Source organism: Camellia sinensis, chromosome 6 (assembly GCF_055761805.1).
Source record: "Camellia sinensis isolate YWXY chromosome 6, ASM5576180v1, whole genome shotgun sequence".
In the NCBI taxonomy this organism is placed as follows: Eukaryota; Viridiplantae; Streptophyta; class Magnoliopsida; order Ericales; family Theaceae; genus Camellia; species Camellia sinensis.
In genome coordinates, this window is record NC_138966.1 from 81,555,353 (window position 1) to 81,627,441 (window position 72,089).

Below are 72,089 nucleotides of genomic sequence, written 5' to 3' on the forward strand. Positions count from 1 at the left end.
GGCATTCAAGCAGTTATATCACATAAGCAGCTAGCCTCATGGTAATCATGCTGTTATGGCAACACTCACACGCATGCGGTATACTAAAGCATAAATGCTTACCAAGTACTCCAAGCCAAAACAAGAACATGTTAGAAATCATGCATGATCCAAGTCCATGTTTAAATGCCTAATGCAACACATGCAAAATGCAACTAGAAATGGGCTCGGCTATTCTAAACATGGCACGTGAAATGTTACAACTAACACGTATTCAATTTGGAATTGAAACACAATGCAGTTAGCATGATGTGCCGAGCCTGGTGTATGCAAGACAAATGTATGAATGCATGCAAGCATAGTATAAGGTATGCTAATTTAAATATGCCCTAGTCTACCATCATAAGCTGGTAAATAAAAGGGAAGAAAGACGTGGGGTTGGAAGACATACACACACTCACGCACACTTATTACACAATTGCCCTCACTCGGAGGGTCCGAATGAATATTACAGTCCGAATGAATAATGCTAAATTAATTATTACAGAATTTCCAATTAATTAACAAATTAAACAAAGAATTAAAGTGGCCACAGCCCCTGCCTCGAAATGCGTGGATGATGCATGCTTGACTCGTCTTGCCCAAAAATCCGTACCATGCCACTGTTGCCTCTGTTTACACTGTCTTGCTCCTCCGAGGACTGCCAAAGTCTAGGGATATGCTCTATGGATGCTGGGGGGGTATCACTGACCAAGTAGAAACGCCACCGGCTGGAGGGAATGGTCACCGGCAACTGAATAAGCTATTGGCCAAACATGTTTTGCCGGTCGGCACCCAACTCTGCCGGCCGGCCAATTCTTCCTGCTGAAACCTGCAGCTGGCAGCAGCAGAGGGCAAGCAGTGTATGCCATGGAATTTTCAAACAAATGCAGGCATGGACACACTCCCTATCATGCAATGGACTCAAGGGAGCATGGCCCTCGACCTTCGGGTCATTAATCACGCATTTCAATGCATGATGGCCCAAAAGCCAAGTGTGTAACTTCGATATCAAATGAAATGCAAGAACAAAACACATCAAAAGGCCCCCAACCTCTATCATGGTTGATCAAGAGGCAAGGGATGCATGCTCAATGAAATGCAACCTAGGCATGGAGGCTAAATATGCAACATGCACATACAAATGAGCAATGTATACTAGGCACGCAACCTAAACATGTAAGCAAACATGGCATGCAACAACATGCGATGATGAACTTAAACTAATATGGATAGCTCGCAAGCATGCCAAAATCAGTGGCCATGTGATGAAAATGAGGCAACCAAGATGCATGCAAACGTGCACAATGCAATGGCCCCGAGTCTAAGGCACAAAACACAACTCCAACTAAGCATGGAAAAAGATGAAACATGGCATATGAACATGCAAATTCCAGCACTGAAGTATGATGCTAAACAGCCCCAAAACATGGAAAAATGGCACCCGATGCATGAGATGAAATCCACAACTCGAAACTAGGCACACAGAATGACTTACAGCTATACAAAGCATGCATTATTTGATCATGAAGCATGAAGACAGATGCAAGACAGTCCCAAAACATGCATATTTCCAGTTTATAACAAGTCTAAAAAATGAACAAAAATAGGGCTAACCTATCATGCAAAAATGGCCCCAAAATAGAGATTAAACACAAAGGGACAGAAGCTGGCCCCAAATGGAAAAGATCCCTTCAACAAAGTTGAAGAGAGGCTCAAAAAAAGTCACTTTACAGTTTACATCAAGCCACGAAAATAATCACAAATAAGGCCAAATTATCATGCAAGAAAGGGCCTAAAAGAGGGGTAAAGAGACAAGTGGCAGCTGCTATTCTCGAACAGAGGAGAGCCCTTCAACAATGTTGAAGAGGGGCTCAAAAAAAGATATTCTACAGTTTATGGAAAGGTCCAAAACAGCGTACAAATAGGCCTAAAATACTATGCAAAAATTGGCCTAAAAGAGAGATAAAGAAGCAAGTGATAGCAGGAGTCCTCAAACAGAGGAGAGCCCTTCAAAAAACATGGATATGAGCACAAAATATGACTATTTACAGTTTGGATCGGAGCCCAAAAATGGTAGCAAGTATGGATTAGATACAAAGCAAAATAAGGCAAGAAAAGAGGAGAAGAGGACTTACCCTTGAAGACCAATGAACCAGCAGCTCTTGGACCAAATTTCTGAGCCTTTAACCTCTCCAAAACAATCCCAAAGTGCTGGAATGAAGGATGGGGGCCTTGTGCTATGAGGTGTAGGGTAAATGGTGCAAGAACCTTAGGATTTGAATGGTTTGGGAGAGAGAGATAGGGAGAGAGCTGAGAATTTTTTAGAGAGAGGAAAATCTTCTTCCTCCAAGTTGTATCTCTCTTCTCTCCTCTCCTTGTGTCTTTTCTTCCTATGTGAGAGAGCTTGAATGATATAGATATATATCAATCTGCAGCTCCTCAGAACACCCACGTCTTGGTATGGGCTGGGGTATGGCCTGGAATGACAGCTGCCAGCTGTCTACAAAAATATCTATTGAAAACCACATTTGGCCGGCCGGCCATAAAAGTGGCCGACCGGCAGTTAAACTGGCCGGCCGGCCATCACACTTGGCCGATTGAAAATCAAGGTGGCCGGTGGGCAGGAGACTTGGTCGACAGGCTCCCCCCTTTCCTCATGAACACAACCACAAGCTCTTGGTGCAAAACCAGACACAAAGCAGTCGAGCTGAGAGATTCTGAGGCAAGGCACGCAGCCGAGGCCTCCGAGAACTCAAGACGAACACAAACAAGGAGGATCACTGAGTGTTCAAACGGTGACGTCCAAGTCTTGAGGACGGTTAAAAATGGGGTGTCTACAGTTGCCCCTCTTTGACAGAACTCGAAAGTCATAAGATAACGGGAGTGAATGTTAAAGCCCGGAGACGACCCATTTTTGACAAGGCCGAAGACTTAGACAAACAAACAAAATACCGATAAATAAATGGTTGTGCCCGCAGGCTGCCTACGTATCCCTTTGCAAGGAATCAAACCAGCGTAGTTCAGGGACAGGATGCAAATGATATGAAAGAAGACTTTGATAATTGGACTTATATGCTACGCGAAGCCGATTTGTATTCAAAACAATGCAATGTACTAACAAGTACAGGTGAGGTGCGCAAGATAGCGCGATAGAATGCATGCAAAATGCAAGTAAGGTGCACAAAACAGTGCGACGCAATGCACTGACAAATGCTACAAGCATTTTCTATGCAAGATGAGAGAGAGCATGTAATGAAATGCATAAGATAGTGCGATGCGCAAGAGAGCGCGAGTGTAAACTGCACAAAATAGTGCGATGCACAAAATAGCGCGAATGAAACAATGTGATGCACAAAATAGTGCGATGCGCAAGAAAGCGCGAAAGTAAATTGCACGAAACAGTGCGATACGCTAAACAGCGCGAGTGTAAATTGCACAAAACAGTGCGATGCGCAAAAAAGCGCGAGTGATTTGAAATGCACAAGACAGCGCGATACGCTAAACAGTGCGATTGATTTGAAATGCACTAGAAAGTGCGATACGCTAAACAGCGCGATTGATTTTGAAATGCACAAGACAGTGCGATACGCTAAACAGCGCGATTGATTTGAAATGCACAAGACAGTGCTATACGCTAAACAGCGCGAGTGATTTGAAATGCACAAGACAGTGCGATACGCTAAACAGCACGATTGATTTGAAATGCACAAGACAGTGCGATACGCTAAACAGCGCGATTGATATGCAATGCACAAGACAGTGCGATACGCTAAACAGCGCGATTGATTTTGAAATGCACAAGATAGTGCGATATGCTAAACAACACGATTGATTTGAAATGCACAAGACAGTGCGATACGCTAAACAGCGCGAGTGATTTGAAATGCACAAGACAGTGCGATACGCTAAATAACGCGATTGATTTGAAATGCACAAGACAGTGCGATACGCTAAACAGCGCGATTGATTTGAAATGCACAAGACAGTGCGATACGCTAAACAGCGCGATTAATTTGAAATGCACAAGACAGTGCGATACGCTGAACAGCGCGATTGATATGCAATGCACAAAATAGTGCGAGTGACATACAACCACAAGATGCACAAGACAGTGCTAGTGAGATACAAAGCGTAAGTGCACAAGACAGTGCGAGTGAATGCATGTTCTATGCAAATGAGGTGCATTTTCTATGCAAGCATGGAAGAGTGCATTTTCTATGCAAGAAACAGGAGCATATTCTATGCAATATTGAAAGCAAATTCTATGCAGAATCGAAAGCAAGCATATTCTATGCATGAATCATAACAATGCGCGGCACGCATGTAATAGAAGTGTATATGAAAGTGCACATTCTATGCAATGGAAGGGCATCAAACACATACTTTGGTGCCTCCGATTTACCTTTCGGAGGACTTGGCAATACGCTCAGCTCAAAAGGGGACACCCTGTTTATATTGGCGAGAGATAACATTTGCATGTGAAACCCTCGGGTGCTGCTTGGACTACCATTCTGACTTGAAGCAGGCTTACACTTGGGGTCGAGATACACTCATACTCCAGAGAAATGGCGAAGCCTGAGAAGGTGCACCTGGAGCGCAGTCTCGGAATTTGCCGAAGTTGAAAATACACTAAGATGCTCCAAATTTTCCCTCTTTTCTTTTGCTTTGCAGTCCGGAACCTATGTAGCTTTAGATAGGTCATTGTTCTACTGTTCTCACATGACCTGGGTTGAACCTTGTGGTTTATGAAAGAAAGAATCTTGTTTTGCATAAATGTGCAGAATGGCACAGCACTCTGAGCACAAAACGATTTTTTTGAAAATGACAAAAGGGTTCTCAACTGGGTATTGAGCCTCCAACTGACTACAGCCAGAACGACTCAACAATGGAAAACAAAGGTAGAACAACCTAAACACAACTCAACAAAGGAAAAACAAGGTGAACTAACCTAAACATCTATTGACACTCAAACGACTCAAAACAAGAATCGAGACAAACAAAATCAGCTGTGTTACAAAGGCAAGAGACCTCTCGGTGCACAAGGAGCCAGTTTCTCCGGGTATTGTTTCCCGCCCTTTTTTCATTTGTGATTCTCACATCACTCTGGCACTCAATCTCTGTTTTTCTAAAAAAAAAAAAAAAGCCATTTTCTCACTTTTTCTCTCAGTGCACATCTCTCTATTCTTCAATATCTCATTTTTTGTCCCTCTCCTGGGTGGTTAGTGGATAAACAGAAAGTTGCGGGGTCTTGCCCCTAGCATTTCACTAGATTCTTCTTCGTCTGCGCACAACAGTGAACTTTCCCACAAAGGGGTTGCGATGCGGCTGGATGTGCAGCAGATCTGCAATCGACATTGGTTGATGATGCTCTACTTGGGAGTTTGGACGTGATTAGATCTGTCCAGATAAATGAGTGGAATATCCTGATCCATTCCAATTTGTGCTTCGCACTTGCTTTGATACCTTGTTGCTTGGAGGATGAGAGAGCTTTTTGGCCCTTTTGTGGTTAGCTTCAGTGGTGCCCCTTCTGGCGAATATGATGCCCTTTCCGGCAAGTAGAGTGCCTTTTCTGGCAAATGCATTGTCAATAGGGAAAAGACAGGAAGCCTGACTCAACTGTGCTCCTAGTTCATCATTTTGACCATTTTTTGTTTTTGGCTTTCTACTAAAACAATTTTGACCAACATGAGAGTTAGATTAACATGCTTATTCGATTTTTGATTTGGAAATCATGTAAGTTAGGCTATGAGCACTGAAAATTTTCCCTTTTTTGGTCCAAGAAATGGTTCAGTTTTAGAAGAATGGAATAATTTTCGAGAGAATTAATCAACCTCATTAAAAAATTTCAAAAACTATTTTTGCAAACGACCACTGTTCAACGAGCACGAAACCTACTTTTGAGATGCACGACCTCGGACCCATAAACAATGGAAAATTGCCCCTTGTTTGAATGGCATTGCATGGCAACTGAAAGTTGCCCCTAGTCTGAATAGCATCGCAGCACATTTATGGCAACGGAAAGTTGCCCCTTGTTTGAATGGTACCGCAGCGCATTGTAATCAGTCTTCAGAGTGGCGATCGCAAACGAACTCTCGGATACAGAAAAGACAAAGATAGCCAAAACCATCACATGGACACAATCGAATTTGAAGTGTTTTACGGCTGGACATCGGAATGAAGTTGCCTGCGTATCCCAAAGATGGGAATCAAGCCTTACGTAGTTCGGGGTTAAGGTACACTCGGGTATTTAACTTCTCCTTTTACGCTCTAACTTTTGCCAAGGCCGCCCTTTTGGGTTTTCAACCTTACGAGCTATGTTTTTCAATTATTTTTCATCTTTTTCTTCTTTTCTTTTCTTTTTTTTTTTCATCTTTTCTTCATTTCTTTTTTGTTCTTCGCATTTTTGTTCTTCTTCTTTTTTGTTCTTTTCCCTTTTTTTTTCTTCTTCTTTTTTGTTCTTTTCCCTTTTTTTTTCTTCTTCTTTTTTGTTCTTTTCCCTTTTTTTTTCTTGCTCTAACTTTTGCCTGGGTCACCCTTTCGGGTTTTCAACCCAGCGAGCCTCTCAAGGGTAAAAGTGTAGCTTTGTCCATGTCAAATAGTTTTAGGATCCTGAAGTCATCTGAATCTAGGAGAATGGCTGCTGTTCGCTGACGATGCAGGAGTCCATCCAATGGAGGCTGAATTTTCCCCTAGTGTTGTGGATCGGAACTCAGTTTTTCTTCAGCAATACTTTCTTCATTCCTCCCTCTGGGATTTGGCATTCTTGCCGATCTTCATTGATTTGTGGAATGATCCATCTTCGGCTCTTCGAGCACAATCTGGCATCTTTTGCCCCTGGTTCGAGGGGTGCTTCTGATCTAGCTCTGCCCCTAATTCATGGTCTGCTTCAAATCAGGCCACACAGGCCTCACATTGTGGTTGATCGTTGAACCTTTTGAATCCAAGTTCAAGGTTTGAAAATGAGGGGTCAAGTCTCGAGGCTGAGAGCGATCCTAGGCTGCACAATCTCAAGAGCGATTCTACATAGGTCTTCGCAGGATTGCGTAAAACATTTTTTTATTTTGAAATCTTTTAAGAGAGCGACTAGTCGCTCGCGCTGAAGACAGTATGGGACCAATCTGGATCAAGCTAGGATCCTTCTCAGTACTTACATTAACAAGCATGATCTCGATCATTAAAGGCTTAGCATGCCTCTCTTTCTCTCAAATGATCAAATTTTTGCAAAATCTGAGGAATTTCTTCCTCTTTGTTTTCATCACAATGTTCAAAAACAGCTTTGAAAAACTTAGGTCAACGCAATGACTTAAAAGCACAGAGAAGCAGGTGAAATGCACTGTCGTTTCATTCGACTTTCTGGCATAACTGGCACAAAGCAGAAGTAAGCACAAAAGCATGAAAAACCACTGCTGTTTCATTCATAACTGTTGGTGTAACTGGCTCCATGGCAGAAACCGACTCAAAAGAAAGCGAAAAGACAAACACAAAACAAAATAGTGATGCCCGAGGTAACACCCCCAGAATCACCTGACTCTAACAAACAGGACTGACTCGATACAACAAGACAGACCTGACCGACCCAGTACAAAAAGACTGACCATATACAAAACAACAAAACTGACCCAATACCCAAGTCAGAAAGTACAAAAACTAGTGTTCGCACATTGCTCAAAATTGTGCGTGGCATACGCCACATCTGAAGTAAACTGAGCGCCGCCCGCAGGTGGTTCATCCCCCGATCACATCACATTATCCCCTAGGTTCACTGATCCAATGATGATAGACTTTGCTGAGTTGGTGCGACGATGACCTTATTGTCAATCAGATCTTGTATTTTGTGGCGAAGACGGAAACAACTATCAGTGGCATGGCCGACTTGCTGATGAAAGCCACAGTACTTGGCCGGATCATGGGAGGGAGAAAGTCTATCTGGCAGTGGTCGCGGCTCCAGGGGTTTCAGATCCCCCTCTTTAATCAGAACCCTCAAGGCCGCTGATAGAGACATGTACAGTGGTGCGAACACCCTCTGGCCTCGAGGGGGGTGTTTTGAGGTTTGTGGAGTTTTGCTGGATGCACCAGCAAAGGGATTGGTAGGCGTTGCCTGGGTTTGCTGATCTCTTCCAAGCACGGGATTAGAGCTGAAAGGGACATTCTTGGTACAACGGCCCTTCTCCCGGCTTGCCCCTTGATTTGAACTGCTCTCATTCTGAGTGGTGAAAGTATCATCCATAGTTTTTGCAACAACTGCGACTACTTGCTGTTTGTTCAGCCCTTCGGCTTTCAAAGCCTCAATATCCCACTGAAGGTGTTCATGGGGACCAATGCCCGCCCCTACCTTGTTCTTGCCACTTGCCTCCACTTTGCCAAGGGAGTGGCCTTCTTCCAATGCAACTCGTCCCAAGGTTAGGGAGACTTTAGACATGAACTCCCTGGTACGTGATGTGGTCGATGATGGGGCCAAAACCCCAAAGGCCAGATCTGCCACAGTTCTCTGAAGGTCTTCAATCATTTTCATCAGCTCAGAAGTAGTAGGTTCGTGGGTTTGAGATGATTGGGGTTCAGATGCACTCATCATGCATAAGTCCAGGCTCTCTGGGATAAACACATTAGGCTTGGGTAGATGGACTAGGGTGATGTATACGCTGGGATCGTAAGGGACGGCTAGTGTGTGGATTAGATTGAGATGTGGATGAGGTACTTGGTTATTGGGGTCTGAAGGTGGAGCTATCGTCCGGTTGTCGATGAGATTTTGGACCTCATGACGAAGGCGGTAGCAACGGTCGGTGCCATGACCGCACTGCTGATGGTACACACAGTACTTAGAGGGGTTATGTCTGGCTGGGAGTGGGTTAGGCAGAGGTTGAGGATCGAGGGGTTTGAGATACCCTCTTTCCATCAAGACTTTTAGTGTGCTAGTCAGGCTCATATAGAGGGGCTAGTGCTACTACCAGCATTGGTGCTTCCTGCAATCGCCCTCCTTGTCGGTTCACTTGTTCTGGAAATGATCCCGCTGTTGAATGCATTCTCAACCTGAACCCCCAGTTCATGCAAACTTTTGAAAGTGAAGAGTGGAGCGACTATCAACTTTTGCAACATATCATGCTCGAGGTTTCGCACCATCATCTGCACTTGATCCCTCTCAGAAGGGCGACGATCTGTCATTTGTGCTGCATTTGCTCTCCACCTCGCAACGAATTCCACAAAAGGCTCTGTTGGGTTCTGGTGAGTTGCTTCAAGCTCTTGGATGGTCATTTCAACTTGGGTATTGTAGGAATACTGATCGACAAAGGCCTCAGCCAGTTCTTCCCAGTTTTGCCTCACTTTATCTTCCAACTTAGCGTACCAAGTGGCTGCTACACCCGATAGGGTTCTTCCATATAGAGAGAGTTTCTGTGGCTTAGTCAGACCCATCGACTTCAGGACATCCAAGAAAAGCCGGATATGTACCATAGGATCTCCAGACCCATCGAAACGGTCAATATGTGGCATTTTGAATCTGTCTGGGAGCCGTACGGCAGCCTTAGTGTACCCATTCTCAATGTCGGGAATGGAGTTAAGGCCCTGTGCCTTTTTGAATTGCTTCTCAAGGTTTGCGATTTTCACCGCGGTCGAATCGAGGTCACTGGCATCAAGGGGATAAACCCTCTCATTAGGCTGCACCAGGGGTCTGAGCACCTGTGCTTGAGTCAACCTTTCTCGAGGAATCGGACACTGCAAATCTTCAACTGGCGGAAATGGGTCAAAGTTTGGTTGGGGTCCCAAAGCTGGATGTGAGGCAGATGCCCCAGATGGACGTTGCATTTCAAAGAGTTCAAATCCGGCAAATCGTTTTGCGAAAACAGATTTTGAAAGAAGTGCCAAACATGGACTGCTTTGCCAGATACAGAGTCGCCACCTAAATATTTTTATTTTGGGGAATTTAGGAAACCCTGACTCGGTGCCCAAGGCCACGTGTCCGTCATCATCAAAGTTGCCTCGGTTTGGGAGCTTGGGTACGATTGGGGAAGGTCAGCCATGAGCACCCCCTCTCGCCCGATCCGAAGATCGGCCTCTACTAACCATGATATCCAGTTTTGAAAACGTTATGTGTTCTTATTCCATTTATTAGCCTAGAATTACTATGTTATGCGCGCAGTAAACAAGTATAGACCAAATCGCCTAAATTGGAACAAAACATTGCATATTCGTTTTGAAGGTGGTTTGCTACTCGCAAGTAAGCTAAAATGCAGGTTTTGCCACCCTGGAGTGGGCTTTAGAAAAGATGGTTTTGCCACTATCTAGTGGGCTTGAAACTCACAGTTTTAATGCATTATTCCAATTTAGGTAATTCAACCTCCATCCACAGGCATTCAAGCAGTTATATCATATAAGCAACTAGCCTCATGGTAATCATGCTGTTATGGCAACACTCACACGCATGCGGTATGCTAAAGCATAAATGCTTACCAAGTACTCCAAGCCAAAACAAGAACATGTTAGAAATCATGCATGATCCAAGTCCATGTTTAAATGCCTAATGCAACACATGCAAAATGCAACTAGAAATGGGCTCGGCTATTCTAAACATGGCACGTGAAATGTTACAACTAACACGTATTCAATTTGGAATTGAAACACAATGCAGTTAGCATGATGTGCCGAGCTTGGTGTATGCAAGACAAATGTATGAATACACGCATGCATAGCATAAGGTATGCTAATTTAAATATGCCCTAGTCTACCATCATAAGCGGGTAAATAAAAGAGAAGAAAGACGTGGGGTTGGAAGACATACACACACTCACGCACACTTATTACACAATTGCCCTCACTCGGAGGGTCCGAATGAATATTACAGTCCGAATGAATAATGCTAAATTAATTATTATAGAATTTCCAATTAATTAACAAATTAAACAAAGAATTAAAGTGGCCATAGCCCCTGCCTCGAAATGCGTGGATGATGCATGCTTGACTCGTCTTGCCCAAAAATCCGTACCATGCCACTATTGCCTCTGTTTACACTGCCTTGCTCCTCTGAGGACTGCCAAAGTCCAGGGATATGCTCTATGGATGCTGGAGGGGTATCACTGACCAAGTAGAAACGCCACCGGCTGGAGGGGATGGTCACCAGCCACTGAATAAGCTATCGGCCAAACATGTTTTGCTGGTCGGCACCCAATTCTGCCGGCCGGCCAATTCTTCCTGCTGAAACCTGCAGCTGGCAGCAGCAGAGGGCAAGCAGTGTATGGCATGGAATTTTCAAACAAATGTGGGCATAGACACACTCCCTATCATGCAATGGACTCAAGGGAGCATGGCTCTCGACCTTCGGGTCATTAATCACGCATTTCAATGCATGATGGCCCAAAAGCCAAGTGTGCAACTTCGATATCAAATGAAATGCAAGCACAAAACACATCAAAAGGCCCCCAACCTCTATCATGGTTGATCAAGAGGCAAGGGATGCATGCTCAATGAAATGCAACCTAGGCATGGAGGCTAAATATGCAACATGAACATACAAATGAGCAATGCATACAAGGACACAACCTAAACATGTAAGCAAACATGGCATGCAACAACATGCGATGATGGACTTAAACTAATATGGATAGCTCGCAAGCATGCCAAAATCAGTGGCCATGTGATGAAAATGAGGCAACCAAGATGCATGCAAACGTGCATAATGCAATGGCCCCGAGTCTAAGGCACAAAACACAACTCCAACTAAGCATGGAAAATGATGAAACATGGCATATGAACATGCAAATTCCAGCATTGAAGTATGATGCTAAACAGCCCCAAAACATGGAAAAATGGCACCCAATGCATGAGATGAAATCCGCAACTCGAAACTAGGCACACGGAATGACTTACAGCTATACAAAGCATACATTATTTGATCATGAAGCATGAAGACAGATGCAAGACAGTCCCAAAACATGCATATTTCCAGTTTATAACAAGTCTAAAAAATGAACACAAATAGGGCTAACCTATCATGCAAAAATGGCCCCAAAATAGAGATTAAACACAAAGGGACAGCAGCTGGCCCCAAATGGATTTTAAAGAGGGGCTCAAAATAGGGCACTTTACTGTTTACATCAAGCCACGAAAATAATCACAAATAAGGCCAAATTATCATGCAAGAAAGGGCCTAAAAGAGGGGTAAAGAGACAAGTGGCAGCTGCTATACTCAAACAGAGGAGAGCCCTTCAACAATGTTGAAGAGGGGCTCAAAACAAGATATTCTACAGTTTATGGAAAGGTCCAAAACAGCTCACAAATAGGCCGAAAATACTATGCAAAAATTGGCCTAAAAGAGAGATAAAGAAGCAAGTGATAGCAGGTGGCCTCAAACAGAGGAGAGCCCTTCAACAAACATGGAGATGAGAGCAAAATATGACTATTTATAGTTTGGGTCGGAGCCCAAAAATGCTAGCAAGTATGGCTTAGATACAAAGCAAAATAAGGCATGAAAAGAGGAGAAGAGGACTTACCCTTGAAGACCAATGAACCAGCAGCTCTTGGACCAAATTTCTGAGCCTTTAGCCTCTCCAAAACAATCCCAAAGTGCTGGAATGAAGGATGTTGGCCTTGTGCTATGAGGTGTAGGGTAAATGGTGCAGGAACCTTAGGATTTGAAGGGTTTGGGAGAGAGAGATAGGGAGAGAGCTGAGAATTTTTTAGAGAGAGGAAAATCTTCTTCCTCCAAGTTGTATCTCTCTTCTCTCCTCTCCTTGTGTCTTTTTTTCCTATGTGAGAGAGCTTGATTGATATAGATATATATCAATCTGCAACTCCTCAGAACACCCACGTCCAGGTATGGGCTGGGGTATGGCCTGGAATGACAGCTGCCAGCTGTCTACAGAAATATCTGTTGAAAACCACATTTGGCCAGCCGGCCATAAAAGTGGCCGACCGGCAGTCAAACTGGCCGGCCGGCCATCACACTTGGCCGATTGAAAATCAAGGTGGCCGGTGGGCAGGAGACTTGGTCGACAGGCTCCCCCCTTTCCTCATGAACACATCCACAAGCTCTTGGTGCAAAACCAGACACAAAGCAGTTGAGCCGAGAGATTTTGAAGTAAGGCGCACAGCCGAGGCCTCCGGGAACTCAAGACAAACACAAACAAGGAGGATCACCGAGTGTTCAAACGGTGACGTCCAAGTCTTGAGGACGGTCAAAAATGGGGTGTCTACAGTAAGGCCTGATTCCTATCTTCGGGATACATAGGCAACTTCATCCCGAAGTTTGGCTGTAAACACCTCCAACTCAACTATCCTGTCCATGTGTTGATCAGGTCATCTTTGTCCGTTCTTTATCTCAGAGTTCGATTGTGATATTTATTCTAAGAGCTGGTGACTGTGCTGAGCAGTGCTATTCAGTCAAGGGGCAATTTGAAATCTCCGGATTCGGGGTTGTACATCTCGAGGATAGATTCCGTATGTGTCAAGTGGTGATCCTTATCGAAAATGGTTTTGAAAAGTTTTGATAAAAGTTGGTTTTTGTTCAAATTTTTCCTTTTACAATTTAGATCATTTTTGGACCAAAAGGAAAATTTTCCGTGCTCACAACTTTACTTTGATTGATTTCTATACAAAGTTCTCCAACTCTCGATACAAATCAAAGTTGTTTTTATTACATTCATAACACATGAAAAGTAGAGATCAAAACATTAAACTAAGAGCTTAGACGAGTCAGGTGTTCCTGCGTCCCCTGCTCATGTTTGTGGAAGCTTCAGATGCCAAAGTAGGCCCAGATTGTGCCTCATCTTCAAGCCAAGTCAAACACTCGCCAGAAAGGGCGCAGCTGAAACTAGGGGCAGGGGCCAGAAGCTCTCTCGTCCTCCACGTAGTAAGGTATCTAGCCAAATATGAACCTCGAATGAGGAATGAAACCGGGTATTCTACCCCTTCTTCTGGGCAAGTCTCATCGTGTCCAAACTGACGTCTGAACCAGAATGGAAAGTAAAATACACAGTGTGTAAGGTCGATCAGCTCAATGGCAGGTTGCTGAGTCATGCTGTAGCTCATTTCGGTTAGATTAAGCCAAGGGCAATGCCAAACAATGTCAATAGCGGACCTGTTACACATCCAATGGAACAACCATCCTTTATTCGGGAAACCCACTAGCTGTTGGCAGAAAAAGTACGCTCGGGCTGAGTATGTGGGGCAAGGGTCCACCACCTTTAGTTTGTCCATTAGCCATATCTAGGAAGGGATGAAGGAAAACAGAGATTAAAAAATAGAGAGATGTATGTTGAGAGAGAAGTGAGAAAAGGGCTTTGAGAGAAAAACAAAGCATGAATGTTGAGTGATGTGAGAAACATATATTAGAACAGATGGGAAACATTACCTGAAGAAGTAGTGGACTTCCTGCGAATTTGGTAGTCTCTTGCCAATGGAAGGCGTCTAAGCCTATAAAAGTCTCGACCAATACCAAGCCAATGCAACTCTTGCCCTCTTTTAGGCATTGTGCCACCTCAGTTAGTCAAATGCTAGACCCGCTAAAACAAAAGGCAAGAAGGAAATGTGATAGCATACACAAACAAAGGGCGTGTTGCCGAAAACCCCGCCAAAGAAGATTACCTCAGTTGGCGCCCTTAGAAAATCGATGAATCAGACTAGGAATATCCAGTTCTCCATTGTGGACCAAAAATCAAACCTCATGTAAAGTAAGCACGCACATCTATCCCTAAGCTTGGACATGGCCAAAACTAGGCTGAGGTATGATTTCCTCATCGTGCCATTCCATTAATGCTTAAAATTCTTCAATTGTCGGGTATATTTCTTGTTCCCCGAAGCTAAAGACATGTGTGATTGGGTTCCAACACCGAACCGTGACATGAAGGAATGGGAAGCAAAGAGAAGTGCGGCTCAAAGGAAAAAGGGGATTTAGGCCGAAGCTACGGAAATTTAACTTTTTCGAGCCATCCAAAGCAAATATCTAGTCCCAAAGCCTATTAACAAGTAACATCGTCATTTTGAGAGCAAAATATCAAGAACTTGTGAGTTTACTAGAAAAACAGCATGGAAAGATTATTTATAGAGTCTGAGAAGGTGCTGAGCATGACACCTGGACAACACTGACTGACATCACACTGATGGCCAACCATGCATCAGTGATAGCCGGTCGTGCATCAGTGAAGCTAGGCCGGGTCTTGATGCTTGTTTAGTGTAGATCTGTTGCAGCAAATGCTGACCTTTGTTTGAATGAACTTCAATTGTACTTTTGAGTTTTGTTTTGTCTGTACCAAGTGTTTGTTAGCTTTTTCGAGTTGTTTTCATTTCGTTTTTCCATTATCGAGTTGTATTTTATGTTTTGATCAGTTGTAAGCCATTATCCGGTTCATGAATCAATTCAAGAGCAAGGCATTTATTGTTCTGAAGATTACAAAAGCAAAGGTAATGCAGTTCATCATATTGCGCAAAGAGATCATTCAACAAAACTTGCTTTTCATAATTGGTGGGCCCAACCCCGATCATTGTTTTATACAACCAAAACAAAAAGAAAGTTTTTGAAAAACAAAAGGACTATCTGATGCTAGTTTCATAACTACTTAACAAAATGAAAGGAAAAGCGAAATAAAAGCAAAATCATCATTGTCATCAGTAGCCCATCCTCGCTCTCTTCCTCCTCGGCTGTGGAGGAGGTGCATCGTTGTCATCACTAGGGCTGCTCAACTACAAGTCCATCTCCTCTCTCTCATCCTCAGGGGTCGTGGACCCATCAAAAGAGTCCTTGGAAGGCGAGCGCTGCCACACTTAACCTCTCCCTCGATCAGTGCCTCATCGACCTCTCATTGGGCCTTGTCTCCGCTTACTCACTGTGGAAGGTCCTGCAGGCACTACTGGCACCGGCTCAAGCTGAAAAATATATCAGATATCAGATAGAATGATCAGAAGTGTACAATATGGCAATGACAGTAGGCTACATACAAAATGTACCTCAATCCTGTGGGTGACTAAAGCAGTCTTCCTCCTCCGTACCATGATGAGTAGTTAGTCGATCGTTTGAAGGAGCTCATCATCGTACGTCGGGGGAATTTACAAAAGAACATAAACTGAGAAAAACAAATAGAAGTAATTGAACAGTGAACAGTAATGGCTGAGAATAAGTTAAAGTGCCGCATGGACTAGCATAAAAAGAAAGTGTACCTGCTCAACACCAGGGGCAAACACAAGTCTGCGATCCCTCTCCTCGATGGGCTTAAGTGCGATCTGCTCGATCACGCTATCTAGACGCATATATACGACCTCGGTAGAAAGCACAGGCAATAGCAGGGGCACCTCCAATGGGCACATCGCCAGCCCTAGCAGCAGCAGCCGCAACAATCTCTAGCACAGCTCGAGCCACGCCTAGAGTAAGAGGTGCCATCACCCGAGTGTGTAAGAAAGTCGTAAAGTCGTCGGGCTCATGGTGACGATTGCCGTCCTCACCTATCATCAGGAGGTCTAGCTCAGGACCATCTTGTAAATCATCTACTACCCTCATGCCAGCAAGAGGAGGATGTGGAATATCAGGGTCAGCAACGCCTCGAGTTTGGTGGATGAATCTTTCTCCCAAGTAATATGTCCAACCAAAAGGGCCTTCAAATAGGATCCTCATCATGGAAGCATGCCAAGCAGCAGTGTAGGTCACCCTCGACACTTGGGAAATACCTTCCCAAGGGTGCTAGTCAACCTGAGAAAATCAGTGCAGTGTTAGATATCAGTGTAGTATGAGAAAATCAGTGCGATGTCAGAATGGCAGTACGGTGTCAGAAAATTAGTGCAGTGTCAAAAGTTAATGCAATATGAGAATGACAATATGGTACTATACAATAATACAATAGTGTAAGGGTGACCAAATAGTGTGGGAAACAGTGTAATACCTGATCTGCCGTGATAGTATCAAAGAAGTGACAGAAATATGGTAGGTGTGATCTACAAGGCGACGTCGCTCGAACCGTGAGTTATAGTACTGAGAGCGGGGTACAGACAACTCAATCGGCCTCACTGAAACTGGAGCCAACAAAGTGAAATATGTGTAGATCCAAAGCTGTAAACCAAAGGCAAACAGATGACATGAGAAAATAGATTAGATGAGTAGGAAATGCAACAATGAACAGAATTTAAAGCATATTAGAAAGGTGAGTGTACCCAAACCCTTCAGTAGCCGCCGAGCGAATCCGCCATACGGCGAGAAACGAAGCTCTTGTAGCAATATAAGGTAGCCAAGTCTGCGCCATCCCATTCATAATCTGCCACCCCAGGAAGGTGTACCAGTGCCCCGAGAATGTATAATCCAATGGTATTTTCCTTATTTGCAAACAGGGTAGTACCGAGGAGATATATGAGAAAGCCACAAGTGTACTGAGCAACCTCGTCTGCAGTGGCTAGCTGTGTGCTAGAGAAGTGCTCCAAGAACCAACTATAGTGCACCATCACCTGATTGGTAGTGTATGGGATCGCCCCGAGAAGCTGGAGATGTGCATCTCTCCACTGAGTCATATCTGGATCGAAAGGGACTGGGCCGCCAATGCCAACCCCAACTTGTAAACTGGTCAACATTAAGAAGTCATATGGAGTCAGTGTCATCTCCTCGGTAAAAGAGAAGTGAAATGAACTAGTGGTGTCCCACCATCTCTCTACCAAGGCCCCATAAAGCCAAGACTCGGCCCTTATCTGTATAAGCCCAGAGCAAAAGGGTCCAAAGCCAACAGCATCTACCAAAGTGTGGACCTCTGTGGGAAGCCGTTCATACCAACGTCGGGAGCCAGATATAGAGCCATAGCCGTCTATCCTCCTGGCGATCACCTATCAATTGGAAGTCTTATCAGTATACGTGCAGCAAGGATACGTGATTTGTTCATCGAGCTCAACATTTTAACATGTGTGCAAAGTAAAATGCAAAGAAAAATTGGGAAAGAGTTGTGTACTGTGGAAGCATTGATAGAGATATTCTCTATGGGCTCTCGTAGTAGAGTATCCTCATCTAACCTGGGAATGAAGCCCTCGAATCTCAAGATGCTGCTGCCAGGAGGTGGCACATGTGTACGCAGCTGGTATGTGGCCACATCAAAAGGCCTCTCGACAAGGAGAAGCAATGCAGCGGCTTCCTCTGCCTCTATGTCTGCACCAAGGGTAGCACCAACACCTATTGCAGGCTTTGGAATGGGAACCTCATCACTAGCCATGGAAAAAGTGAAGAAAAAAGTAAAGGGGATGAATGAAAATAGGTGAAATCCTAAATTGTAAACCCTAAGAGAGGGAAAAGTGAAGAGGGGATGGAAAATCAAAGGGGAACAAGAAAAGTTTGGGCAAAGATGTGAGAAAGTGAGGAAAAAACAAAGAGAAAACCCAAACTTCAACCAAAAAAATTTTCAATCAGTTCAAAATGAAAAGGAAAACAAGCTGTTTTAGGAAATTTTTGTGAGGGTTGTTAGGTAAATTCAAGAAAGAGAGGAAATCTAGAGAGAAGGGAAGTTTAGAAAGGGAAATGGAGGATTTTCGACCTAGGTTGTGATCTAAATGGGGTCTATTTTGTGTTTTAAAGAGCCACGGGTGTGGTTTTTACCGTACTGCCCTTCATTACCGTCGAAGGCCGGCTAGCGCTATCGAAGCCTGGTCGTGCATTGTCGAGGCCCGGCCGGCCTTTGGTGATTTCAATTCTTTTTTTTTTTTTTTTTCTATTTTGTGTTATGTTGTGTATTGCTGGTTTATTTTATTTTATTTTGTTTTATTTCATTATTTTAATTTTTGAGTTATAGTTCCAGGTTTTAATTTTCACGGTTTTAACTTTGAGTTTTTGATTGTGCGTTTTGATTTAAATGAAGTAAAGAGTTGTATGTTAACAAAAAAAAAAAAAAAAGTGTTGAAAAGAAAAAATAATAAAAAAAAATAGAGAGAAAGAAAAGAGAGAGAGGAGAAAACAAGCAATGAAGGGAAAATAGCATAGGGATGCAGCAAAATATCCATTTTGTTTTGTTTCGTTGCGTGAGCGCATAATTTGATTTATGTTGATTTTATTTCATTAGTTTAACTTCGTGTTTTATCTTGTTTAAACTGCTCTAGTCATTGATGACTTGTCATGTTCAGTTCGTAATTCATTTCATCATTTTTTACCACACGATATTATATGTATAGTTCATTCAAGGAAGTGCACGATATATTATGTACGGTTCATTCAGAGGAGTTCCGGGTAAAATCATTCATGTCCTTTGGATCACATCCTTCCACCTCCCCTCCTATCGCGTGAGACGTATTAGGATTGTTTGCTTCGGTTAAAAAGATTCGGGTGCGTCCCGATGTTCACACCATCCCTTTGGTTAAAAACATTCAGGTGTATCCCGGTGTTTACACCACCCTTTTGGTTAAACACATTCGGGTGCGTCCCGGTGTTCACACCACCTCTCCTCCTATTGCGTGAGATGTGTTAGGATTGTTTACTTCGGTTAAAAACATTCGGGTGCGCCCTGGTGTTCACACCACCTCTCCTCGTATCGTGTGAAATGCGTTAGGACTGTTTGCTTCGGTTAAAAACATTCGGGTGCGTCCTGGTGTTCACACCACCTATCCTCCTATCGCGTGAGACACATTAGGATTGTTTGCTTCGGTTAAAAACATTTAGGTGCGTCCTGGTGTTCACACCACCCCTTCGGTTAAAAACATTCAGATGCGTCCCGGTGTTCACACCACTCCTTCGCTTAAAAACATTCGGGTGCGTCCCGGTGTTCACACCACCTCTTTGGTTAAAAATATTCGGGTCCATTCCGGTGTTCACGCCATATTTTTTTTTTCTTTTTTCTCCTTCCGCGTGCAACACATTAGGATCTCGATTGAGACCTCGGGTGTGCCTGACGGTTATGTCACTTTTCCCCTTTCCTGCGCATCGTGTAGTTGAGCTTTAATTTTCTTACATCATTTCTGCATGAAATGTGGTTTGGCTCGTGATTATCACGTGTGGCGTTTTCATTACTTACATCTTTTCATGTTTGGAATTATTGTGCCTTGTTTCGATTTGTTTAAATGTGGCATTTCCTTGCATAGCATTTGCATTCAAATGTTTCGTTGCGCAACCACATTGCATGATCATAAGTTATGTTCTTGCATCATGTATATCGTTTGCATCTTGCCCCAGAACTGCACTGGTTTGATTCCTGGCACAGGGATACATAGGCAGGCTGCGGGCGTAACCATTTAATTTTTGTCTTGCTTTCTTGTTGTAGACGCCCCATTTTTGATTGCCCATAAGACTCAGACGCTTGCTTCAATGCACTCAATGATGATAGTTGGGTTATGAATTCGCAATGATTCGGAATCAATTAGGCTTCTGAAATAACCTCACGTCTTCAACATTTGCCTTGTTTGAACCCATGAGTTTAATTTTTGGACCTTTTCCTACCTAAAGCTGAGTTTGAACTAAAAAAATAGGAGAGGCCATCAAGGCCTGGCCATGCATCAGTGATGGCTGGCCGTGGCTATGAATGGCCGGCCGGCCTTCGATGGCGATAAACACTGTTCTAGGCGGGAGGCCGCCAACTGTCCATTTTTGAAGATATTTATCACCTTTTGAACTTGAATTCTATAAAATCGAAGTTCTGGGATTGTTTTGAGGGTTGAAAAAAATTCTAGAAGTGATATATACACCTTGAGAGCTCTTGTCTTCTCCTTCTTCCATTGCAAGTCATCTTTGAGCTAACCTAGCTTGTTTATACCACCTCTATACACCATACACAACCTTGTCTTTCAACCCTAAAGCCTTGGTTGATTTTGGAGAAGTATAATTCAAACTTGAGAGCACATTGAAACCAAGTTTGAAACATCAACAACAAGTTTACTTCTTGAAAGGTATAAGCTTGTTTTCTCTTCTCTTGCCTTCATTTCTATCATTTACTTCATAATTCTTGTTGTTTTGGATTGTTCTGAGCTTGTTTGAGGTGTTTGGAGTTGGGTTTGAAGAGTTCCCAAAAGGGTAGAGAGAGCTTGCTCTTTCTATACCTTTATTCATAACTCAAACCTTCTCATTTTCACTCTTTTCCTTTGGTGTTTACATTGATTTTCAGAGGTTTAGAGAGGCTTAAAACCATGTTTTGAAGCTTCAAAAATGGAGGTGTTAGCCACCCCTCCTTATCCTTTCTTACTAGCCTTAATTCTTTTCTTTATTATCTAGATTTTTATGCTTTTTTCATGCATGTTTGAACTCTGATTTTCATGTATTAAGGGTTGTTTTGAGGTTATCTAGGCCTTTTCAAGTGGTTCATGCCTTGTTTAATACACTTGTGGTCTCATAAGTTGGCATACTTGTTCCTTGTTATGCTTTCTTGATTCATTTTCCATGTTTGGAGTTCAAGTTCACTAATCAATCAACCATTCCATATCGTTCATTCTAGAGAATGGTTTCAACCAATTAAGGTTGTTCAATACATGTAAAGGAGACCTACACCTAATGGCTTAATCTCTTCGGAGATTCATCGTCAACTGTGTAGTCTCCTTCTCATGTCTTAGAAAAACCTCTTGTTTGACATTATTTCTTGTTTAGAGGACTTTAACATCACATTTGGACAAATGGACTAATGAATGGCAATGACTAAAACAATTGGCTTAAAACTTGGATTAACACACTTAAAGAAAATGGCTTAATAGCTTGAACTTAGACGAACGTTATGCCAAGTTTCTTATGTCAAGGGTCATCAAGCATCAATTCATGGTGTTTTTGGTGCCCTTGAAGCGTCTCAACTTCCTTTTTTTGAGTTCATTCCATGACAAAAGGGAGGGGTAGTCATTTGCATTACATTCATTGATTTTTTTTTTGTCCAAAATGATGTCTGAGATCATCAAGCAATCATATTGCTCATTGATGGTTTTGGAATCAATCTCAACCTTCTCTTGAGGCTTTCCCATGACAGAGAAGGGAGGAAGGACAAACAGAGGTTGAAAATGCTCTATCTGCACTTTTTTCACCTCAGAGCACAGAAACAGAACTTTGTACCAAATGGATGCACGACCGGTCATCTGGTAGACCTGGCCGGCCATCAGTGATGCACGACCACGACCGGCCTTTGATGTGTGGCAAGCAGTGCAGTTTTGCAAAAATAGAGGCAGTGGCTGAAAGTGAAACAGAGATGGTCTGGGCAGTTAGAGTAGCTTTCAAGCAATGCGCATGCAACCTTCATCCATCTTCCATGGTGTCCTTATCAAATGTGTTCAATTATTTAATTGTTTCATTAGCATAATAAATTGTGTTGTAATAATTAGTATAAATTGTTGTAGCTAATTATTTGGTGTTGTAATATTTAATTTCTTGTAATTAATTAGCATAAATAGTTGGTTAATTATTCATTTCAAGTGTTATAATAATTAGTTAATTAGTTTAGCTATTTATTCAAGTTTTGTAATAATTAGCTTAGTTTAGTTAGCTAGTTAGCTTTTATTCATTCGGACTCTCCTTCGTGAGAGCGTAATGTAATAACATGTATGTCTTCCAACCCCATGTCTTTCTCTCTTTTATTTAATCACTTTTGATGGTTAGATTAGAGACATATTTCAATTAGCATACCTTATACTCGCATCCATTCATCTTGTATTGCATGCACCAAGGCTCGGTGCATCATTCTATCTGCATTGTCATTTCAATAATTCTTTGAATACGTGTTTAACCACATATTATCAAAATCGATCTATATGCCACATTAGTAGCCGAGCCTATTAATTGCGTTCTTCGCATGTGTTGCATTAGACATTTGGCATAGTTAGGAATCATGCATATTTTTCTAACTCGTATCTTCTTAGCTTGGAGTACTAGGTGAGTTTTTAGTGCTTTAGCATACTTGCATGAGTGTGAGTGATTGCCATGACTAGTATCCTTACCATGAGGCTAAATGCTTACTAGATAAACTGCTTAAATGCCTGTGAATGAAGACTTGTTGCTTGAATTGGAACGATCCAATGAATGTATGTTTAAGCCTACTATGTCTAGTGGCAAATTCTGAAACTTAAGCCCACTTGAGGTGGCAAATTCAAACCCTTTTCACAAAATAAACATGAAATTGAATTGTTCCAATTCTGGCAAACTAGTCTATACTGGCAAACTAGTAATACTAGCCTAATAATCAGAACAAGAACACATAATGTTAATAAAAAATCATATTATGATTAGTAGAGGCCGAACTTTGATAGAGTGAGTGAGGGTGCTCAATTCATGACCTTCTCCTCTTGTACCTAAGTTCCCGAGCCGAGGCAACTTTAGTGATGGCAGACATGTGGCCTTTGGAACAAGTCATAGGTTTCCTAAATTTCCCCAAAAATAAAACACTTAGGTGGTGACTCTGTATTTGGCAAAGCAGTTCAATTTTGGCATTTTTTATTCTAAAATCAATTTTTCAAAAGATTTGTCGGATTTGGACTCTTTGGTATTTATCAATTTCACATTGCACTTGTGAGATTACATTCAAAACCACGGGAGTCCGAACTGTAGGACTTATTTTTGTGCTTTCGAAAGGGAGCACGAAAAAGGCGAGCTACAACTGTCTCTCTCTCTCTCTCTCTCTCTCTCTCTCCAGCATTATCCCTACTGTGTTTATTAGTGTTGCCTCTACGGCATATGCTATTACCACCTCAATCGCATTCGCCACTGCCACCATTGCTTATGTTTTTTCCACTTAAAATCATTGTTGCCACCACTGATCTATCTGTCTCCTTCATCATTTTATGTTGGATGTACTTAATTTACTCGAAACAATCATTATCGTCGCTGATCTGTCAGGCACTAGTTCTATCTCTTTCTCACTTTCTCTCTCTCTGTTTGACGCATCTCACTAATACTTTAATTATATCATTAAGTAAGGATGTTTACAAGTGGGATTGGTTTGGTTTTAGACTAAATTATGAAATGAACTATTGAACTTATGTAATCGTATCAGAATCGAACTATAAAAACTGGTTTGGTTTGGTTCAGTTATATTCTCAAATTCTAAAATTTTATGTAACACGAAATACAATACATATTTTAAAATAGTAAATAAAGTAGGGACAATTGCATAAAAGTGATAACAACACAAAATAAGTATAAAAGGATGGAATTATAAGTAATTTATGCATTAGATTATTATAACGGTCCGGGTTAAAACCCGACTATACTATACGTTTTGGTTTGGAGTCTCGTATCTTTTGTTGTTGTTTATATCTATTCTAGTCTTATATTGTTGCTTGGAAGTTGAGAATTTGGTTTTAAGGTTGGTTGAACAGGTTGGGACTTAGTATTCCTTGACTAATTCTATCAGTTTGTTTTTGGGTTCGCTCAAGCGGTCTTTCTTTCCTCCCAGATTATATGTGTTTTAGTCTGAACTTTTGTGAGTGGGTCGTTCTTCACTCAAGCGATGTTTTGATCACTCGAGCGGTCTGTTTGCAGTATGTAATACTGAAACTTTCAATTCTTCGCTCAAGTAGTGTTTTATTTGATCGAGCGATCTATTGTGCAAGGTTGATATTCTAGGAGTTTGGTTTCTCTGCCCGAGCCATGTTTTGGTCGCTTGAGTGATGTTCTGTGTTTGACACTCGAGAAGTGTTTTGATTGCTCGAGCGGTCTGTTAGTATAAAGCTGCAGAAAAATATCTTTTCTTCCACTTTTCTAATTTCTCTCTCTCTCTCTCTCTAAAGTATCTAAACCTAGTTTCCTCTCTCTCTCTCTCTCTATATATATATATATATATTATATTTCCTATCTTTAAATCTCCGATTTACCCAAATCTGGGAATCTCGTCACCATGGTGCTTTGAGGTAAAAGGTAGAGCGCGAGGAGGTGATTGTTTTAATCTAAAAAAGTTTAAGAATTGTCTCCGTCGTTTTTGAGATTGTTCTTCCTTTCTTTTTCTACTATTGAGGCAAGGATTTCTTTAACGCTTATGCATGATATTTAGCTTTGTTATGTACTCCTTGAATAGTGTAACATTTTAAAGATATTTGGGTTTGATTTAGATTTGATTTGGGTTCGAAATGAGTTATAAAATAAGGGTTCTAGAATGGATTGTTTTGAAATGTTGTGGAAATGCTTGTATAGATGAGACGGGTTGAAAGCTTGGAAACCTCTCTTTAAAATGGGTACTTGAAAGAAACAAATGTGTTTTGAAAATCTTAGAAATTATTGGTTTTGAATAAGAATGAGAACGATAGGAAATCTTTGGATCCTTGTTGAGTTGGGAAGTGGAGTTAGAACATATATTGTTACTCTAATGTTGAAATTTTGGAAATTTATATCTGTTTACTTAAAATTATCTTTTGAATATAGATATCTGTTTTGACTATCGATGGAGGATAATATTGATTGTTGTAGCAATTGCATAAGAATTAGGTTAACGAAAACCATTCACTCATGTATAAATCTCATTTGAGCGTTGGTTTTCTATTTTTATACGTTGAAATGTATCATTTTGAGAAAAACAAGTGAATATCTTGGTGAATCTGGTTAAGGGGTGTGGTTGTGGTTATTATTATGTGTCACGACCCAAAACCGCCCCTATAGCTTTAGCGTCGCAACCAACAAGTAATCCTTAGATTACTGAAGGCCTCTTAATAGAATAACATATAATTAGGGGCTGGGGAAGCAATATATAAAATATATATAGTCCATTGAGCTATGTTGACATATATGAGACAAAATTTTCAAACAAACTTATATATATATATATACATGTAACGTCATAAACACATTGGTCTCACGTCACGCATTTACATAGACAAGGTCGAAAGGGAACTTAGCTCAAGTACAAATAAACAGAACAAAATAAAGCCTTGACATGGTCTTCTAAAAAAGAACCTCCTCGGGAGGCACGGTGGTAGGCTAACAAAATAGAACCTTAGGCCATCAACTCTGGGCCTAGTCACGTGCCTGATCACCTACATACATAATATAAATAGTAAGAGGAAGCCTAGTGAATAATAATAGAGTAAGGAGTTTACGAAATGATGTCTATGCAGAAATATAGTGTAATGCATATTCAGATTTCAAATCAGAAACAAGTTTTTATACATGTTCATATTCGTAATCAAAGTTTGTACATTACACATTATAGTGCGTGGCACATCCATTAGTGTTAACAAATCCGATGACCCACGAGAGGACGGGCGTGAAGGCATTCCGATGACTCACGTGCACAGAGACGTTTCTGATGACCCATAAAGGGACGGCTACAAAGGCATTCCGATGACTCATGTGCATGGAGACGTTTCTGATGACCTATAGAGGGATGACAATAAAAGCATTACGATGACCCATAAAGGGACGCATATCATATGATGCTACGGATACTACAAATACATTTCAGAAACTTGGACAATCATTCATTCATACAAAACATAAGATTTCAGAGAACTAATCATTTCATATCATAATGTTCAAAAAATATTTAACATTGAACATAGCTTTACAAAGTTATTACTCACAAATAACAGATGGCTTTAAGTAGACGAATATAGTAAGCAATTTAGATATCTTGTGGTGCGTGACCTACACAGGTACAAAATAAACACGTACTAAATTACACACCTTGAAACAATAACTTAATTATTTCTTATCCTGGTGTGTTTCTACTTCTTATCCTCATTATGGTGTCTTAATCTTGGTCTAGGAATGCTTAAGATGTAATGAGGATGCTAAAATACACTTGAAAACACTTAACAAAAAATATTGAAAATAGGGGTCTCACTCTAGCATAGCTTTCTTCGCTCGGGCGGACAGGCAAAATGTGAGTGTTCGCTCGAGCGGCCTGTAAACTTTGCAAAAGTGCTGGTTACTTTATTTTTCCGCTCAATGCTCGCTCGAGTGCAACTTTTGTCGCTCGAGCAGTGTGCAAAAAAAGAAAACTTCTAGGAGTATGCATTTTACGCTCGAGCGGACTTTTGGTCGCCCGAGCGGAAGTGCAAAAAAAATAAAAGTGGTTGCTTCAGCACAGGATTTGTCGCTCGAGCGTGGAAGCAGAATTCTGGAATTTCTAGAATTGCTTCCAAGTTTCAAACTTGACCCGAAAGCTGTAAATTATGTTTTCTTGGGCCAAAAACTTAAGGAAACTCTTGTAAACTTGCAAAACATCATGAATTAAGAATCATTACTCAAAATCAAGGCCCAAAGCAAGTGGATTCTTCAAAACAAACTTGAATTATATAAATACACATCATGCATGTGTTATCATGAACTCAAATCTTCCCAAATATGTACAAATGAAGTGTTAAGGTGCAAAGCCGCAATGAGCTCCCATAATTTAACAAAAATAGGCCCTTGCATGTAAGAATTTGTTGAAATGAAAACTCAAAATCCATGAATCATACATGCATGTATACAATTAGCTCATTTCTTCTATAATTGACATAATTCTAACTTGTTCTCTTCAATTTCATAGAAATATTCTTACATGACTCATGAATTCACTTCCTATGTACCTTATTTCCAAGATTTAAGGGAAATGTTAACACCTAAGGTGTGAATTCAAAGGGTTCAAGCTTGATTTTTCCAAGAATTCTCCTAGTTGAGCTCAATCTCTTTCCCCCCTCTCTCTCTCTCTCTCTCTCTCTCTCTCTATGTTTTGTTGCCTTAATGAGAAAATGAGAGTGTGAGTCATGTTCCTTAATCATCTTAAGCCTTATATAGGTTTGCTTAGTGGTGATTAATTAACCTTGGCTTAAGCTATTTATATCGGCATTAATTATTCTAATTTAATCGTTCCGAACCGAATTTTAATTAAACCTACTATAAAATTCTAAAAATCCTAATTATCACATAAATCAAGTCAATTTCTGAATAGGATGCCGATAAGACCTTCAATTCGCAATCCGTAACGAAAATATAAACAGGTCTTTTTTTTACGTTAAACAGATATAAACGAAAATAAGGCAACACACACATGCAATTTAATTCGGAATTTCTCTTAATTACTGATTAAGCTTATTTAACCACAAATTAACGTAAATCAGAGGTCGGGGTTGTTAAAATCTTCCCCCTTAAAGAGTTTGGTCCTCGAAACTCGAATTACCTTCATTTTGGAAAAACACTGGGTCTAGAGGGAACAAATCTGGATATCTCTTCATCATATCCTCCTCTGTCTCCCAAGTTGCATAGGTCCCTCCATGGTTTTCCTAATCAACTTTCACCAAGGAAATTTCCTTATTCCTCAATCTTTTGATTCGGCGGTTAACGATCTGTATTGGCCTCTCTTCGTACGCATAATCATCCTTCAAAAGCATATGAGTCGATTCTATTACATGGAGCGGGTCTCGTAAATAATCTCGAAGCATTGAAACATGAAAAGCGTTGTTCATATGCTCCATCACCGGAGGTAAGGCTACTAGGTATGTTACTGAATTAATCTTCTCAAGATGCCCAACATATCTTAGTGCCAACTTGCCTTTCATCCAAATTGCATCTGACCTTTCATTGGAGTTCTTAGGCGTTGTTAAATTAGTTTCACTTTCTCAGTTGTTTTTTGCAAAAGTTCTGGTCCCAACAAGGGTCGATGACCTACTCCGACCCAACAAATCAGAGAATGACACTTCCTTCCATACAAAGCTTCATATGGAGCCATACCAATACTTGAATGATAGCTGTTGTTATACACAAATTTGGCCAACGGTAAGTAGGTTTCCCAACTACCTTGAAATTCTAGAGTACACATCCGTAACAAGTCTTCCAACGTTTGAATGGTCTGTTCAGATTGGCCATCTGCCTGTGGGTGATAAGCACTGCTTAGCCGCAATTCAGTTCCTAAAGTTTGCTATAGACTTTGCCAGAATCTTGAAGTGAAATTAAGATCTCTGTCAGATACAATAGATACTGGCACGCCATGTAATCTAAATCTCATTAACATACAAGTTAGCCAACTTATTCGCATTATACAATGATTTAACAAGTAAGAAATGTGCGAATTTAGTTAAACGATCAACAATCACCCAGATAGAATCCATACCTCGAGAAGAGCAAGGTAATCCCACAATGAAGTCCATAGCAATATGCTCTCACTTCTATTTCGGTATTGAAAGCGGTTGAAGTAATCGAGCGGGTCGTTGATGTTCAGCTTTAACTTGTTGGCAATGTAAGTATCTAGCCACAAAGTCTGCAATACACGTCTTCATTCTAGGCCACCAGAAATTCTATTTCACATCATGATACATCTTCGGATGCATAGAAAATTTCGAGTTGTGAACTTCAGTCATGATGCGTTTCCTCAAGTCAAAACAGTCCGGCACACAAAGACGATTCTGAAATTTCAATACATTATTGTCAAGCACAAATCCCGGTTTTGGTTTTGAAACAATCGCATCAACAATTTTCATCAGGAACCCATCTTCGCATTATTTCTCTTTAATCTCATCAATGATTGCTGGCTGAGCACAAATGGTGGTTAAGATTTCGTCATGTTCACATAACACAACCTCAATCTCATTCTTTTCCAAGTCACATAGCAATTCATTCTGACTGGTGAGCAAATATGATAAATTCCCAATGGATTTCAGTTTAACGATCTGCAACGATATTTGCCTTCCCTGGATGATACCGGGGTAAATCATAGTCTTTGACCAATTCTAGCCACCTTCTCTGTCTCATGTTCAATACTTTTGGGTAAAGAAGTATTTTAAGCTTTTATGGTCAGTATACACTTCACAAGTTACTCCGTATAGATAATGGTACAAAATTTTCAAAGCAAACACTACAACTGCCAGTTCAAGATCATGAATCGGGTAATTCTTTTCGTGTGGTTGGAGTTGCCGAGAAGCATAGGCAATCACCTTACCATTTTGCATTAATACACAACCTAAACATTTCTAGGATGCATCACTGTAAATCTAAAACCCATCAGTACCATTAGGCAAAGTCAAAATCAGTGCAGTTACTAATCTGGTCTTCAACTCTTGGAAGGCAGACTCTCTTTGATCATTCCAATCAAATGATATATTTTTCTGGGTTAGCTGGGTCAATGGCATAGCAAGTTTTGAAAAATCTTTCACGAATCTTCTATAGTAACTTGCAAGTCTCAAAAAACTTCTAACTTCTAACATATTTGTCGGTTTAGGCCAGTCCACAATAGCCTCAATTTTCTATGGATCCACTAATATGCTATCCTTGTTGATCACATGTCCCATAAATGCTACACTATCAAGCCAGAATTCACATTTGGACAATTTGACATATAACTTCTTTTCTGCAAAGCAGTTCTCAAATGGCTCCCATGTTCTTCCCTGTTTTTGGAGTAAATCAGAATATCATCAATAAATACAACTATAAACTCATCTAGAAATTGTTTAAAAACTCCATTTAGCAGGTCCATAATGGCTGCGAGTGCATTTGTTACCCCAAATGGCATGACTAAAATTCATAGTGCCCATATCGAGTTCTGAATGCTGTTTTCTCTACATCTTCTGCCTTGACCTTTAATTGCTGATACCCAGATCTAAGATCTATTTTGGAGAACACTTGTGCTCTATGTAGTTGGTCAAATAGGTCATCTATTCGGCGTAAAGGGTATTTGTTCTTGACAGTTACTTTGTTCAACTCCTGGTAGTCAATACATAGTCTCAAAGGTCCGTCTTTCTTTTTGACAAACAACACTAGGGCTCTCCAAGGTGAGGTACTCAGACAGATGAATTTCTTGTCTAAGAATTCTTGAAGTTGGACTCTTAGCTCTTTCAGTTCAGAAGTCGACATTCTATAAGGAGTCTTGGGGATAGTTGTGTTCTACGTACCACATCAATAGTAAATTCAATTTCCCTATCAATTAAGTCCTCGGGTAGGTCTGCAGGAAATACATCAGAAAATTCACAGACTATGGGCATTGTTTCCACTTTAGTACTATCCAAAGACTCTGTCAACACACAACACAAGTAGCCCCGACATCTATTCCTTAATCATTTCCTGGCTTTCATAAATGAAATCCAGTACGGTGGAGGGACTACCCCATTTCCTGTAAAAATAAAACCAGGCATACCAGGTGGTCTAAACACAACGGATTTACTTGCACAGTCAATGGTGGCACAATATTTACTCAACCAATCCATACCCAAAATACAATCAAAATGATCAATGCTCAGGGGCAGCAAATTAACATACAATGTCATTTCATCAATTATAATATCACATGCTACATAAACACAAGTACATATCATAGAACCCCCAGTCAGTGTAGATGCAGATAGTAAACAATTCATATGTTCTAACGGTCTAGTTAATTTTTGAAAAAAAGCATGCGGTACAAATGAATGCATGGAACCAGAATCAATCAACACATAGACATTTGAGCACAAATAGAAATTATACCTAACACCGCAGATTTGTTGTTCTGTACATCACCAGGCACAAGTGCAAATACTCGACCCTACCTTAAGGTTTCCTTCCCGGTGTTAGCTTTCATGTTCATCCTTGATGCAGAAGCGGATTTGGCTAAACTTACCGCTAGACAGTTAGTATTTTCGAGCCTAATAGGACAATCCTTCATCATACGACCGGTTTTACCACACCTGAAACAGGCACCTGATTCTCAATAACAAACTCCCTTGTGTTTCCTACCACATTCTGAACAAGTCGGTATAGATCCACTACTTTGGCTTGAGTTACTGTAAGATCTCGTGTTTTGCTTTTTTGAGAATGACCGATCTCTATTAAAATTAGGTCCCGATCTTTTGCCGCTCTATTTGCTTGCTGGAGCTGGAGCTTGTTTCTTTGCTGCCAAAATGGCTTCTGCCATCAACGCCCTATCAAGCAAATTCACATATGCAGGTAGGTTGAGGACTCCCACCTGATCTAATATATCTAAATCTAATCCACCCACAAATTTTTGAGATTTCTTGTAGTCTGTGTCTACCATATGAGGCACAAACTGAGCTAGTTCAATGAACTTGGCCTCATACTCGACCACAGACATGTTGCCTTGCTTGAGTTCTTGAAATTCAAAAACCTTTCGGTCCCAAAAACACTGCAGAAAGTACTTGTCATAGAAGATTGTATTAAACTGAGATCATGTCATATTCCCATTTCCATTTCGGACCAATAACCACCATCTCTAGGCTTCGTCTTTCAAGGTTTAGATGGCCTTCCTGAATCCAGGGGAACACTTCAAACAATTTCTCCATCTCCAACAACTATGTTTCAGCCTTTAATGGTTCAATACCTCCCAGGAAAGTTGGTGGTTTTGATCTTCATGAACTTCTGAGTCAGGTTGATTATATCACTACTATCTGGCTCATGTTGTACTGGTGGAGGTGAGGAAGGCAAGGGTTGTTGCCTTTGTTGTTGCGTTATTGCCTCAGTCAGGGCCGCAAGTATCTGTTCCATTCTATTCATTCAGGCCTCCGAGGACTCACTTGTATCATTTTCCCTTACATTCTCCATGTTACTATAGATAAACAAAGCAATAATAATCATAGGCCAATAATTCTTTTCACTATGTTTAGATCATTCAATCACGGTCCATTCATTTCTATTTCATGTATTCATGGTCAGGCAGATTCAGTTTCCACATTAACAAACAGAGTTATGCTAGGGACCCCAAATATTCTACCAAACCTCTCACATGAGTGTGGGACCCACACACATGTGAATTTGTGTGAGTCCCACCTCATGTGAGAGATTTGGTAGATCATTTGGGATACATAGCATTTCTCTTAACAGACATTAGCCTACACACTCACACATGCATATGAGATGCCCCTAATGCTTACTAGGACATCCAATAGCTCACATGGACTTGTGTGTGCAGTATAACTCGTGCTCTGATACCACTCTATCATGACCCAAACCTGTCTCTGTAGGTTTAGTATCGTAACTGGCCAGTTATCCTTGGATTACCAAAGGCCTCTTAATAGAAAAACATATAATTAGGGGTTGTGGAAGCAATATATAAAACACACATAGTCCATTGAGCTGTGTTGACATAAATGAGACAAAATTTTCAAACAAACTTATATATATATATATACATGTAACGTCATAAACACATTGGTCTTACGTCACGCATTTACACAGATAAGGTTGAAAGGGAACTTAGCTCATGTACAGATAAATAGAACAAAAAGAAAGCCTTGACATGGTCTTCTCAAAATGAACCTCCTCGCGAGGCACGGTGGTAGGCTGACAAAACAGAATCTTAGGCCATCAACTCTGGGCCTAGTCACATGCCTGATCACCTACATACATAACATAAATAGTGAGTGGAAGCCCAGTGAATAATAATAGAGTAAGGAGTTTACTGAATGATGTCCATGCAGAAACAGAGTCTAATGCATATTCAAATTTTAAATCAGAAACAAATTCTTATACATGTTCGTATTTGTTATCAAAGTTCATACATTACACATTATAATGCGTGGCACATCCATTAGTGTTAACAAATTCGATGACCCATGAGGGGACGGCCGTGAAAGCATTTCGATAACCCATAAAGGGAAAGCCATAATGCATTCTGATGACTCAGGTGCACAGAGATGGTTCTGATGACCCATAAAGCGACAGCCACAAAGGCATTCCGATGACTCATGTGCACAGAGACGTTTCTGATGACCCGTCGAGGGACGGCCATAAGGGCATTCTAATGACCCATAAAGGGACACATGTCACATGATGCTAAGGATGCCACGAATACATTTCAGAAACTTGGACAATCATTCATTCATACAAAACATAGCATTTCAGAGAACTGATCATTTCATATCATAATGTTAAGAAAATATTTAACATTAAATATAACTTTACAAACTTATTACTCACAAATAACAGATGGCTCCAAGTAAACGAATAGAGTAGGCAATTCAGATATCTTGTGGTACGTGACCTACATAGGTACAAAACGAACACGTACTGAATTACACACACGGAAACAGTAACTTAATTCTTTCTTATCTTGGTGTGTTTCTATTTCTTATCCTTATTATGGTGTCTGAATCTTGGCCTAGGAATGCCTAGGATGCAATGAGGATGCTAAAATGCACTTGAAAACACTTAACAAAAATTGTTGAAAACAAGGGTCTCGCTCGAGCGCAGCTTTCTTCACTCGAGTAAACATGCAAAATGTGAATGGTTGATCGAACGCACATTCCTTCGCTCGAGCGGCCCGTAAACTTTGCAAAAATGCTGCTTGCTTGATTTTTCCACGCGACGCTCGCTTGAGCATGAGACTCATGCCCTCACTCGAGCGCAGCTTTTGTCACTCGAGTGGTCTGCAAAACACGCAAACTTCTGTGACCATGCATTTTACGCTCGAGTGGACTTTTGGTCTCTCGAGTGGAAGTGCAAAAAAATAAAAGTGGTTGCTCAAGCGTAGGATTTGTAACTCGAGCGTGGAAGCAGAATTCTGGAATTTCCAGAATTGCTTCCAAGCTTCAAACTTGACCCCAAAGCTGTAAATTATGTTTTCCTAGGCCAAAAACTTATGGAAACTCCTGCAGACTTGCAAAACATCATGAATTAAGAACCATTACTCAAAATCAAGGCCCTAAAGCAAGTGGATTCTTCAAAACAAACTTGAATTATATAAATACACATCATGCATGTGTTATCAAGAACTCAAATCTTCCCAAACATGTACAAATGAAGTGTTAAGGTGCAAAAACACAATGAGCTCCCATAATTTAACAAAAATAGGCCCTTGCATGTAAGAATTTGTTGAAATTAAAACTCAAAATCCATGAATTATACATGCATGTATACAATTAGCTAATTTCTTCCATGATTGATATAATTCTAACTTATTCTCCTCAATTTCATGTAAATATTCTTACATGACTCATGAATTCAGTTCCTATGTACCTTATTTCCAAGATTTAAAGGCAATGTTTATACCTAAGGTGTGAATTCAAAGGGTTCAAGCTTGATTTTTCCAAGAATTCTCCTAGTTGAGCTCAATCTCTTCTTCCCTTTCTCTCTCTACGTTTTGTTGCCTCAAGGATGATAAAATGAGAGTGTGAGTCATGTTCCTTAATCATCTTAAGCCTTATATAGGCTTGCCTAGTGGTGATTAATTAACATTGGCTTAAGCTATTCATATTGGCATTAATTATTTTAATTTAATCGTTCCGAACTGAATTTTAATTAAACATACCATAAAATTCTAAAAATCCTAATTATCACATAAGTCAAGTCAATTTCTAAATTGGATGCCGATAAGGCCTTCATTTCGCAATCCGTAACGAAAACATAAACATGTCTTTTTTTACGTTAAACAGATATAAACACAAATAAGGCAACACACACATGCAATTTAATTCAGAATTTCTCTTCATTACTGATTAAGCTTATTCAACCACGAATTAACATAAATCAGAGGTCAGGGTTGTTACATTATGGTAGCCTGTGTATCTATGGTAAAAGTCCAGAAACCCACGTGGTTAGGTGTTGATCCTTCTGGTTAATACCGGTAAAATGGCTTTGGTAGTTCTTGTATAGCCTACTAGCAGAAACGTACCCGGAGATTCCCACTATGTGTGCCCACTACCCTGTTTTATGTTTTGGAAGTAACAATTAATCAATTAAATTATAAACATGGCATTACACTGTTTGAAAGAGAAAATGTATATTGTTTTGGCAAATGACATTCATGTGCATTCACCATATGGATTTGTTAAGTATCATACAGAGCATTAAATTAGTCTCTACTGGGCTTTAGCTCATTCTATGTGAAAATCAATTTTCAGGTACTGATAATATGTCTCCACTAATGAGTTAGTTTGGGAGGACTATGGGGTTGAAGGCTCGTTCTATGTTTGTTTGTAAATGTATTTTCTACAAGTATTGGGCATCAACCAACTTTTGTTGTAACCAAGTATCGTCTTGAAAATATGTAGCCATTAGGATATGAATTGATATTTATTTCCTTTCATTTCTATGTTTATCTGTCACATGTTATAAATTCATGATCTAGAGTTAGTGGATGTATTAATGCATGAGACATCTTTTGTAATATCTCTAAGGAATCAATGAATGGAAGATCGCTCTTGGAAATGTTTTTATTATTGAATGATTGAGGGACTTATTATTAATAAACTTCCGCATATCTGTTGAGTTTGATGAAAAAATCTGTTGTTAATATTTTCAAGGCTTTACAATCACGCAAGTAAATGTTGTACTTTCATTAGTTTGTAATTATTTTATATTTTTACCATTTTTCTATAATTGCCCTAATAAAGTAGTGCAATTAATTTATTTAAGTTAGTTAGAGCCGGTTGACTTCACTATCAATACTTCAAATCTTATTAGTGATTTACATATTTTTATTTTTACATGCAAACATAATAAACAAATAATATCACGGTTCGGTTCAGAACTATATCTAAAGCCTTAGAATCAAGAACCAACTCAATTAAACGGTTCAACCATTTTCAAAATCAGAAATAGAATTGAAGCTTAGAAAAATAGGACCAAATCGACAATTTGGACCATATTGGAACGGTTTATCGGTTCCCTCAATTTTTTTTGAACACCTCTACCATTGGAGCACTTATTCACTCTCTAAATTTTAAAACATTGGACATACAATATTTGAATAGTAGATAAGACTACCCTCACTAAAAATTGGATTGTTTGAACAACTGTAATCACATGATTAGATCACATTTATTTTTAAAAAAATAAACAACAATTGTTGTTTTGAAAATAGATCTTTCATTATTTTGAAAACAATTGTAATCTAATAGTGCATCTATAATTGTTCGATCAATTTAATTTTTTGTAACAATAATCTTCTCAGCAGATTATACAATATTAACAGTTCAGATCATCATGGTGGATCCCATGAATTGGCCCACGGGAACTCAAATCTAGTTGAGAGAAGCATTATCTTTCTTTAACTAAATTATTATAGGAAATAGATTTAGATCCTTTAAAAGTCTTTTCTAATTTATTTATAATAAATTAATAATAACATGACAAGTTATGTATTCAGTTATGTATAATTTAACTCTCTTGTCATGTTATTATGGATGAATTCAAGGATATAAATAAATCATTAACATTCATCTATTACTACATATGACAGCAATCCAACATTCTTTTTACTAAAAAAATATTACACCTTCAAGATATAAATAAATCATTAGCATTCATCTGTTACTACATATGACAGCAATCCAACACTCTTTTTACTAAAAAATATTACACCATTGATTCTTATAATTTTAACGAAGCTTTATTTTAACTTTCATAATTTTAATTTCATCAATCTAAGACTCTAGATTTTAGTTGCATTTTAGTGTGGACTATTAAGACTATGATTGAATAATGTATTACTGGAGAGCAAAAGGAAAAAATTGGAAGAAATTAAATAAATAAAACAGTGAAGTTTATTTTAGGCTTCTTATTCTTTTAAGAAGTTTAAGATCTAAATTTAGCATACTGGATTTGTCCATTAATGATATTAGTTATGGTTTGACAATGTTTGTTTGTTTGTTTTGTTTTTTTTTTTTGTTTTTTTTTTTTTTTTTTTTTTTTTAAGCACTCGTTAGAATTTAGTCCAACTTAAATTTAAGAGAAAGAGAAAAGGAAATATCCCCCAACATGTTTCATGGATCTTGAGCTTGAACTTACAACCTTCACTATAAGGATTGGAAAATATACTACGTCGAGAGGTATTACAACATATTGAGCCAAATAAAAATTTCATATTTTAAATAATGAAAAAAAATAGAAGAAGAAAGTACCACAGCAAAATTGTAATCATTGGACCCTCAATGTCTATTAGTAATATTATAAACTCATATACCATACATCAAATTTTATTTAGAAATATCAATTTATGATTCAAATTCATTTCATATATAGAGCCACACTTAATTAATTTAATCTCTATCACACCAACACAATGCTTTAAAAAAGGATGATTTTTTTGGGATGATAGCATTTTTGTTGTCTATTGATTACAATTCAAATCCACCTACCTAGCATTGGTCTTTCAGTTACTAGACTAATTACATGGAATTGTCCTTTTTGCATATAAATTTAAATTGAATACTGATGCTAACTCAAGTAGAGCCAGATATGGTGGACAATTCAAAGATGGGAAGGAATGTCGACCCTTGGATACTCGAGGAAGGTGGAGGAAGGAGCAAGCATGGAGGTAGAAGTATGAGCCATATAAAGAAGACTCACTATAATCTTTGAAAAAGGTTAGAATAACATGGAAATTGAGGTGGACTCACTGCAGGAAATTCATCTTTTAGCGGCGTTTAAAAAACGCCGCTATAGGTGTAAAAAACGCCGTTAATTCTTTTTGTGACGCTTAGCACCGAACGTCGAAGATGCGGCCGTGGCTATAACATTGGGGCGCTTTAAAAACGTCGTTAAATGGTTATAGGCGGCGTTTGTGATACATAACGTTAAATTGACCTCATGACAATTTTCAGCAACCTTTTAAAAACGTCGTCATTGCTTTTTTTTGGATTTTAAAAATATAACCATTGACTGCATAGTGGCATTTTCAAAAACGCCATTATCTTTATTTTTTTAATTTATTTTTTTAAAATTATGCTAATTCTGGTTGAACCAAAAAATACCTGTAATAAAATTGAAAAATAGTACTAATATGAATCAATAATTTCCGTTCCCATTCAAATGAACATTTGTCAAAAGATAAACCAATTATATGAAAAGCTGTCAAATAGCAAATACAGCATTAGTTCACTTTCCCATTCAATTTAATATACAATTACCATTAACTACAAAATAACATATCCACAAATTATGTTTTGACATTCGCCAAAAAATAACAAGAAAAACATAAAGACAAACCCCATGAGTTTTGATTTAATTTAATGTCTTGTCCTTGTTACTAAATTCACAAAACCCAGTTGATATAGCATAGAATCTGTAATCTTCACTGGTCTGGATGCCTGCATCAAAATATGGAAGCCAAATTAGGTAAAGTGCATAAATCAATAATGGTAGAAGTGTTACACTTATAAAACATAAGATCTACATTACAACTCACCATTTCTGAACAATTTAAATAAATCAGTCATTTCTAAGGCTTTCAAATTGCAGAAAAAGTCAAAAAAAAATATTTTAACATGCTTCTATCAGATGGTAATAAGTTTATAATAATTGTGACTTCAGAAATCAGAATCTGTAATCTTCACTGGTCTTAGATACCAAGTGACTAGTAAACAAAACAAACTTAAGCTTTACTCATTAGCTGTTGGTAGCAAATTTGACACAGGAAAAAGAAAAAAATAAAAAGAAAAATTAGAAAAATGTGTGGTTATCTGCAGATTTGCTAAAATGAAATGAAAGTGATCTCAAAGGAAATGTTAAAAATGGTAAATTTTTGTTGAATCTTCTCTCAAAACGATGAAAATAAGCACTTTTGATTATCATTTTGGACTGCTAGGAGCCAAATCAACCATATCCTTCTCATTTCTGTTTGTAAAGTATTACTCGAAGGAAAAATAAATAAAAATCAGCCCAAAAGAACAAAAGAACATCTTGAAATGAGAAATAAAAATAAGTAAATATTGCCAAACAAGCCCTAATATGTTACTCTGTCCTTTTAGCTCCTTCTCAACACTAACAGAGGTAAATTCCATCCAAAACCATTTATTAAACTAACAGAGGTAAATTCCATCCAAAACCATTCATTAAATTGAACCCAAAATCAAAAGATAATAGGATTTGGAATCCCCAAGTATAGTAGTGTGTCCTTCTTCCCTTGGGTTTCTGTATGCATGTTATACAAATGCCCATATATATATATTTACTAGAAGCTTTGTCCTGACTAATTCCATTACATATATAACAAATAATTATTAGGTCAAAGGGCTAGGTAGTGAGAAATAAAAAGTGTGACGTTTAAAAATGCATCATTAAAAAAACGTCGCCTAAACCCCTTTCTCCTGTAGTGTACACTTCGAAAATAATGTATTGTGTATTCTTTTTGAAAAATAATAATAATAATAGCATTAAAGTACATAATAATAAAAAATCAGTACATGTTTAAATTTATTAATGTTTTCACCAATATTTTATTTTTTAATTCTATTTAGATTGTTAGATATTAGATTTTCATATAAAAGTCAAATTAAATATAAAATATAGGAACATCTGATAAGCACCTATGGAAGTAACACCCGTTGGGAGTAGGCAATCTTGGTGTTGTGCCATTGTCTTGACCTGATGTAAATATAGGAAGATCTGACCAGCACCTATGGAAATCATGTTATGGAAATTACCTCCCCAAGAAAATTCATCCAAGTCCACAATAAACACATTGAAAGAAATATAAAAGAGCATATTCTTGGATTGACTGATCCTTCCCATGCCATTGGGTTTGCTGTCATGGATTCCAACCTAGCACCAATACCTATATAGAAGATGCATACATTTTTAAAGAATAAACAAAGAACAGATGAGGCATCAAGATTGCTGACATCCAAGCCATCCCCCAATAATAGATGACCCTTACCAATATCATAAAATCCAGCTTTAATAGCTGCAGCTACATCAGCAACTGCCTGAAGACCAGAAGAACACTGCCTATTCACGGTTCTAATCGGCACAGTTTCTGGGCAACGGGGATAAGATATATATCAGCATTCAACAATGCAAGGGACTGAAACAAATACCGTGCCCACAACGTCTCCAACTTCACTTGGATTCAGATTTGTTCTCTCTATCAATGCCTATACCAAATACTCATCATAAGAACAGAATATTCTAAATCTCATTGAACCTTGTTTTAGAGGACATATCAACACATTAGAAGACAACAAAGAAAACAAACCCTCAGAACAGGTGCGAGTAAATCATAAATGACACTATCACAAAAGAAACGTACAACAAATAGAGTGAGGATGCAAGCACCCGCCGTTACCCCCATGCACATCACTGAACCAAGCCTGAACAAGGTCATTTCATCAAACATTAAGTTATAAGCATTCAACAACAACAAAAAGGAACTAAGTACAAATTTAAAAGTATCGAGATTAATTTTCCTGCCGTGGAAGGCTATGATTGTCAACACCTGAAGAAGATCAAAACACACATTTGATTTTTGATTTCAGCCATAAAGAAACTGCATATAAGGCAGTGCAGTAATAGCAGATGGACAGAATTATAGAGAAACTGCATATAAAGATTAACAAACAAAATAAACCCCCAAAACAAAACAAAACAAAAATTTCAAAAGAAAAATACCCATTAAAGCAATGGATTAAAAAGGGTATAATTGAAAAGCACCTTTCTAGGCATGAAGAAGATTTCGACCCATTAAAGATCTACCCCCAAATATATCATCTGCATTACACAAACCCACATGTAAAAATTACTATTATTACAATAGATATACATATATAGAAAGATAAGTATTGGGTTTTGCATACCTAAAATGAAAAAGGAAGCAGATGCAGACACAAAGAGGCTGGTCAAAAGGAAGAAGAAGACAAGTAAAAAGAGAGTCCCTTAAGTGTATTTAAAAAGTAATCAAATTAGCACAAATTAGTTAGAATATCACAAGTTAGCACTCAAGATTTAAGAGCTAATGATCTTACCTTGTGAAGTTGCTGAACAACCTCCTATTGGTCATTTTTCACCACATATTTGAAACCATTCATCAAATGTTTCAGCTGAGCTAAATATCTCAGGCAAGAGAATTACAGAGAAGAGAAATCTAAAAAGAACACAAGGATCTATATATATATACACAAATTGAAACATTGTTTTGATAGATTACAAAGATTAACAAACAAAATGAATGAGAAAGTCAATTATCAGAACACATGGCCACCATGATCTTGACCGATATCACAAAGCATCAAATCAAAAGAACTCACCTGAATTTTGCATATATATATATATATATATAGTATTCGTTGGGATAGGCTTCCTTGAAAAGGACCGAGTCAGACCTAGTCACAACAACTTCAGTGATTTTATCGAAGTATAGCTGTACCAGAAAGAAGTATAATTAAATAATTTCATAATAGTAGAAGAGTAGCAAACAAACAAATGTATCTATGTGGAAAAAAAAGTAAAGCATATAAGTGAAGCTCCCTAGACAGTATGTGTTTAATAGGTAATTTAATGTCGACAGGAAGATCATATTTCTGCTCAGGTTTTTTGTTATCAGAAGGAGCAGCAATAACTACAATTGCACAATCATTTCAAATATAAGCACCTCTTTATGGGCTCTAGTAGCTACAAAATGGAAGGGGTTCAAGTATATAAGATCTAGTAGTGATTGAATCCATCTAGTGTTCCAAATAAGAAAAATGTTTTCATGTATGTCCAATTGAACTTTTAAGTTATGTATAGACCTTCCACAGGAGCATTTTCTGGACTAGCAGGTTGTACACCTTCAATAGCCAGCCAGTGACAAACAATTGAAGTATAAAGTGGTGCTTTTGGCATAGGCACTTCAATCACCTACATGTTAAAATTTAAGGAAAAAAAATCAATAAATAAATAAATAAGAAAAGAAACATGGAAAAATGATCTGGCCAAATTAAGACAGTTGGCATAAGAAGCAATCTCTTACATCTTTAAAATCCAAATCCTTGTCATCAATGTAAAACAAATCCTTGTGTCCAGCAGTTCTTCTGAACAGCAAAGGATTCCCCGAGGCAAATCCATAAATTAGCTGAGTCAAAAATAGTGGCCAGAATATTAGACACTCAGATTAGAAACACTAAACTTTTACAAAAAGAAAAAGTAAAAATAATGAAAGAAAAAATAAGGAAAAGGGAAATTTCAATATTGCCACATAAAAGCTTTTTTTTAAAATCAAATCAGAGCCATCATCTAGATATTCCACATCACATGCATTGAGCAGTGGCAAGCTAAAAGCAAATATATTTTAGCCATTCAAAGGTCAACCAGAACTGTCAACTAAGTTGATCAACCAGAATTAAGGTAGGACACCTCGATTGTAATTTAGTCGTTCTGATCAGAAATAATCACGTAAATTGCAAATTGATTGTAATTTAATCGTTCTTGTTTCTACTTGTGAAGATTAAGCCAAAACTGAAGAATCATGGTTGTTCCCTATCAACCACGCAATGGTAATTATGGTCAAACATGGCTATTTAAGCACAATCCTATAGGAATATAAATAGAACATAGGAATTAACACAGTGTAAAGCTATAGCATTGAATATTTTTGAAATGGAATTACCTCAACATTTCTTAAGTTGAGTGCGCTATCAACATCATCTGTTGTCAACATAGTTCTCTTTGAATGATGCATGCATTTGATTGCCTCCTGCAGAGTTTCACAACAAAAAGTATCATTAAGTCCCACCATCTGTGCATGAAAAATGACAGAGAGAGAAAGAGAGAGATTATGTTGTGTAAGATAACTCTTCACACAGTTTTCTTCAAATGAAAGTAGAAAATTTAGGAGCCCTTTCACAAAATAAAATTATAGGACAGATTAGTAGTATTGCAAACTGTGAGCAGCTAAAATTTTTAGAATTAAAGATGTTTGTCATTCTATGTTAAAATTTAAAATCACAATGGATTAAACTTATCAACTATTCAACATAGTCAGCTACACTCTGCTTGAAATTTTAAGTGGTAGCGAATGTACATTACCAAATGCAGTTATGAATATATCACTAAAATCTCAGTTAAAACCACTTAATGGGTTTACAAAAAGAACCATACACAAATACAAAGGAAAATGTTCTTCCATTATATTAAAATGCTACACTTACTTAAAATTTGTACAAAAACTCTATTTATAACCTGATGTGACACCCACATCAACCTGTGTTTTAAAAAGAAGGCAGTTACTGACATGCCAGATCATTTTGCAAGTTTTCTTCGTACGTATAGCATTACATGCACTTTTTACAGCGCATGGACAATACAACAACCAATAGAGGCATCAATACAGCATATACAAATCAAAATAGAGGCATGCAATCTAATCCAAATACAAACAAATCAAATAGAGGCATGCAACCTAGTGCTAGCAGAGGCCAAAAACAGCAGCAGATACACAGCAGATTAGCAGATTAGCATCAGATACAGAGTAGCAGACCAGCCACACAGCAGCAGAAAAACAGATTAACAGATACTGACAAAGTCGAGACTAGCAGATCCGGGAGAAAAACAGCTCTTTCGGCAGCCTGTCTCTTCCTTTTTTCCCGCTCTTCATAACTCAATGATGGATCAAAACTGCATAGTAAAGAGAGAGAGAGAGATGTTCAAATTAGGACTTAAAAAGAGCAATGTTTACATCAGCTTAGGTGAATCAAATATGAGAAAATAGGTATTTCAACAAGTAGAAAATTTAATCTCTCGAGAACTTATTGAGTAGTATGCGTCTCTAGGTGCATCACAGCAACGGTTCTACCTAACCTTGCTTGGAGAAGATACATTTAAGAAGTAGAATGTCTAACATGATTTAAAGGCACTAAAAAAAACATCTAGAGCAAGTGAAGTTTTTGAGTAAGAACGATACATTTTCCTAAAAATAAAAATGCCCAAGGCTGGACTAGGGAGACTGCCAATAGCCTATAAACAAAGCCACATGTTTCCTAAAACTTGTAAAAGTTGCACGCAAATTATCTTTGGAACATTAGCTGAGAGGATAGGCCTATTAATCTGTAATTTGATGATTCCAATTTCTCCTAAAAAATTATCGAAACCCTATAGTTAGCTTAAAATTTAAATAACAAACCATATTTGGATGGCAATGAAGGTGCTCAAGAATCACAATCTACCAGTTTCATTTTTTTTGTTCACTTAAAACAGAAAATATGTTATCGTTTATTTTTACGAAAGGCAATAACAAATAGCATGTTTGGTACATATGTTTTCCAAAAAAAAAAAAACATGTTTGGTGATTGTGGGGTAGTGGCCAGAAAGTATTTTCTAGAGGGGAAGGAGGGAGAATAGGCAGCAGGGGTTGCCGGAGGGCAAGGGGGAGGGAATGAAAACTTGTTTTTTTCGATCATTTTCTGACAAAAATTTGAAAATTGTTCCATTTTTTGTCAATGAAAAAAATTACCAAACATATTTTTGTTTCTATTTTTGATTTTTTTAAAAACAAAAATGGAAACTAGAAAATAAAGATGTTACCAAGCAGGCCCTAAAATAATGGATATTAAACAAACGATGAGCAGATAGAGTGCTTAAAAATTGAAGGTTCTCTCTTATCATAGAAAATGATATAATCCACTACCTTGCTTTCCATATATGCGATGATGTCACACTCTTAACGGAACTGTCATCAGCACTGGATAACACGAATTTCAAAATGTCTTCTGATTCAGATGAAGGGAAATTCAAAATAAGAGAGGAAAGGAATGGATCAGTAACTGCATTAGATGAATTTGCATTGCTCGATCGATATCCACTGCCTCCTAAAAGAACCTGCAGATATGCCTCACGAAGATCCCTTCCCAAGAGAGAGAGTTCCTGACTGTTGGGAATCGCAACTCTACGTAATCTGCGACGTCTCTACATGTAATATTCAGTTAAAGAAAACCTCAATTGGTACTGAACATGGTTCTAAGGTTAACCATACAGCAATTATGAATGCTGTTTAATGCTAAGGAGACAATAAATACACAATAAAACATTTCAAAGGATATCTTGAATAAATGTCCATGTTGCAAAGTGATATGACTTAACATGTCGCTCACAACTTTTATGGAGCATATGGGACAAACCTGCAAGAAAATAGTGAAAGCAGTGTGAGTTTCTTGTGACTAGATATTGATTGAAAAACACTATCATCAACTCCTAGGGGTAAGAATTATAAATAAAATAAACCTCCAAGAACAATCAAGATGTTCACTTCTATCTAGTTTCATTTTTATTTTTTTCAGACGGATTGATGAACAATATACAGCATGGACCATCTCAATCAATATTTCACTTTCACACATCAGGAAGAAAAGCAGGACTGTTTAAATTTGTCTACAAAATATATGAAGTTTTCTTTGGGGCTTTCAAGAGACCAAGTGCCTCAAATATTTTCATTCACATGCCTGTGCTTACCAGTTTTTTTAGAAGATGATATGATTGCAAGCATCAAAAGGATAAAAGTAAACTCGGGAAGCCAGAAGGGAAGAGCCAGGTTAAGTTGAGAATTGTTGCCGTTCAAAGATGTGGGAAGATAACACATACCACTAATAAGAGATGGTAGCAGGTTTCACCATCTCAGCGTGTTCAAGGAGTATGAACTGAGACCAAATTTTCAAAACACCGATTCAGCATTTTTCAAAACACTAATCCAAAACAGAGATAAATCACAAACAGAAAAACTAACCTCTAATCGAAGAAGACGAATGAGATAAATCATGGAGCTGTGCTCAAAATCGAACTCGAAATCACAATCCCGAGATGAATCACTGACCTGTAGAAGAATCGAAGAAGAATCACTGAGTAAAAGAGTGAAGAAGAATCAAGAGCCCTAAGGGCTTAAGACCTATATAGAGCCCTATACAAAAGTATTCATTAAGCAAAACATTGATCCAAAACAGAGATAAATCACAAACAGAACAACTAACCTCTGATCGAAGAAGACGAAGAGTTCCAAATCCATGGAGATAAATCATGGAGTTGTGCTCAAAATGGAACTTCGAAATCGCAATCCTGAGATGAATCACCGAACTAAAGAAGAATCAAAGAAGAATCACTGAGTAAGAGACTGAAGAACAATCGATCCTCTGAGAGAGAGATTTAGAGAAACAGATTCGATTCTCTACGAGAAAGAGAGAGCAAGAGAGTGAGTGAGACAGGATTCAATCGTCTAGACGGCGGTGCTCAAAATAGGGTTTTCAAAATAAAGGTTTGGAGAGACAGAAGTGGGTGTGAAGAGAGCCGGATTTGAAGGCGCTTTTCAAACACCTTCCACTCACAAAACGGTACCGTTTTAATTTATAACAAATGTGGCGTTTAAAAAACGCCGTTAATTGTTAGAAAAAGTGACGTTTACTTAAACGCCGTTAAATCCCTAATTTCCTGTAGTGACTGCATTGAACCATTGACATTGACCTAATCTGTCATGCCCTAATTTCTAATTGATTAATTCGGCGAAAACTAATTAATCTACGCGTGATATTAATTTGAAAATCACTATATTTACCTAACAAATTCCAAAATCATTCCCATCAATCATTCACAATTCTAATTAATTTATCTTGGAAAACGTTCCCTTGTTTTAGTAAAATTAATTTATGGGTAAAAATGTTTATTTTTATCTTAGTTCCTCAATTTTTTTTTAAATTTTCGTTACATTGGCAAGATTTTAATTAAGTTTAGCTGAAACTTTTATAGTTGCACACTTTCACTAAAGGCATAACAACGTTTCCAAATGAAATGAAATGACATATAAGGATTCAAATGCAGAAGTAAATGAAAGCTGAATTAACCTAATGAAATGAAGTGACATATAGCTTCTGTTTGGAAAGATAAGTTGGGTTGGATGTGGACCTATTTTAGTTACAAAAAGGCAAAATATACTTTTTAACCCAATAAGACAAACCATCACATCCAACTCATGTCATTACATTCTTTTTCTCACAAAAAGTCAAAAAATCCTTCTCAAACAAGATTTTTTTAACTCTAAACTAAAATAATCAAAAAACTAAAAATCTAACTCACTTCCTAAATGAACCCATAAGGGTTCAACTACATTACAGACCCGAGATTAGTTAATAGTTAAAACCACAAAAAGACATGCAAGCTGAATTAACCTAATGTCTCTAATATAACAAAAAGAAATGTGGCACGCATCTCAATGGTGCTGCCTTACATTGGTACCAGTCATGTAGGGGGTGAATAACAAACTAATTCACCATAAATCTCTACAGTTAAATGTATACATAATAGACCGGATATGCAAGTGAATTAGTTATGTCGATTATGTTAGGATTAATGCACACCAAAAATCAATCATACACAATAACACAAGAGATTTACGTGGTTCAGCAATTGTCTACATCCACAAGAGAGATATCCGCTGTAGAATTTCTCAGAGGGAGTTACAACACTCACACCTCACTCTCTCTCTATAGCACTCTCACTCAAACACACTCTGTGTTTTTCCTTGTACTTAGACCATCCTCCTCACCTCAATTTATACACAACTGAGGGAATACAAGGTCAAAAACAAAGTTATTGGGCTGCCAACTACCAACATCTTCCCTCTTCCCTCCTATTTTCTTGACTTGGAGAGCCAACTTCCAACTACTCTTCCATGTGGGCTGGAGTCAACAATTCTCCCCCTCCATGCCCATATGGATGACTAACTTCTTACTTGAAGTCCATCCCGATCAGATTCTTGCAAACTTCCAGTTTGTCTCTGGTGACAACCTTGGTCATCATGTAAGAAGGATTCTTGTCCATGTGAATCTTCACTAGCTTCATCAGTTGTTTTTCCATCCCTTCTCGTATCCAATGATACCGGACATCAATGTGCTTTGTACGTGAATGGTACATAGAATTCTTGCTCAGATCAATTACACTCTGACTATCACAATGTACCTTGTACTCTTCCTGCCGTAGACCCAATTATCAGAGAAACCGCTCTAACCACAACATTTCCTTTCCAGCATCTATGGCAGCAATGTACTCTGTCTCTGTTGTAGATAAAGCAACACACTTTTGTAGTTTGGACTGCCATGAAACAGCTCTCCTTACAAAAGTGAATAAAAATCCTAATGTAGACTTTCTACCATCAAGATCACCCGCCATATCGGCATCTGTAAAACCCTCCAAAATTGGTTTAGCTCCCCCAAACATAGACACATCTTTGAAGTTCCCTTCAAATACCGAAGAATCCATTTGACTGCCTCCCAATGCTCCTTTCCTGGATTGGCGAGGAATCTACTCACAACGCCAACTGCGTGAACTATATTTGGCCAAGTACACAACATTGCATACATCAAACTTCTTACTACGGAAGAATAAGGAATTGCCTCAATTTCTTTCCTTTCAAAGCTGGTTGTGGGACACGAATGCTTTGTCACCTTGAAATGGTTGTCCAGTGGTGTGCTGACTGGCTTGGCATCTTTCATGTTGAACCTTTCAATCACCCATTCAACATATTTCTCCTGTGAAAGGCATATCTTCTTGGCTTTCCTGTCACAAACAATCTTCATGCTCAAAATCTACTGTGTTGGGCTTAAATTCTTTATGTCAAAATATTGCGACAAATCCTTTTTTAGCTTGTTGATCATAGCAATATTATGTCCGATGATCAGCATATCATCGACATACAACAGTAGGATGATAAATTTTCCATTTGAAAATCTTCAGAAATATACACACTGGTCTGCTACCATTCTTGTGTACTTGTGATCCACCATGAATGAATCAAACTTCTTGTACCATTGTCTCGGTGCCTACATCAAGCCGTAGAAACTCTTCTTCAGTTTGGAGAGTAGATTCTGTTTCCCTTTGACTTCAAGTCCTTCTGGTTGCTCCATATAGATCTCTTCCTCCAAATCACCATGGAGAAAGGCAGTCTAGACATCCATCTGTTCTATCTCCATATTCAAGCGAGCTGCTAATCCTAGAGCTACTCGAATGGAAGTCATCTTCACAACTGGAGAGAAGATCTCAGCAAAACCAATTCCCTTTTTCTGTCCAAAACCTTTGACCACCAAGCGAGCTTTATGCTGCAATATTTTACCGTTGCCATATTTCTTCAATTTGTACACCCATTTGTTTTTTCAATGCCTTCCTACCCTTTGGAAGTGAAACAAGCTCATAAGTGTGGTTCTTCTGCAAAGAACTCATCTCCTCCTTCATGGCTTGCATCCAACAATCTTTCTCTATATGAATTTTTGCTTTCGAAAAACTCTCAGGCTCTTCTTCATCAGTAATCAGAATATACTGAGAAGTGAGATATTTGGTTGATGGCACAACAGCTCTTCCAGATCTCTGCAACTGAGGCCCAGTTGCCTCTGGTTAGGGGGGTTGCTCCCCTTGCTCAACATCCTCTTCATCCGGGTCTTTATCTCTTTCCTCCTGATCCTCAATTTCTGGCATAGGATCCTACAATTCTAGCACTTCTTGTTGCACATCATCATATCTAGCATTTTGTGATGGCTCGAGAGATGGGAACAAGGTTGGAGTGATGACATCTCTAGACTTTGCAGACTTCTCAAAATCTGCTATTGTCTGGTCTTCCTGAAACATAACATCTCTATTCTTGAACATCTTCTTGTTCACTAGGTCCCACAACTTGTACCCAAATACTGCATCTAAGTAGCCCACAAATATGCATGGAGTGGACTTGTCATCGAGCTTCTGTCTGTTTTCCATGGAGATGTGTGCGAACGCCTTACACCCGAAGACTCTCAAGTGAGAATATGATACCTTTCTTCTAAACCAGACTTCCTCAGGTATCGCAAAATTCAACAGGACTGAAGGCAACCTAAACAGGCTGTATGGGCGACTTCAGCCCAAAATGACTTTGGCAACTTTGCCATTCTGAGCATGCATCTGACTCTTTCAATAATAGTGTGGTTCATCCTCTCTGTTACACCATTGTGTTGTAGGGTACCAAGAACTGTTGTCTCGTGCCGGATACCTTTGTGCACAATATGCTTCAAAAGCATTGGAAGTGTACTCGCCACCATTGCTTGTAAGAAGACATTTCAACTTCTTCCCAGTCTCTCTTTCTACCATTACATGGAACTCCTGAAAGTGCTAGAATATCTCATCCTTTGTCTTCAGGAAATACACCCACAACTTCCTTGATACATCATCAATGAAGGTCAGAAAATACTTGCGGCCGCCAAGTGACTCCACTTCGATTGGGCCACAAACATCCGAGTATACCATACTGAGCACTTCTGTTTTCCTCTTGCTCATTGAACTGAATAATACTCGATGCTGTTTGCCATAAAGGCAATGATCACACGGCTTCAAGGCACTCCCTTTGGACAAGGGTATCTTGGATTGTTTTGCCAACAGATGCAATCCCTTCTCGCTCATGTAAGCCAGTCTTCTGTGTGATTAGTCTGGTGACTTCTTGTCTTCTGCTGCATTAAGACTTCCCAGACAGATCTTCGTTTGAGTCTTGCACAGTATTGAAGACATCTCTCCTCTGGCGATTGTCAAAGCTTCTTCTGTTAGTTTCCAATGGCCATTTCCGAATGTACTTGTATAGCCCTGTCGGTCCAGGGCACTTATGGAGATAAGATTGAGGCGCAAATCTGGAACATGCCTCACATCTTTGAGAACCATCTTGTCTTCAACATTAGTCTAAATACTAATGTCTCCAATTCCCACAATCTTTGGATAGCTAGAATTCCCCATTCGAACAATGCCAAAATCTCCAACGTTGTACGAGCTAAAGAGGTCTCTGTGGGAAGTGGCGTGATAGGATGTAGCTGTGTCTATCACCCATTCTGTACAGCTATGGTCAGCCACGTGAAGGCAATCCTCCTCTTCATCAACTGCAAGAAGTATTTCATCAGTTATTGTGGCTGTCGTGTTCTCATCTCCCTTTGGCTTACTGCTTTGGCCTTTATCTTTCCGGTTTGGGCAGTTCCTCTTTATGTGACCCTCCTAGCCATAGTGAAAGCAAGTGAAGCTAGAGTTACCTTGACTTTTACTGTCTCTAGATTTACTCATGCTATTCTATTTGCCTCTACTCTTGCTTCTTCCCCTGCTTCTTCATCTACCTCTGTCTCGACCTCTATCTTCTATGACAAGAGCATGGGACTGATTACCTCTCATGTCTTTTCTCATTGTCTTTTCATTGTACATGACATCTGTTACCATGCTCATGGTCAGTTTCCCCTCTAGTGTAGAGTTGCTGAGAAAAACCACCAACGTCTCCTAGCTGTCCGATAAAGAACTGAGCAGTAGAACGGCTTGCATTTCATCGTCTAAGGGCATCTTGACTGTTGCAAGTTGATTCACTAGATTCTTGAATTCACTGGTGTGCTCAGTGACAGACACACCATTCTTCAACTTTAGATTTACAAGCTTTCTCATCACCAAGGCTTTGTTTCGGGCGGTCTTTAACGGGTACATTCCTTCTAACATTGTCCAAAGGACATACGCATCTGTCTCCTGCGCAACATGGTGGAACACACTGTGGTCTATCCATTGTCTGATACAACCGACAGTCTTTCAGTTCATTTTTATCCAGCCTTTATCCTTCAATTCTTCCGGTTGAACTCCTTTTAGAGCAATAGGGTCAAACAAGTCTTTATAATATAGGATTTCTTCCATTCGCAACTTCCAGATTGCATAATTGGAAGGATTCAACTTGTTCATGGATCTTGAAGTTGATGTGGATTTCTCTATCGTCTACTTTCTTTTTACAGAAATTCTGAATCAAAAATCTGACCATACAAATCTCTATGGAATACTCCAAGTAGTTGGAAACCACAATTGAATTGCCAAAATCGGACTTCAAATGGCTCAAATCTAGCTAAAATAAGTTCAAAGGTTCAGATCTGCGGATGTACTGCAGCCGCGTAGTACAGGATAACTCCTCCGTCTCTGGATCGGGTCGGGTCAGCCCAACTGGCTGACTAGTCAACACGGCTGACGTGGACGACACGCAGTAGATGTGTGGGGCGACACGTGGTAGACGCGTGGGGCTGACGTGGAAGACGCGTAGTGCTGACGTGGACTACCCAGGTGGTGTATGCGTGGCGATGACGTCACGCACATGCGTGCACCACTCTTCTTCCTTCCACCGCGCGTCGGTGCTGTCAACGGCACGTGTCTGAGAGTGGCCCTCACGCGCTTTATTCAGACGGCACATGAGAGCGTGTGGGGCCTCTTCTTGGGCTCGGCTTTGTAGTTCTAGACTCCTCTCAACAAGAGCTTCCTCCTGGTATGCTTAAAAGTGAATTTCGAGCAACTTGATTTCTGGGCAATTTTGAAAAACACACCATGTTTTTCCGAAAATCGACCAACGCGATTCTGATACCACTTTTTAGGATTAATGCACACAAGAAATCAATCATACACAATAACACAAGAGATTTACGTCGTTCGGCCATTGCCTACATCCACGGGAGAGATATCCACTATAGAATTTCCCGGAGGGAGTTACAACACTCACATCTCACTCTCTCTCTATAGCACTCTTACTCAAACACACACTCTATGTTTTTCCTTGTACTCAGACCCTTCTCCTCACCTCAATTTATACACAATTGAGGGAATACAAAGTCAAAAACAAAGTTATTGGCTTGCCAACTGCCAACAGTCATCTTCCCTATTCCCTCTTATTTTCTTGACTTAGAGAGCCAACCTCCAACTACTCCTCCATGTGGGCTGGAGTCAACAGATTATTAAGTCATATATTTTATCTTCTATTTAATCCATTTTTAAGCCTAATGTTCTTACTTGATTAACTTATCCAAGTTCAACTTAAGTAACAAAATTATTAATAGTAAGAAAAAATCCACCATAACCAATATGACAAGTAAAACTATGCAACAATAAAATAATGATCATATTATAGTATTGTTTTGTGTAACTTATTATAAGCTGAAAGTTGATAATCAAAAAGTATAAACAAAAAACACTAATTTCTTAGCTTCTAAATAATTAACTTTTCTCAATTTATTTAAAGTATTTATGTCTAAAAAGTTATAAGCAAAAACTGTACCAAACAATCTATCACAAATTTGTAAATTAAAATAAAGCGTGAGCTTCACTTTATCCCCTTGTGGTTTGGGCCGGGTGCGGATTACCCCATAACATCCAGAAATCACCACATAACCTCCTTGTAGTTGGTGGACTAAAACGCACATTAACTTCTGTTAACAGAAGTTGTAAATTGACAGTTATACCCTTCTCTCTCTCTCTCTCTCTCTCTCTCTCTCTTCCTTTTCTTCTTCTTCCTTTATACTCATTCAACAAATTTCCACTTCCATTCAACAAAACACTTGATGTATTTTGGTCTATATATATCAACCTGCAAATTGCCTGCTATGGCCTCCACCTGGAAGTATTGTCTATATATATAAACCATACCCATTCAACAAATTTTGGTATATATATACCTATACTCACAGCAGATTGGAAGTGGAAGTGTATATATAGACCAAAATTTTGGAAATTTGGATTGTCTATATATATACCTATACTCTTGGAGGCAGAGCAGATACATACATATATATATATATATATATATGGATTGTCTATACATATTTGGAATTTTTTTTTTTTTCTTGAGCTCATTCTTAAATTGAAGATCAAACCACATAAATATATGACAGCGAATATATACACATATATACACTTCATAAAAACTATATATTTTTTTATTTCTTTTAATATAGTTTGATCTTAAGCGTCTAAACAGATTTTAGGAATATATATACCTATATACACACACGCGCGCGCGCACACACACACACATATATATATATATATATAGATTATCTACTGTGGGTATGGTTTATATGAAATTTTGGAAATTTAACTTCAAATATATAAATTTCACTTCAATCTTGGAGGCAAAGCCGATACCTATATATTTATATTTGGATCGTCTATATATATACCTATAGATTATTTGCCACTTCAAAATTTTGGTCTATATGTATACCTTCCACTTCCAAATTTCCAAGAGTATAGGAATATATGCAATTTTGGTCTATATATATAAACCATACCCATTCAACAAATTTCCACTTCCATTCAACAAGACCCATGGCACGCCTTTGCAAATTTAAAGATTTTTTTAGGGGTATTTTGGTCTTTAAATGTAACTCACTCTCTGTATAGGCGTTTGAACTACACAACCCGTTAACTTGGATAGAAAAGTGAACAGTGCGTTTTAGTCCACCAAATGTCAGGGGAGTAATCCGCATATGACCTAAGCTATAGGAGGGTAAAGTGAAGTTTGCCCTAAAATAAATTATGATCACTCCCTATAATTCACACCAAACGCCCTCTATATCAGATAAAAGCAAAATATATAAATATGGTTAGCATTCCTAATCTCGTCTTGATCAAGACATACCAAGTTCCAATCTCCACCATGAGGGACACATGCCACAATACCTGCGTAGTAGGGGTGTAGATCTGGCTCGGCCCAGCCCACCCGGGCTCAGGCCTAGCCCAGCCCATGTCGTGCCTCGCGGGCTCCAACCAAAATTTGGCCCGGACCGAGATGGCCCACGGGCCAAAAAATTAGGTCCAAGCGCAGGGGTATTCGAGCCTTGGACGGGTCAGTGGACCGAGCCTTGGCGCGGGCCCAATGGGCCTGGACCTGGCCTCGGGCTTGGGCGGGCCTAACCGTTTTTTTTTTAAATTTTTTTTCTACCAAAATTTTATTGTTTTTTATTAAAAAATATATTGGTACGTGGGCGAGACAGGCAGGCTGGGCTTTGGGCCAGGCCCTAAGTAGGCCTTAAACGGGCAAATGGGTCGGGCCGAGCTTCAAAACAATGGCCCAGGCCCTAGCCGAAGGGCTCAAGCTGGGCACAGGCCTGGGCCCAAGCGGGCCTAAACGGGCCGAGCCCATCTCGGGCCGCGGGCAGACTTCGGGCCGTCCACGGGCCACGGGCCATTTTTACATCCCTGCTGCATAGCTTCCTGGTGCACTAACCAGAAGACAACTCTATTGTCCCATCAAGCTTATCAGATCAAATAAGACCTATTGGCCTACTACGGGCTCATAGCCAAAATAATCAAAAATTAAACATTAAGCCTATGTTTGGGAAAGTTGGATTTGAGGATTTTTTTTTTTTGTGGTTAAAATAGGTACAAAAAATAAAATAGACTTTTTAGTTTAATAAGATAAAACATCACATTCAATCTATAATTATTACATTTTTTCTCTCATAAAAATATCAAAAAAGTCAAAAACTCTTCTCAAATCAGACTTTTTAACTTTAGGCTAAAATAATAAAAAAAAATTAACTCACTTCCCAAATGAAGAAGTTGTCAAGGCCCAAGGCCCAAGATCAATAACTTGAGTATAGGCAAGACAAACCCATTAAACGCTTCATATTTTCAAACCTTTCTAAAAGTTCACATTTAAATCTCCCGTTCAAAATTTCATAATTAGTAATTTTGCCTAAACACTCCACGGATCACTAAAAGTATCTCCAATTTTTACTCTTGTTTTTTTTTTTTAATCAAATTTAAATTTAATAAAAAAAAATTGGTTTTAGTACTCCAATCATAATATCAAACCAATATCAAATTAAAAATGTCTTGAACTTTCATCAAATTAAAAATGTTTGGAGTATTTCATCAAATTTATAGGTGACCGTCTGTCCAGACATTCTCCTGGACATCCTCTTGGACAACCTCTTCCTTGCAAATTTGCCCTGCATGTTGTGGTTATGTTCATTAAACCGGTCGACCGACCGAACATCTATCTAGTCGTCCTCCCAGTTGACCGGTATTTTGATGAAAATTCAAAATTTTCCATTAGAACACATGATATCAAATGAAATTTTATCTCAAAATTAATATATACATATATATATATATATATATAAGTAAACGTTAGAGATACTCTAAGTTGATCTAAAGTTTCAATTTCATCATTTTATCCTTAATATATTAGAAATCTAAAAAATTCAATAACTTACTTTTAATCACATAAGACAAAAAAAAATTAGCAAAACTAATTAAATCAACAAACTAGTTAGCTCATCATACAAAAACAAATTCAAGAAAAATACTAAACTAAATCCAAATATTGACATCGTTTAAATCTAGCCATTGTTAATATCAAGCTAGTCAAATAACGCATTTTCCCTAATTTTATTTTTACTCTTTAATAATTTTTTATTTTCTCAAAACAAGAAAAATATACTAATATCCATGACAATATTCATCAAATTCATCATTGACTATACTTTTTGAGGTTTTAAGATGAAAATATGATTTTGGACAAATTATATCAATGATTCCTATAGTTTAACTCGTGTCATTTTAGTTCCTACACTTTCAATTGACTCAATTTTGATATTTAATTTTAGATTTTATTTTAATTTGGTCCAATTAATAATATCGTTAGCATTTTTTAAGGAAAATTATCACTAAATTAGTTGAGATTTACTGACTGAGTTGAGTAATTTTATAATTTTGCCTTTAAAACTATGGCACATAACACTTATGTGCATATTTGTCATAAAAAATACTAAGAGTTGTAATCAATTAAACTAAATTTAAACAAAATCATAAATTCAGAGTCAAAATCAAGCGAATTGAAAGTACATTGACTAACATAACCCAAGGGGTAAAGTATAAGAACTATCGTCGTAATTTGCCCTATGATTTTTATAAAAATAAAAATAAAAAATAAAAAAGATAGAATTTTAGAACATAACCCTAGAACATGCTTTCTTCCATTTTCAAACTATGAACTCAAGCGTACTCATACCACATGAAAAATGAAAATAAAATAAAAGAAGAGGGGAAAAGCATGAGTTCAAACTCGAATCTATCAAACACACACAATATAAATACATTTAATCAAATAAAAGCTCTAGCATGCCATTTATACATTTAAAGTAGAGAAATCTCTACCTCTATCTTGAAGCTTTAATTAGGAAAATGCAAGGAAGAGATGGGAGGAATGAAGATCAAGCACACCAAACTTCCTAGCTTCAATGATCTTCCAAAAGCCTTCAAGTATACAACTAAACCTCGCTTTTGGGCACAGTAATCTCACGACATTCACTTACTAAAAGCCCTCAATCAAGCACCCAAACCTTGGTTCTTATAAACAATGTTCAAGGCAAGGATTCAAGAACATAAAGAGGGAAAGAAAAAGAGCAAAAGAAATAGAGGAAGAGAAAGGAGGGACAGCCACGGTTTGGGCTTGTTTGTATGTGTAATGTGTATGTATTAGTACTCCTCTCCAACCCAAATCAAAGTTTTTAACTAAGGTCAAGTTTGGCAACTCCAATATAATCTATCTTTTTATCTTTTTATTTTTTTTTATCACATCACCTCTCTACTTTTTTGCACATCTTTTCGTAAAAAGATAAAAAGTGCACTTATTTAGGTCATTCCAAACAACCCCTAAATACTTGATTCAAAGGCCTAAAATCAACTTAGAATAAAGTAAAAGCATCCAAACCATCCATCATTTTTCATATTTTTGTAACCACACTAACATTCTTATAAATTAGTTTTGGCACAACAATTAGGTCTTGTTTAGCAACATTACTTTTTAGTCTAAAAATCAAAAAGTCACTAAAAGAATCAAAAAGTCAACAGCTTATACAAAAAAAATTAAAGATTTCCTATTCTCTTTACTTTTGCATATCTTTTAAAAAAAATTAAAAAATATCTCAAATATATTAATTTTTTTATATTATATTTTAATTAAAAAATTACTAAAAAAACATATTCGTAAACGAGTCCGTAGTGTAGTCTTTATCCAAACCATGCTAAGCGTAAAAGGTGTAAGGCTTGGGTAAGGGAATAAGGCCCAAAACAAGGAAAGCCCATGCGGGAGAGAGAAAACCATTTGTGCATACCGATGAATTAACTCGCATAGGAAATTAAATGAACTAGGAGTCTAATTATAGTTAAATAACGATGAATTAACTCGCATAGGAAATTAAATGAACTAGGAGTCTAATTATAATTAAATAAATACATTTCATTCGTGAAGCAAATAGGTGCATTAACAAACTTGCCTGAATGGGAGCAGACCAAGATGAGGACTTGCACATGATGGAAGACCCACCGGAATCCTTAGGCCGCTACTGGTTGAAAATATGGTGGGCATTGTGGATCAGAGGGAGTAGCCCTCTCATTGCTTTGTTGTTTATTTTCATTCCAAAGTACCATAAAAATAAAGAAAATGTTGTTTCTTTTTTAGATAAATAATAATATTTGTGCATTAACATGTTATTTTAGTTATTTTTTGACTTTTTGGTAAAAAAATGAGGTAAAAAAAAAACTAACATGTTTGTGATATTTTTTTGATTTTTTACGAAAATATATACAAAAAGTAAAGAGAAAAGAGAATTTTTGACTTTTTTATATAAGTTGTTAGTTTTTTGATTTTTTAGTAATTTTTGATTTTTAAACTAAAATGTAATGTTAACAAACGAGACGTAAATTACAAATTCAAATACAAATTCTTTTACTCAAAGGAAGAAAAAAAAAAACCCATAATTCAAATACAAATTCTTTTACTCAAAGGAAGGGAAAAAAAACCCATAAAAACAGAGGTATTTTGGAATACCTCATTTCATCAATGAACTCTCTCTCTCTCTCTCTACCTACCAATCTTCGAACACGTGACCTGAGGCATTTGAAGTACATCCAAAGCCAGCAAGCCACTTCAAAGGCTGGTGTGAGAGGGTGTTGATTTTATCTATTTGTAGGTAAATGATGGCCACAGTTCGTCCCATACACAATGTATTTTCAATTATGATTCAAAAAGTAAGGCCAAGTTTGACATATCCAGAATAAGTTAAAAAAGTTGAAAAGTTAACACTATTCACTAAAAGTCAACAATTACGACTGCACAACTCCCAATTTTAATTTTCTCTTACCAACCAATTTTCACAATTTTTTATTACACATTTTTCTATAAAAAGTCAAAAAATTAACCCAAACATCTATATTTTTTTCCTCAATTTTTTAGTTCAAAAAGATAAAAAATGCACTTATTTAAAACATCCCAAACAACTCCTAAATTTTAATATGTATTGAAGTGGGCAGGTTTAGTTTATATCAAATGGCACATAATTTTTTATTCCTTTGTCCCAGATTATCTGTACCAGTAGACATTTTTGAAATTTTCAAATAATTTATCACTTCTAAACTACCTTTAACGATGTGCTATTAAGATTGGACTTTACATAATAGAATGGTTGACAAATTAAAGTTTAATACTTATCAAACACATCATTAAGCGTAATTTTTATGAGTGATAAATTAGATATCTCAAGTATTTTTCTATTAAGATGGGTTCAATCTTAATTATGATGATTCTTAGTAGTGTTTCCAAAATAGTCTTGGTTACTGTGTAAAACGGTGTTCGTTATAAAGTACTATTTTGGTTATAATTCAAAATGAGTAATGAGTCCAAATATACTGATATCGTGATGTGTAATGATATACAAATAAAATATTCACGCACAATTTTCATATATAATTTGGTTCATTGTAAACCTTTCACTTCAAACTAAAATACTATTAAAGATGAGTTTATTTACAATAATAATATTACCACATTATTCATGTGAAATTTTTAGTATTTATTTTATGTATGAATAGAATTTGGACTCCAGAAGAAATATAGTATTTATTCATAATATAATACACTAGAAGAAATATTTATTTTTAGTCCAAGAAACATTTATTCTTTATTTCTTTATTCTTTATCAACCAAAAAATATTTCTTGGACTAGAAGAAATAAAGAAATATTTATTCTTTTATTTCATACACTAGAAGAAATATTTCTTGGACTAGAGTAAGATATCTATGTTTTGGTTGATAGGAATATAGTATTTATTCATAATATAATACACCAGAAGAAATATTTTATTGCATACTAGAAAAAACATGAGATTTCTCAAAAAGCAGAAAACATAAATGATATTATGGCATATCAAAGAGGCAAGTTTATTGCATACCCAATTTTATGATAGTGGTATCAACTAGCTTGGAATGGATTATGTGTGAGCTAAGTATAAAAATTGTGCATTCGGTAAACAAAGCATATCTAGGCCCAAACCTAACCAGGCTCACTGAATTGCAAAAGTTTAAACGCCGAGCAGCCAGTTCACTGATCAAATTATACGCCGAATAAGTGACACTAGCAAGATCGGCAATCATCCATGTTGGGTAACAGAGTGGGCCCAGGCTATCCGTTTCCAAGGGATTAATAGGAGCATAGGCCTTGACATTGTGATGATGATGAAGGAAAGATCAAACTACGTAGGAAATATCTACACCAAGTCTTTATATAAAGAAGGTAAACAGAAGAACAGAGATATGCACTATCAACCAACTGAACTATATTCCTGAAATATCTTACTCACTCCCTCTCATACGAAGCCTGACTTAACTGTCAGAGTGCTAATCCCGACACCCTCAACCAGAGTGTTTCTTGTTTCAGACACCAAAGCGAGAATCAAACAAAGTTCTATTTGGGATGAAGAAATATTCTATAACTACCTCTCACAATTGGCGCCGTTGTGGAAATATTCAAACTCATCCATGGCAATCCTAGTTATCAATCCTCCGACTAGCGAAGTTGATATTACAGTGACTGGAAAATCCTCCAACCCAGATGGAAATCCTGCATGACAAACTTAATTTTTTGACCCATTAACTGCATCTTTATCACCAATATCCATTGAAGATACAATGCAGACTCTTCTAGACCAAGCTAAATGCAATGAACAGCGTTTCAAAGTCATGACTACTAAAATTAGCGTCTTCACCAGGAGTTAGTGAAATCTCAAAAGGCTTTACACCATGAATCTGGATGGTCTCCTATAAGAGGAACTAATTAGCAACATCCTTAAAGACGTGGAGAAGGTAGTAGCTCTATGGGTTCATCACAAGGCGAGCCCAGGAAGCGCAATTGAGATACTGACTCAAGCTCATCCGACGAACACAATTTCTCACAAGCACGACAATGGACACGCAAATGACAGGGTGATGATTTCGACTTGGAGGATAGGCATAATCCGTTTTCGTCTGGAGGATAGCCAAGGATGCCTTGCCCAAGAAGTTCAAGTCACCATCATTGACCTTATACAACGAGAAGTCGGATCCCACCGATCATGTACGTCATTATAAAGTAGTATGACGTTACATGTAGATGATAAAGCACTCATGTGCCACATCTTTCCAAAAAGCTTAGGCCTCCTAGCTATCAGGTGGCATTATAAACTTGAACGGACTTCAATTAAGAGTTTTCATTAACTCTAGAAATCTTTCCGAGCTAGGTTCATCCTTAATGAGACACAGCCCAAACAAGCAGATTCCTTGTGGACAATAAAGATTGGCTCCAATGAGACTCTACTGGCGTACTCAGCATGATATTGGCAGTGTTTCAATCTTACTAATGATGATTGCAATGACTCTATGGCCGTTACTGCCTTTAAAATAGGACTCCACCCAAATAGCTCCCTTCGGAGCTCTTTGACCCACAAACCACCAAAGTCAGTTTGGGGTTTGATGAAGAAGGTGAAAGAGTACTGCAACGTAGAAGATAATACACTCTTAACAAATACAGGGCTTCAAGTCTTAGAATCGGCAGCACTAGTTATAGTTCCACCACTAACAGTTGTACCCCCAACTAATGAGGTTACACTATGAAGGAGAAGCCTAGAGCCAGTGGGAGGTCTAGAAGGGATAACCACCAAGGATCATGCTAACATAACGAGCAATACCAAGTTGATACCAGGTGTTCGCCGCAGTCTAACAAAAAGTACACGAAATATATTGAGCTGATCAGCCAGATCCTCTCAAAAATCAAACATCATATCTATTTAAGTGGCCGACCAAAATGTTTGGACCCCCTCATATGAGAAAAAGGGTTCAGAAGTGCGAATATCACTAGGATCACGACCACCTGATGGACAAATACTACGCCTTGAAAGACCATCTCGAGGATTTGCTAAAGGACGGTCATTTGTCCGATTTCCTCCTAAAAAAGGCTGCACCAGCCAATGCTTTAACCATATGGTCAGATTCTCCTCCACTCAGCGTGATTCAAATGATCTACAGCATCCCACCTTCGAACCAGATCAACTTAATCTAGTTGTATTCGAATGAGGGGCCCATATGGTCTCGTTCAGAGTTAGAACCGTAACCAAAGAGGCAGCGAGGAGCGCCGACTAATGTGATTAGATTTTTTTATGATGATCTTGCAAGGCTTTCTCTTTCCCATAATGATGCCTTAGTTATTAACTTGAGCATCAATAGGTACTCCGTTGACTGGATCCTTATCGATTAGGGGAGCACTTCTGAAATTATATATTACAAAACCTTTCTCAAACTCGACCTGAAAGGCGAGGATCTCAAACTAGCTAATTACCCCTTCTTTGGCTTCAATGCCAACCCTAAATACCCTCTAGGCAAGATTGTGTAGCCCACTCGTGCTGGCACCAAGACACTAGACGTGGAATACCTAGTTGTCACGCTTTCATCTTCTTACAACATAATAACGGACCAAACGTGGCTTTACGAGATGAAGGTTGTACCCAGCACTTACCATCAACTACTATGGTTCCCTACTGAGCACGACATTGAGCAAATTCGGGGATTTCAGAAATCGATAAAAGAATGTTTCCTTATAGCTCTCACCATAAAGACAAAAGAGCGGGATGTCAATTCTATAGAGATTCCAAACCAAGAGATTCTTGAAGATGTGGGTAAAATTCTAACAAATAAGGCAACTGAGGATTTGGATCGAGTCGTGGTTTCTTAGGTTCTAAAGAAGTTCTTCCTGATTGGGGCAGGTCTTCATGCTGCTGAACAACAGGAGCTGGTAGCCTTTCTTCTCATTAGTATGAACATTTTTGCATGGAGCCCGTATGAAATGCTCGGAGTCGACCTGATAGTGGCTATGTATCACTTAAATGTGGATCCGAAGGCTCAGCCTGTTGTACAAAGAAGTCATTGATTGTCTGTTGAGCATGTCGTAGTGGTTGTTGAGGAAGTTGAAAAATTGTTGGAGGTTGGGGCAATATGGGAAATAACTTGTCCCACTTGGTTATCCAACATCGTGGTGATAAAGAAGAAAACGGGGATGTGGAAGGTTTGTGTTGACTTCACAGATTTGAATAAAACATGTCCAAAGGACTGTTTTTTGCTTCCTTTCTTACAACTACAAGGCAGTGATACGGAGGAAATGGCTGAACCAACTGCTGAAGCTACGAAAAACACAGAAAGTGATTCCAACAGCAGCGAGCTTGAAGTAGGAGCAGCATTGGCATGTCTCCTTTCAGATCCTCCGATCAACTCAGAGAGCTTGGGGAATAACCTGATCGTTTTCATAATCGGGGACCAATCGGATGTGAACCCTTCTAGCAGCATCTTGGATGCATCTAATGCACCATCCCTCATTTTGCAGCTGGAGGAGGGCTATTTCTCTAGTAGTTCTGAGTTGAGTGATGAACTAGAATCTGATTCCACAGAGTCTATGGAGTTAGAATCAAATTTCGGTTCTTCTGAGTCTCAGTTCGGTATTCCTGGAGTTGATAATCCGGATGCCAATGCTTTTTCCAAGTTGTCATTTTCTTTTTCTTTTGAGTCGATTGTAACCGAAGAACTAGATGAGCTTGACCTTGTGAATAAGAATGCCACTATAGATTTTGAATATTTCCCTGTGCCTCTTGTTTATTACATTGATCATGATTTTGAAAATTTTGATGAAAACGAAGAGGAATGAATTCCTCTGGTTTTGAAAATTTTGATTAATCGAGAAGATGAGAGGTTTGCAAAACCCCTTGCTAATGAAATCATTGCTTTTAATATGGGTACTGAGAAGGATCCGCGTCTGGTCCAGATCGGGTCCACGTTGTCTTCGGAGGAGTGCGAGTGCTTAGTCACTTTATTAAAAGATTTCAAAGATGTTTTCGCGTGGTCCTACGAAGACATGCCTGGAATCGACCCTGAGATTGTACAGCATCGGATCCCTTTTGACCCCGAGGCCTGACCTATTAAACAGAAACTGTGAAGAATACGCCTGGATTGGGCTTTGAAAATTAAAGAGGAGGTCACCAAGCAGATAGACGTAGGGTTCTTGCTAGTATCTGAGTATCCGACTTGGTTGGCCAATATTGTCCCAGTGCCAAAGAAAGATAGCAGAATTCGGGTGTGTTTGGACTTCAAGGATCTGAACAGAGCCAGTCCGAAGGATGACTTTCCTCTGCCGCACATCGATGAATTGGAGGACTTCACTGTGGGTCATGCATTGCTCTCCTTCATGGATGGATTTTCTGGGTATAACCAGATTTTCATGGTACCCGAGGACAGAGAGAAAACTACATTCATTACGCCGTGGAGAACCTACTGCTACAGAGTGATGCTGTTTGGGCTGAAGAATATCGGGGCTACCTATCAAAGGGCTGCAAGCACAATTCTGCATGACATGATTCGCAAAAAGGTCGAAGTGTACGTGGATGACATGATTGTCAAGTCCAAAGAAAGAAAGGGCCACTACACCGCTTTGAAGAAATTCTTTCAACGAATTAGAGAATACAAATTGAGGTTGAATCTGCAAAAGTGTACTTTTGGCGTAACAGTAGGGAAAATGCTGGGTTTCTTGATCACATAGAGAGAAATCGAGGTAGATCCTTCCAAAATCAAGGTCATCCTAGAAATGCGACCACTAAGGACTGAAAAGGAGGTGTGAGGCTTTCTGGGTAAAGTACAATTCATAAGATGGTTTATTTCAAAATTAACCTTGACTTGTGAACCACTATTCGGTCTCCTGAAGAAAGGAAATAAGTTCCGATGGGATCACCAATGTCAATTCACTTTCGAGCAGATCAAGTAGTACCTTCGGAATTCACCTGTGTTGTCATCGCCAGAGTCGGGGAAGCCCTTGATTCTGTATCTATCAGTCACAGACAAAATGATAGGATGCATGCTTGCTCAGGAATCTAAGAATAAGGTGGAGAAAGCCACCTATTACTTGAGAAAGAAAATGCTGGATTGCGAGACCCGCTATACCCTGTTAGAGAAAGCGTGCTTAGCCTTGGTATGGGCTACCAGGAAGTTATGGCACTACTTATTAGCTCACTCCGTAATTCTGGTTTCGAGATTAAATCCCATCAAATATCTCTTTGAGAAACCAGCACTTACGGGTAGGCTAGCTCGTTGGTTGCTTCTCCTTTCCAAATTTGATCTGAAATATGTCACTCACAAGTCGGTCAAAGGGAGAGTAGTAGCGGAGTTCCTGGAAGATCACCTAGTAGAAGAGAATGAAGTGGTAGAATATATATTCCCAGGTAAAGCTATTTTTCAAGTCGAGGAAGAGATTTGGACTATGTACTTCGACGGAGCATCTAGCCAGTACGGTTATGGGATAGGGGTGTTGCTGATAGCACCCGAAAATTCCCATATACCCTTAGTCTTCAAACTCCGGTTCAAGGTATCCAATAACGAAGCAGAATACGAGGTGTGTATCGCTAGTTTGGAAACCACCCTGGAACTAGAGGCAAAAAGGTTAGACGTCATTAGGGACTCGAACCTAGTTATATCTCAAGCAAAAGAAGACTGGAAGGTCAAAGAAGAAATGATGAAGATCTATCACCAGACCCTGGATGTTCTGATTCCTTAGTTTGAGAAGCTAACTTTCACGTATCTACTAAGAAAGAACAACAGGTTTGCTGATGCCTTATCAACCCTATCTTCTATGATAGGCATCCCGTTGGGAGTTCAGATGTGTCCGATCATTATTGAGCAAAGATATACCCCGACCTGCGAGACTATCACTGCAATAGATGAAGCACAAGATCAATACTCTTGGTTTTATGATATCTAGAACTTCTTGGAAAATGAGGTTTATCCGCCAGAGGCAAATGCTAAAGATAATAGGGCAATATGGCGGATGGCCGTTTAATTTATCATCTGCAGAGGTAAACTGTACAAGAGAGGTCATCTGGGAATGCACAAGTTGTGTGTCGAAGCAGAGGAATCAAAGCACCTAATGGAGGCCTGGAGGAGAGTGCAGAGCGCACATGAACGGAGAAATGTTACCCCGAAAGATTTTCAAGCAAGGTTACTACTAGTCTACTATGGAGGAGGATTGTATCAGTTTTGTCCAGCGATGTCACAAATGCCAAATCCATGCAAACCGCATGAACATCCCGCCGTCGAAGCTATACAACATGACTTCACCATGGCCTTTCTCAGTCTAGGGAATCGACGTCATTGGTGCAGTCACATTGAAAGGGTTGAATGGGCATGAATATATTCTGGTGGCAATTGATTACTTTAGAAAGTGGGTAGAAGCTCAGTCCTACGCAGTGTTGAAAGCAGTGCATGTGGCTAAGTTCATTCGAAACAACACCATTTGCCAATATGGAGTCCTAAACAAGATCATTTCAGATAATGGCTTCCACTTCAAAAAGGAAGTGATAGACTTGTTGGAGAAATACAATGTGGCTTTCCATAAGTCATCTACATACCAGTCGCAAACCAATAGAGTTGTTGAGGCCGCCAACAAGAACATCAAGCATATTCTACAGAAGATGGTTGAGACCTACAGGGACTGGCCAAACACATAGTCGTTTGCGCTCTGGGGCTATAGAACTTCAATTTGGACGTCTACAGGAGAAACTTCTTATTCTCTTGTTTATGGAATGGAGGTTGTTCTGCCAATCGAAATAGAAGTTCCGTCGCTGCGAGTTATGGCTGAGTGTCAGATAGTAAAGGTGGACTGGCAACAGAGCAGGTTCGAAGAACTGATGCTGTTTGATGAGAGAATGCTGAAAACATTGTACCATGTCCAAGGTTATCAACGCAGGATTGCTAGGGCTTTTAACAAGAAAGTTAAGTCCCGGAATCTTAAAGAAAGGGATTTGCTGCTGAAAGACAACCGAGCTTCCATCCATGACTTTAGGGGCAAGTTCAAACCCAATTGGACTGGGTTTTACATCATCAAAACTATCTGGTCAGGTGTAGCTGTTATTCTCATGGACTTGGATGGCCTAGAATTTTCTCAACCGATCAACACAGATAAGTTGAAGAAATACTATCCCTGAGAGGCTTGCTAGGCCGAAAACCCGAAAGGGTGACCTAGGCAAAAGTTAGAGCACAAAAAAAAAAATGGAAATAAAGAAAAACTGAGCTCGCAAGGTTGAAAACCCTAAAGGGCAGCCTTGACAAAAGTTAGAGCACAAAAAGAGAGCGTTAATACTCGAGTTAACCCAAACCGAACTACATAAGGCCTGATTCCCATCTTCGAGATACGTAGGGAACTTTATCCCGAAGTTCGACTGTAAACACCTCCAACTCAACTGTCCTATCCATGTGTTGATCAGGTCATCTTTGTCCGTTTTTTATCTCAGAGTTCGATTGTGATCTTTATTCTAAGAGCTGGTTACAGTGCTGAGCAGTGTTATTCAGTCAAGGGGCAATTTGTGATCTCCGGATTCGGGTTGTACATCTCGATGATAGATTCCGTATGTGTCAAGTGGTGATCCTTATCGAACATGGTTTTGAAAAGTTTTGATAAAAGTTGGTTTTTGTTCAAATTTTACCTTTTATAATTTAGACTATTTTTTAACCAAAAGGAAAATTTTCAGTACTCACAACTTTAATTTGATTGATTTCTATACAAAGTTCTCCAACTCTCGATACAAATCAAAGTTGCTTTTATTACATTCATAACACATGAAAAGTAAAAATCAAAGCCATAAACTAGGAGCTTAGATAAGTCAGGTGTTCCTGCGTCCCTTGCTCATGCTTGTGGAAGCTTATGATGCCAAAGTAGGCCCAGATTGTGCCTCATCTTCAAGCCAAGTCAAACACTCGCTAGAAAGGGCGCAGCTAAAACTAGGGGCAGGGGCCAGAAGCTCTCTCATCCTCCAAGCAGTGAGGTATCTAGCCAAATATGAACCTCGAATGGGGAATGAAACCGGGTATTCTACCCCTTCCTCTGGACAAGTCTCATCATGTCCAAACTGACGTTTGAACCAGAACGGAAAGTAGAATACACAGTGTGTAAGGCCAATCAACTCAATGGCAGGTTGTTGAGTCATGTTGTAGCTCATTTCGGTCAGATTAAGCCAAGGGCAATGCCAAGCAATGTCAATAGCAGACCTGTTGCATATCCAATGGCACCACCATCCTTTATTCGGGAAATCCACTAGCTGCTGGCAGAAAAAGTACACTCGGGCTGAGTATGTGTGGCAAGGGTCCACCACCTTCAGTTTGTCCATTAGCCATATCTAGGAAGGGATGAAGAAAAACATAGATTAAAAAATAGGGAGATGCATGTTAAGGGAGAAGTGAGAAAAAGGCTTTGAGAGAAAAACAGAGCATGAATGTCAAGTGATGTGAGAAACATATATTAGAACGGGTGGGAAACATTACCTGAAGAAGTAGTGGACTTCCGGCAAATTTGGTAGTCTCTTGCCAATGGAAGGCGTCTAAGCTTATCAAAGTCTCGGCCAACACCAAGCCAATGCAACTCTTGCTCTCTTTTAGGCCTTGTGCCATCTCCGTTAGTCGAATGCTAGACCCACTAAAACAGGAGGCAAAAAGGAAATGTGATAGCATGCACAAACAAAGGGCGTGTTGCCGAAAACCCTGTCAAAGAAGATTACCTCGGTCGCCGGCCTTAGAAAATCGATGAATCAGACTGGAAATATCCAGTTCTCCATTGTGGACCAAAAATCGAACCTCATGTAAAGTAAGCACGCACATTTCTCCCAAAGCTTGGACATGGCCAAAACGGGGCTAAGGTATGATTTTCTCATCGCGCCAGGATTCCATAAATGCCTAAAATTCTTCAATTGTCGAGTATATTTCTTGTCCCCCGAAGCTAAAGACATGTGTGATTGGGTTCCAACACCAAACCGTGACATGAAGGAATGGAAAGCAAAGAGAAGTGCGGCTCAAAGGAAAAAGGGCATTTAGGCCGAAGCTACGGAAATTTAACTTTTTCGAGCCATCCAAAGCGGATATCTAGTCCCGAAGCCTATTAACAAGTAACATCTCCATTTTGAGAGCAAAATATCAAGAACTTGTGAGTTTACCAGAAAAATAGCATGGAAGCATTACTTATAGAGTCTGAGAAGGTGCTGAGCATGACACCTGAATAGAAATGACTGACATCACACTGATGGCCGGCCGTGCATCAGTGATAGTCGGTCGTGCATCAGTGATACTAGGCTGCGTCTTGATGCTTGCCCAATGCAGATCTGTTACAGCAAATGCCGACCTTTGTTTGAATGAACTTCATTTATACTTTTGAGTTTTGTTTTGTCTGTACCAAGTGTTTGTTAGCTTTTTTGAGTTATTTTCATTTCGTTTTTCCATTATCGAGTTGTATTTTATGTTTTGATCGGTTGTAAGCCATTATCCGATTCATGAATCAATTCAAGAGCAAGGCATTTACTGTTCTAAAGATTACAAAAGCAAAGGTAATGCAGTTCATCATATTGCACAAAAAGATCATTCAACAAAGAGATCATTCAACAAAACTTGCTTTTCATAATTGGTGGGCCCGACCCCGATCATTGTTTTATACAACCAAAACAAAAAGAAAGTTTTTGAAAAACAAAAGGACTATCTAATACTAGTTTTATAACTACTTAACAAAATGAAAGCAAAAGCGAAATAAAAGCAAAATCATCATCGTCATCAGTAGCCCATCCTCGCTCTCTTCATCCTTGGTTGTGGAGGAGGTGCATCGCTGTCATCACTAGGGCTGCTCAACTACAGGTCCATCTCCTCTCCCTCATCGTCAGGGGTCGTGGACCTGTCAAAAGAGTCCTCAGAAGGTGAGCGCTACCACACTCAACCTCTCCCTTGATCAGTGCCTCCACGGCCTCTCATTGGGCCTTGTCTCCGCTTACTCGCTGCGAAAGGTCCTGCAGTCACTGTTGGCACCGGCTCAAGCTGAAAAATATATCAGATATTAGATAGAATGATCAGAAGTGTACAGTATGGCAATGACAGGAGGCTACACACAAAATGTACCTCAATCCCGTGGGTGACTAAGGCAGTCTGCCTCCTCCGTACCATGATGAGTAGTTAGTCGATCGTCTGAAGGAGTTCATCACCGTACGCTTGGGGAATTTGCAATAGAACATAAACTGAGAAAAATAGATAAAAATAATTGAACAGTGAACAATAATGGCTGGGAATAAGTTAAAGTGCAACATCGACTAGCATAAAAACAAAGTGTACCTGCTCAACCCCAGGGGCAAACACAAGTTTGTGGTCCCTCTCCTCGATGGGCTTAAGTGGGATTTACTCGATCACGCTATCTAGACACATATATACGACCTCGGTGGGAGGCATAGGCAACAACAGGGGCACCTCCAATGGGCGCATCGCCAACCCCAGCAGCAGCAGCAACCTCTGGCACAGCTCGAGCCATGCTTGAAGTAAGAGGCGCCGTCACCTGAGTGTGTAAGAAAGTCGTAAAGTCGCCGGGCTCATGGTGATGATCGCCGTCCTCACTTATCATCAAGAGGTCTAGCTCAGGACCATCCTGTAAATCATCTACTACCCTCATGCCAGCAAGAGGAGGATGTGGAATATCAAGGTCAGCAACGCCTCGAGTTTAGTGGATGAATCTCTCTCCCAGGTAGTATGCCCAACCAAAAGGGCCCGCAAATAGGATCCTTATCGTGGAAGCATGCCAAGCAGCAGTGTAGGTCACCCTCAACACTTGGGGAAAACCTGCCCAAGGGCGCCAGTCAACCTGATAAAATCAGTGCAGTGTTAGATATCAGTGCAGTATGAGAAAATCAGTGTGATGTCAGAATGCCAGTACGGTGTCAGAAAATTAGTGCAGTGTCAAAAGTTAATGCAGTATGAAAATGACAATATGGTACTATACAATAGTACAACAGTGTAAGGGTGACCAAATAGTGTGGGAAACAGTGTAATACCTGATCTGCCGTGATAGTATCAAAGAAGTGGCGAAAATATGGGAAGGTGTGATCTACAAGGCGACGTCACTCGAACCGTGAGTTGTAGTACCGAGAGCGGGGTACAGATAAATCAATCGGCCTCACTAGAACTGGAGACAACAAAGTGAAATATGTGTAGATCCGAAGCTGCAAACCAAAGGCAAATAGATGACATGAGAAAATAGATTAGATGAGTAGGAAATGCAACAGTGAACAGAATTTAAAGCATATCAAAAAGTTGAGTGTAGGATGTTCCTCCCAAACCCTTCAGTAGCTGCCGAGCGAATTCGCCTTGCGGCGAGAAATGGAGCTCATGTAGCAATGTAAGGTAACCAAACCTACACCACCCTAGTCATAATCCACCACCCCAGGAAGGTGTACCAGTGCCCCGAGAATGTATAATCCAATGGTATTTTCCCTGTTTGCAAACAGGGTAGTATCGAGGAGATATATGAGGAAGCCACAAGTGTACTGGGCAACCTCCTCTGTAGTGGCTAGCTCTGTGCCGGAGAAGTGCTCTAAGAACCAACTATAGTGCACCATCACATGACTGGTAGTGTCTAGGATTGCCTCGAGAAGCAGGAGATGTGCATCTCTCCACTGA

General features: G+C 39.0%; 1 protein-coding gene and 2 long non-coding RNA genes across 4 annotated transcripts; all 3 read right to left on the reverse strand.

The window, feature by feature from the left end:
- Positions 1–38,614: 38,614 nt before the first annotated feature.
- Positions 38,615–40,772, reverse strand: LOC145792730 (uncharacterized). Its single transcript, XR_014332521.1, has 3 exons — positions 40,407–40,772; positions 40,057–40,304; positions 38,615–38,838 (listed from the first exon to the last, which is right to left on the reverse strand). It is a non-coding gene; the product is annotated as an uncharacterized LOC145792730 (long non-coding RNA).
- Positions 40,773–41,891: 1,119 nt separating this feature from the next.
- On the reverse strand, positions 41,892–45,528 carry LOC145789217 (transcription initiation factor TFIID subunit 6-like). The gene is made up of 6 exons (XM_082876201.1): positions 45,517–45,528; positions 45,266–45,406; positions 43,113–43,199; positions 42,477–42,578; positions 42,256–42,364; positions 41,892–42,083 (listed from the first exon to the last, which is right to left on the reverse strand). Exons 1-6 carry the CDS (start codon positions 45,526–45,528, stop codon positions 41,917–41,919), a joined length of 618 nt encoding a protein of 205 aa, XP_082732327.1. The 3' UTR covers positions 41,892–41,916.
- Positions 45,529–45,538: 10 nt separating this feature from the next.
- LOC145792731 (uncharacterized) lies at positions 45,539–57,711 on the reverse strand. Of its 2 annotated transcripts, XR_014332523.1 has the most exons (5): positions 57,431–57,711; positions 46,462–46,564; positions 46,221–46,307; positions 46,079–46,134; positions 45,539–45,618 (listed from the first exon to the last, which is right to left on the reverse strand). It is a non-coding gene; the product is annotated as an uncharacterized LOC145792731 (long non-coding RNA). The 2 variants fall into 2 exon arrangements; XR_014332522.1 differs by lacking the exon at positions 45,539–45,618 and having other exon boundaries at positions 45,701–46,134.
- Positions 57,712–72,089: the final 14,378 nt, after the last annotated feature.

Excerpts from the sequence above, each read along its gene's own strand:
- LOC145789217 (XM_082876201.1), bottom strand. Across the intron at positions 43,200-45,265 it reads ATGCAAATTCATCTAATGCA|GAGGCAATCAAATGCATGCA; the intron begins GTTACTGATCCA and ends GAAACTCTGCAG. Across the intron at positions 42,579-43,112 it reads TCAACTTAAGAAATGTTGAG|CTAATTTATGGATTTGCCTC; the intron begins GTAATTCCATTT and ends TTTTTGACTCAG.